Source organism: Pelodiscus sinensis, chromosome 8, assembly GCF_049634645.1.
Source record: "Pelodiscus sinensis isolate JC-2024 chromosome 8, ASM4963464v1, whole genome shotgun sequence".
Lineage (NCBI taxonomy): Eukaryota > Metazoa > Chordata > Testudines > Trionychidae > Pelodiscus > Pelodiscus sinensis.
In genome coordinates this window covers 17,065,955-17,138,043 of record NC_134718.1, presented here as the reverse complement: position 1 = coordinate 17,138,043, position 72,089 = coordinate 17,065,955, and the positions used below count along the sequence as shown (strand labels likewise).

The following is a 72,089-nucleotide window of genomic DNA, read 5'->3' as shown; positions in this document are numbered from 1 at the left end:
AGTATAGAGGGGAACAAATAACACCTTGGGCAGAGGTTACATAATAGCCATCTTTTTATCCTTCAGGTACAGGAGAAACGTGACTGTTCACCATTTTATTTCTTCTGATAACTGCTTCTGAGAGAAGTCAGAACCCTTCATCCTCCTTTTCAGAGAAAGCTGCCTGTTTGCGCCTTGGTGTTTCCTTTCTACTCTGACTGCTTAGTACCCTCCTTCAAATGCCCAGTGGTTGGATTATCCCAGAGCTCTCTCCATGAAGCATAGGAGCTCAGACTCCAACATGTATTCAGGCAAACACAGGGAGGACACAATCATATCTTTATTGTGGCTTGGAGGGTGACTGGTTGCGCTGCTTAAATGTATCTAACGTAATGCATTCGCCAGATAAGCTAGGTTATGTTTTATTTAACACTAGAAGATTTACCTGTCATTGCACAGGTCCTTAACTCAATTAATTTTTGGTTTTTGGAAAATAAAATGAAAATGTCCATGCTTCCTTTCAATCATGGCTGGGGATGAGGGGTTCAGGAAGCAGGCTGCCCTGGGGAGAGAGGATAACCCCAGCCCTCTCTCACCGCAGCAGCTTGGGGCCAGGTGAGATTCATCCCTCTGTGGCCACTGCAGCTCCAGTGGGAACAGCCGGGGGAGGGGGTGCATGCCCTCCCAACAGGGGAAGTCCAGGTTTGCCTGTCCCCTGCGCTCCCCAGCCAGAAGGAGAACGGCAGAAAACTGTGCACTTTCCCCTCGCTCCCTGAAGAAGGAGAACAGCCAGCAGCATTCCTGTATAAATCAGGGGAGTGAGAGAGCTTCAGCCCCTGCTGCCCTCCCTAAAGGATGGCTGTGAGGTGGGCAGTTTGGGGAGTGCCTGATGGGAGGGGCACCCCCCAGCTAGCCCCTTTCACCTACCGGGTGATTCTGTCCCTTTTCTGTATGGCTTTAAGAGAAGCAATCCCATTCCAGGCACATCCCATTTTCTTGGCACAGCCAAAACCTGACCTTGCTTTAAGTTATGAGGGGAAGCTGCATGTCAAATTGGGTGGCCCTAGCTCTTCCCATGTAGGAGGAGTTCTTGAACAGACAGACTGACTCACTCTCATAAAAACATAGTACATATTTATTAGTTTATTTTAAAGGCAGGAAATAAAATATTTTTAGATGCAGGCAATGCCACACAGACATAGTTCAAGGGAAATGGAAGGGCTGGGAAAAACAGGTACTTGTAATTTGCGCTATGTGCAGATTCTAGTGCATACAATCAGGTGATAAAAATATCCAAGGTTTGTCCTTTTAGGACTAAAGCCTGATGCTGAAAGTGTCATGTGTACACAGAACTCAAGGTATTGAGTTAGTGCGAGTAGTACTATTGAGTTCAACTTGGCTATAGAAAATTCAAAAAGCTGATTCAACTTTCTGATCTCTGAGGTTAAATGGGCACGTGCCCATTCCTCTTAATTCTTTAGTTCCTGAGCATAGACACAGAGAGCATGTATTACAATGAAACTGTTAAACAGTAAACACTGTACAGAAATATAGGAACCTATGTAATGTCTGAAATGGGGAACACGGTGCTTATACCATTGTTAATAAGCCATGAAACACTAACTTCAGGAATGTTTATAGGAACAACAGCCCATGAACTTCAGGAAAAAAGGGATTAAATAACTAACATTAAGGCATTTTCAGAATATTGCCATTCTCTTAGGGTGCAGGGCTTACCTCGAAAGAAGCTATGTGAATTGAGCTACGTCAATTGCTTAGCTTACGTCGAAATAGCTTATTTCAAAATAAGCAGCATCTTCATGGCACTTATTCTGAAATAGATCACTCTTCATCCGACTTCCCTTACTCTTCGTATAATGAGGATTACAGGAGTCAGAGGAAGAAGTCCTCCAGCTCAACATCATTTCAAAATAACTGCCTGCTGTGTAGACACAGACAGATAAGTTATTTCTAAACAACACTAGTTATTTCGAAATAATGTTGCTGTGTAGACATACCCTAGAGATAAGCATCTTCATTTTAGGGCATCATAAAAAGCCCAGTGAAGTCAGTGAATAGCTTCTCATCAAGCCCTTAATGAGTATTTCCAATCTGACCTGTTTGCCCCTCTCACATGGTTCTTGGCTCCTACTCAAAAGCTGAGCTTTCTCTCACATGGGGGAAATTCAGAGGGCAGAGGGTCAGCACAGATTCTAAGCACTTAACTGTTGCCTCAGTGGGCTTCATCCAGATCCTCTGCTCAGGAGCAAATTTCAGCACCCAGACATCTGTCTGCTGTGATCCGTTTGCTGATAAATCACTTCCAGAAAAGTGGGGTTAGGGGGAAAACCTGAATGATTACAAGGAAAAACTAACACCCCTCCCTCTCCCAGCCAGCACAGATTTAGGCGCCAGAATTACACCATATGGAGTGGTGGCATGGAAGGCTTTCTAGACAGATCTCTACCGCCTGTGGGGAGAGGTCCACTCCTGGAAGGGAGGGCTGATATGTAGCTGCATGAAGCATGAAGACCAGTGACAGCCCGCTCCACAGAGTGGCCTTCGCACCCCAGCTGGCGAGTGTTAACTTTATGCAAAGGAGGGGCGAGCGTGCTATGGGCGGAGGAACATTAGTGACTGAACAATGTAGATGCTCTTGATTTGTGCATTGAAAGGATGATTCCCCACAGAGGGCCCCAAACCCAGTAGAAACATGATGAGATGTGGTGGCAGCGAGACCATTATGGACCACCAGCTTTTTGCGCTCTGTTGAAGCTGTTTGCTTTAGTTCGGAGGAAGCGGTCCTACTTTCTGAGGACGCATGAGAAGCTTGGTAGATCCCTTTCGAGGTTTACATGGTTTGCAGGGGGGTCTCCTGAGTTGGCCAGGCATGCCTGTAAAACACAGATGGACAGGAGGCAGAGAAGGGAGGAAATGTTTAACTACAAGCATGAGAGATGTGTGTGTACACTTGTAGCAACAGAACAAATTGCAGCCTTTTTTCCTTGTCCCAAAAAACTCAATCTTTGAATACCACCCAGGTTCCCTCTAAGCTGCGCAGTAACATGGTCCCGCAGCTGCTTAGGGAGGAGATGTGTCTCTACCGCCTGGGAGAGATCCACAGCTCTGACCTCAGCAGAGAGCTGCTGCTGTTGCCCCTCCCCCAGCCAGGGGCTCATTAAGCAGCTGTGCTGCTGTGCCGCTAAGAGGGAACCTTGGATACCACCCTGCTTCATTAGAATAATCATCACCAGAGCCCCAGGCCCTTTAAACCACTGCTGGAGCCCCCAGCGGCACATGCCCTGCAGCCTAGTGGCTCTGAAGAGCTGGCTGCGGGAGGCTAACTCCAGCCCCATCCCTTCTGCTCCTGGCTCCACCCCTTTCAGGGAACCCTGAGCTGGCTCCTTCCAAGCCCACTGAAATCTCTTATCAGCCCTGACGTCAGCATAGCTGTGTCTACACTGGAGGTTTTGCTGGCATAGCTGTGTCAGGTAGGAGTGTGGTAATTTTTTAAGCATAGACCAAACATTAGATGAGTATCACTTGAGCTGGGGAAAAAGCAAGAGGAGTCACTGAATGCTGAGGGAACAGCTGTTATTGGTGTTCAAAAATTCTTAAATTAAAAAAATCCCCCATCATTCTTATTTAAAGAGAAGGCAGCGAGTAAGCAGATGAGTCTCGAGTTACCATATTTGAACTTTCAAAAAAGAGGACATACCTGAGAGGGTGTATCTACCAACCCACATAGTATACTTATATACTATATAACACATTAATACAAACAAAGACTGGGCATTTCAGTTCAATGCTTGGGAGAGATAGTAGATTCACCTGGGAAAGAACATCCCTCCCCCCATCCCAACGGGCAACACAGATTGAACTCTTCCTCCTCTCTTTGACCTACTTTGAAAGGGAGGGTAACAATGCGAAACATGCTCAGGCTAGCTGGGTTATACACTGGCAGGGCTGCAGGGCATAACTCAGCCAGTATCCAAAAAAAGTTTTGGCTCCACTCCTTGTGATAATTGAACCATACTTTTGGGAGAATCTTCATTGCCACCCAGGTAAGATGGAATATTGGAACCAAGCCCAGTTGGCCAAGTCAATAAAAACCAATCACACAAACAGGATCATGGGAATGATCCTGCCAGGTGTTTAGTGTCCTTGACTTGCACTGACGTCAATGGGAATCTACGGTACATGGCCTCTCCTTGGGTAAAGCTCACATGGCTAGGTGAGGTAAGCCTCCTGCTGGAAAATATCAGCCCCGGTCGCTGGTAAAAGAAAACTCCAGAAGAACACTACCTATGAGGACTTCTAGTGAAGGCATTTAAGTACAAGCAAGAGTAAAAATTCTTAAAGAAAAAACTAACATAAAAATAAAAATGAACACATATAGGAAGCCACCATTGTGACACATTGGTGACAACAGAACTCAGGGTGTGTCTTGACCACAGGATTTTGTCGACAAAAGCAAACTTTTGTCGACAAAACTATACCTGCGTCTACACTACTTCTGAGTTCTGTCAACATAACGTCGACAGAACTCAGCAGTTTTGTCAACCGTGGTAAACCTCATTCTACGAGGAATAACACCTTTTGTCAATAGACTTCTGCCAAGAGAAGGTGTTATTGCATCTACGCTGTCCTTTGCGTCTATACTCTCATGTCAACAGAGCACCTTGCTTTGTCAATAGAACTGGATGTAGTCTACACGCTCTTTGTCAACAAAAGCTTTGTTGACAGTATCTGTCAACAAAGCCTCTGTTGACAAAGCCTCTGTCGCCAAAAGCCTGTAGTCTAGACGTACCCTCAGAGATCAACCCGCAACAGACAATTAAGAGAAATCAGATTATTGTAGAATAAGTTCTATACTTAATTTAAAAAGGGTAATTTAACCAATGTTAAACATTAACAAACATTACATAAGAACATAAGAATGGCCATAATGGGTCAGAGCAAAGGTCCATTTAGCCCAGCATCCTTTCTGCCGACAGTGGCCAATGCCAGATGCCCCAGAGGGAGTGGATCGAACAGGTAATGATCAAGTGATCTCTCTCCTGCCAGCCATCTCCACCCTTTGACAAACAGAGCCTAGAGACACCATTTCTCACACATCCTGGCTAATATAGCTATTAATGGACTTAACCTCCATGAATTTATCTAGGTCTCTTTTAAACCCTGTTATAGTCCTCGCCTTCACAACCTCCTCAGGCAAGGAGTTCCACAGGTTGACTGTGCTCTGTGTAAAGAACTTCCTTTTATTTGTTTTAAATCTGCTGCCCATTAATTTCATGTGATGGCCCCTCGTTCTTATATTATGGGAACAAGTAAATAACTTTTCCATATTCACTTTCTCCATACCACTCATGATTTATATTCCTCTATCATATTCCCCCTTGGTATCCTCTTTTCTAAGCTGAAAACTCCTGGTCTCTTTAATCCCTCCTCATATGGGACCCATTCCAAACCCCTAATCACTTTAGTTGCCCTTCTCTGAACCTTTTCTAATGCCATTATATCTTTTTAGAGATGAGAGACCACATCTGTACGCAGCATTCAAGATGTGGGCGTACCATGGATAAGGGCAATAAGATATTCTCCATCTTATTCTCTATCCCTTTTTTAATGATCCTAACATCCTGTTCGCTTTTTTGACTGCCGCTGCACACTGCGTGGACGTCTTCAGATCCATGATGAATCCAAGATCTTTTTCCTGTTTAGTTGTAGCTAAATTAGTCCCCATCATATAGTATGTATAGTTGGGGTTATTTTTTCCAATGTGCATTACTGTACATTTATCCACATTAAATTTTCTGAAATTAAATGCGACAGTGTTGGGCTGCTGAAGTGTTCTTCCCAGCACAGGAATGTTAAATGTTATTACATTATGGTCACTATTTCCCCGGGGTCCTATTATAATTACCTCTTGGACCAGATCCTATCCTCGCCTCAGGACTAAATCGAGACTTGTCTCTCCCATTGTGGGTTCCTGTGCCAGCTCCTGTTGGTTTTAACAAACGGTTAGACATAAACAAACAAATTCACTTTAACAAAAGGTTAATTTAACAAACTTAAAAGTGTCCATTTCAAAATTAATTTTAAAATTAAAAACATCATGTGGACCCTTGCTCTTTATATGGGTAATGATTGCTATAGAACACAGTTGTCTGCGAAGACCTGTGCATGTGCTTCCCTCCTGCGAACAAGGCCGCTGACATGCAGAAAGGTAGGCAATGAGCATGTTCAGCAGCAGGGACTTACTCTGAGTCACCCACCACAGTTGCTAAACAGGGAAAGGGAGACAGGCATTTTGAGAGGCAGCTTAGAAAGTGTATTTCTTCTATAAGAAATGTTGCTTTAACTGCCCAAAGTATCATTAGCTAGAATGGGGAACATCCATGTGCTCGCCCCACCAAGTGAGCTGACTGGCAGGCATGGGCATGTCTACGGGACATTTCAAACAAATAGAAGACAATGCACACAAAGTGAATGCTGAACTGGAGATGGGAGTGCTCACCAGGATCCTGACAGTGGCTATGTCTCTGCCTGGAGCTTGAGGTGTGATTCCCAGCTCGAGTGTCATTGCTGGACGAGCTCTCATTGAGCTAGTACATGAACCACAGCAGTGTCACCACAGACGCATGGCCATGGTGAGTGGCAGCCTCCACATAGACACCCCATACCTGCTGTCATGGCTTGTCTACTACTTTTATCTTGCTAGCTCTAGCATATTGGTACCTGAGATGGGGATCAGTCCCCTCCCCCGCCGCTCCGAACGTAGATGTACCCTCTGGCAACAACACCCACCCTCTCAAGAATACCATAGAACTACGGTCAAACTTTTAAAAAATGACTAGTGATTTTGGGTGGTCAACTGGAGACACCTCAAAGGGGCCTGGTTCTCAGTGGCCAGTGACTGGCCAGCATCTTTCACTTTTGAAAAATGTGTCCTGTGTATCTTACTGGCCAACACAGCTTTTATTGTGACTATTTCCAAATCTTGCTCATGCAAGGCAACGTTCTTATCTTATTTCCCTATGGGACACGTGCTCTCAGAAACATGAAACGGTGCCCTTTCATTTCCAGCGTGTCCTAGCAGGAATTGCATCTTGCCAGAAATGGAAACAATTCCAGCCCACACAATTCTTAGTCTCCTCTGCTAACACCAGGGTGGGTAACTTGTGAGCTGAAGGGTGGGGGATGAGCTACAGGCCAAACAGAAACAAAATAAACATTGAATTTGATTTATAGAGATGTGCTTTATTAAATCCATAATGAAATGAGCACTGATATAGTAGTGAACACCTAAGTGAAAGCAGAGCAGACAAAGGACAAGAGAAGGACCATGAAAACCACTGAAAGACCTATTTGCTTCTGAGGATTCTCTTTTTCTAATTTATAAGAAACACCAATATAAAAAAAATATTGCACCTGCATTCAAAACAATAGGAACACCTTTGGTTTAGCAGCTTCCAATTACACATTGAAACTAGAGCGAAAACTAGAGTTCTCTGATTATTTCATTTTGTGACCTGGAGTAGTTTCACTTCTTGCTCTTGTGCTGTGCAAACAGGAATTTTTATCTCTCATATCAGTGATATACAAGCACATATATATTTCCCTGACACACCCACTTTTTAAAAGTTGTACCCAAGCTCCAGACTCCAATATAGTATGAGGCAGTTAGGTGGAAGGTGAGAGCAAAGTCAAAAGCTTGATGAAGAACTATATATTGAAGAAAGAATGGTGAACTATAGTGGATCTAAACTCCACCTCCAGAATTCTGAAGTTTTGAGAATGGCTTATTATACTAACAAAAGCACACATCTTGCACCAGTAATACTAGAGTTTTCTGGTGTTCCTCTTTCTACTGAGCTAATACTACCACTCAAAACATATCTAGCACTTTATAACAGGTGGAGCCATTGTTATCCACTGGATACAGCACGGGACTGAAAAATCAGAAGATATTCTCAGTTCAGCCTCTGATATATTGCATGATACTAGACAAGTCACTTAACCTCTCTGTGCCCCTTTTTTGTATCTGCACATTAAGGACAATGTCTCTGACTCACCTTTGTGAAAGTATTGTCAGATTTAGAGATAAAAAGCACCATGGTGCTGGGTTTTATGATTAATGTACATACGCCAAGTAAAAAGTAGATATTATTACCTGTGAGAAATCTTATCATCTGTTTGGGTGTCATCTTACAGCAGGATTTTTTATGGTTCCGACCTAAAGATGAAAAACAACATGTTACCAAATGGATATGGAGCACATAAACAAGAGTGTGTATTCAATTATAATCTATAGACACTGACACTATTTCATTTATAGACCATTTTTGAGCAAACAGAGCTGGGACTTTACTGGATCATGGGAAGGATCATCAAAAGCTATGCTTCAGTGGAGAACTTGATCAGCAGCAGGACATGGGAATACACCTTGCTGTTCATCCAACATTGGGAGTTGATACAATTGGCTAAGTAGGCCACAGAGATTTTCTCTCTTTGAAACATCAGATGCTGGCGGGCAATATAGTCCATGCATAACAAACTGCCTTAGGCAAAGAAACGCTAGATTTGCAATTTTTGTACAGTCATGCTACCTGGTGAAAGCATAAGGAGACTGTGTGTATAAGCCCGAGTACACCTGTGAGTAAGATGAGATGCTTTGAACAGACATAGTCATTTAAATCGTGACTTTTCCCTGCTTAGTAGATCAGAACAGAGCGTACTGATCTCTTGTACAGTAAGATTGGGTTTTTATACAATATGCTTCTTTTGAATGCATTACTGAGAGACAGTAACAAGGGGTATGTCTACACTGCAACACTATTTTGCAATAACTCGTGCTTTTCCAAAATAACTTAGTCCCCGTCTACACAGCAGGCAGGTATTTTGAAATAGTGTCAAAATACTGTCAAGCTGGAGGACTTCTTTCTCCAATTCCTGTAACCCTCAGGGTACGTCTACACTGGCCCCTTTTCTGAAGGGGCATGCTAATTTTACAGGTCGTAATAGGGAAATCCGCGGGGGATTTAAATATCCCCCGCGGCATTTAAATAAAGATGTCCGCCGCTTTTTTCCGGCTTGTAGAAAAGCCGGAAAAGAGCGTCTACACTGGCCCGATCCTCCGGAAAAAGGCTTCAAAGTAGGAATAAGAGATCCTCCGGAAAAGGGCTTTTTTCCGGAGGATCGGGCCAGTGTAGACGCTCTTTTCCGGCTTTTCTACAAGCCGGAAAAAAAGCGGCGGACATCTTTATTTAAATATATATTTAAATCCCCCGCGGATTTCCCTATTACGACCTGTAAAATTAGCATGCCCCTTTCAGAAAAGGGGCCAGTGTAGACGTAGCCTCATTGTACGAGGAGTAAGGGAAGTCGGAGGAAGAGTGCTCCGTTTCAAAATAAGTGCTGTGTAGATGCTCCCAATTTTGAAATAAGCTACACAATTGACATAGCTCAATTTGCGTAGCTTATGTCGAGTTTAAGCCCTGCAGTGTAGACACACCCAAGGTGAAAAGTAGGTAAACTGGAAGGACAGAAAGTGATGCTGAGGACTGAAGGGTGAGAGGAAAGAGTTGGAGATAGATGAAGCCTCAGCAGTGAGATGCTATAGCTACACCCCACGTTTTCGGAAATTCTCCCACTGCAGGTCTAGGACCAGTGCTAGTTTAATAGTTGCTCTTGCAATGAAGTGGTCTTGGGCCGGAGCAGTTCTGTGACCCCACTGATCATTGGGATAAGGGTGCCCCTGCTTGTCTTCTCTTGTGCATGCCACTGAGCGAGCTAATCAGAACAATTATTACAACACACTGCCACAAGAGCAAGACAGATTCTCCAGTGAAAGGGAACAGCACAAAACACATGAAAAGCACCCGAGCAAGACCAAATTCATTGAGTCTAACTCCTTCTCCAAGTGAATTGCTCATCTCAATACCAGGTGCTGCTAGTTCTCTACACCAGGAAACTCAGCCTAAACATAGCAAATATGCACATTAAGTTGAAAAATAAAAGACTGGGGAAAAATAAGGGAGTCGCAGATGCTGCTAAGCGGTTACAGTACCTTCTGTGGAAAAAACACTGAGGCACAGGACCAAGACAAACAGCAAGCCAATGAGCGTGAAGAGCTTCATTCTCCCAGCTAGTCAGGCCGTTTCTCTGACGTGAGACCAAATCTGCTCTCAGATATAAACTGCTGCTTTTATATGGTATCCTGGAGAGAAAATGCTGTGTTCACAATGGGTGGAGATTTGGCCTTTGTATTTCCCTGCAGGCACTAGAAAAAACCCCAGCCCTTCCCAAGCTAAGAAATGGCTGGGTGCCCAAAAGTCTGATTTGTACTCAGGATTGGGCCAATCTACAACACTGGGATTTGGGATTTTGAGGACTCATGCAGTCAGAGGTGTTCAGAGATGGGTTTCATCTTTAGCCTCCCCCCACACACACTTGTTGGTACTGTACCAGCTTTATTGGACAACACTGAGTAAGCTCGGCTGGATAATAGTTTGTGCAAGCAATGGCCAAGAGGTAGCGGGAGGTGATTGGTACTCAAGTTTACAAAATCCAAAAAAGTCACCTTCGTGTTTACATCAAAATAGTTGTCTAGACTGTTGCCAATTCAACAATATACTAATCTCAAGCAATGTATCTCTGGGTTTATTATTAACTTCTTAATAGTTATCATACTGGCATCATTATGTCACTGCAAATATAGCTGAAATAAAGATGTCCATCAAGCTCAATACAGTATCAAGGTCCAGAAGATATGTATGCAGAATGGCTTTTCTAAGTTTACGTAGGGATGAGCTGTGAAGCCATATTCAGCTTGATATCAAGGGTGGAGGATGGGTTTAGCTATGAGGACAGGGAAATCTCATTATCCCTGAAAATTGTGTCTTTCAATTGGTAGAAATGTCATGAGATCAGCTCCTAATAAGAACTTTCAGCTGCCTTAAAACCTGAAGTAGAGCACAAACTCCTTCAGGACTTGGATCTGCTTACATTCAAAACTAAGGTGGACAGTTCCAGCCCAGGGACTCTGACAGACTCAACACACTTGGTGAAATTCTAAGGTTTTGGAATCCAGATTCTGGACTTGGCCTATCTCCAGTGTTTTAAGTGCTCCAGTTTCAAATATGGCCCCCTGCCTCCATGCATTTTAGAGCTTGCAGGTTGAGTGAATGTGGAAACAAGCTGATTAATATATCTTGAGCTATCCAGAAAAATCTGAAGATTGGTATTGGCTTGGCAGAGAGATTTTCCAGCACTGTCATCACCACCGACAAAAATAAATAATAAAACACAACAACAGCTCTTACAACACAGAGCAATGTTATTCTCAAAAGTGCTTAACAAATGTTCATGCCTCAACAATAGGGCAAATTAAGCAGCCACATTTCTACTGGTTCAGCCTGGCTCAGACTCTTTTGTTCACTGTTGAAGCCTCTCATGATGCAAGTTTTTCTACAGTTCAGTTAATGTGTAGAGAAAGAAGAACCAGACAGCAGAAACTTGATGCTGCTTAACAGTGTTACAGTCGGCACAAGTGTACATATACAAACCCTGATCCTGCTCCACTCCCACTGGGAGTCTTGGTAGTCATTTCAACAATCATAGGTTCACCCCTCTACTACTTATCATGGTGTAACAAGCATAAGTCTCCAGCTTTTTACAGCTCTTTTACTTCACCATTTGCAATTCTTAGTCCTGTCCCTCTTCTCTTGGAACTCACTTCCTTTCAAAGGACAACTCCAAACCAAAAATTAACCTGCTAACCCCATCAGACAAACAATTCTGTTTGTTTTCTTTAAAGTGCATTATAAACAACAAAAGCAATGCTATTACATTTAAAGCATCGGGTGGTACCATGGGAGGTACTCTTGACTGAAAATGTCTTCGTAGTTAGTTTCAGCTACACCAACAGACCTGTGGAATAACTTCATTGACTTTAATGACTTGTTCTGGATTAAAGCTAATCTGAGAGCTGAAGTTGGCTCATATTTTGGAGCACTGTGTTCAATCAAATGGTTAAAGAGTTGAATCTCTTCAATTTAATTTCCCCCAAAGAACTGTCAAAGTCAGACAGGACTCACAGTTTTGTCAGACCGCTCTGTTTATTAGCAAAGCTGCTCTGCTAAATGCACCCAGAAAATGTGAGTGCCATACAAGGTTCAAACCCCTTGATTTATACAGTCAAAAGAAAGCCAAAATTAACAGGATTAAAAGAGGGGCAAAACTTCACATAATTAGTGTGAGGTTAGTCAAGTATCTTCATTTCTACATCAAGCACACAGAAATCTCCTGTCCATATCTCCTTGGTTATCTCAATTGCTTTCTCCCTAACACCTAATGTTCCTTTTCCTATTAATTCTGGCTAGCACTCTGATCTGCATACCTACAAACAACATTAACATACTTTCCTTTTCCTGTTCAGAGACAAACAGTATTCCTTCAACTTATTCAATTATTACAGCATAATTCATCTTTCTCTTATAGTATAATTCTTTCTACTTTCACAGAACCCTTTCGATCACATTAGCATCTTCACACTTGATCTGCCTGGTATACTGTAGTTCTGTTGATTTCAATAATAAAAATAAGACATTTTGGAAAATCCCTGCAATAACTTAAAACTCATTCCACCTCGCAGAGATGTAAAAAGATATTTTAGTTTGATGTCTCTTGGAAATCATGCAGATACCATGGTAACCTTATAACAACCAATAGAGACACTTTTTTTTTCTGCTCTTAGAATAATATGAAAGAAAAATAAACACTCATGTGGCTTAATGCTGAAGGCTTTCGCCACATGAGTTTGAAGTGGTGACATTTTTTGTTGAATAGTAAATTAATTGAAAAATGCATTTTTGAAGGCTACTGAATGTAACAGCGAACTTGAGATAAATTCAAGCAAATCGTTTCAGTGGAAAAATATGAAAACAAAAATGTCAGATGTTTTCACATGGTTTGTCTTAAAGATGTCAAAATGAACCATTTCAATATTTAGTTTTAAATCAACATTGTCTAGATGAAATGTCGGTTCCAAACAACATTTTGAAAATGAAATTGTGATTTGAATTGACATTCAAAACGTTTTGTTTGACTGGAACAAAATCCTTCTGGTTTTTTTCATTGCAGTAAGAAAACACGAAAAGAAATTCAGTTTCAGTTTCAAACAGACTTGTGTGCACGCTTTTTTGTTTGTTCAGCTCCAAATATGATAAGTAAAGCACGGCAAGAGAGCATCCACCTTTATAAAGCACACTCATTCAGGGTGTAGTTCAGGAAAGCACTTGCTTAACTACAGCATGGGTAACTGCTTTCTTGAGCACGGATATTTTTCTGAACCAAAGTAAAAAAGCTGAATTTTTAGATTTCCTAGAAAGTAACATTAAGTGACATTGCCATTAATATTATGGGACTCCTTTATGATTGCTAAATTCTCTGAGAATTAAAGGGCCAAGAATGAAAATAAAACAATGAAGAAAATGAAGAACCATCAGATTCAAAATGCACATTTTCAAAACATGTTAATTCCTTTTGGGGTTTAAACTGTGCTTTGTAATATTGATAATGAGGCAAGATATGTTCTATTTAACTTCAACAAAGACATTGAAAGCAGGGACATTGCTGACAGCGCAACTTTGTTAAAATAAAGCTCAACCTGCATCTTCTGCAATTAGATCCCTGTGGGTCAAATTAAAACAAAAGCAGAGAAAAACAACAGGTGATTCTACCATAGTTACAATGGAGCATATTTGCCATAATCTGCAGCTTCTAGAGAACACATATAAAGATCTCCCAATAAACTGTCAATGCTAAAACTTTGTAGTGACAAAAGAGAACAAGACAATAGCCAAGTCTCTTCTTGGCTTTTTTCTCCAGGGGAAAAATACTGAAGTTATAATAATTATTAAGAGCTGGAAAATCACTAGGCATCTGATTCTATTTCTTCAAAGCATTAGTCCTTTCAGATTTTCCCTCACACAGGAACTATATATTTCCACTATATATTTCCAGTCTGAATTACTCCAATAAAATAAAATAAAATAAAATAATAAAACAAAAAAGAACAAAAGCAATGTCTTCATGGGAGGTCAGCTAGCACCTCCCTTTTCATGACACGTTGCCACTTTTACCCAGATGCCTTCAATGTTTAAAGATGCAGTCAAAGTACATATACACCATAAAACCTTATAAATGTTATCTACATTTGATCTTTTGAGGCTTTAACCCATTTAACTAGCCACTACCTACACATAGAGCAAAGACAGTTAGGTAAGACTGGCAATTAAATAAGAGGTTTAACAATACAGGCAGTCCCCGGGTTACGTACAAGATAGGGACTGTAGGTTTGTTCTTAAGTTGAATTTGTATGTAAGTCGGAACTGGTACATATTGTAGGGGAAACTCTAGCCAAACATTTCTCCAGAGCTCAGTTTTATTCTCCCACACCTCACTTCCCTCAGTCCTTTATTCTCAAGCTGAGGTGTCTGTTGAGAAAAGCCGCTCCGCGTCTCCCTGGTCTGCTGGGGGGGGGGGCGCTAGCTTCGCGTCTCCCTGGTCTCCGGGGGGGCGCTAGCTTTGCGTCTTCCTGGTCTGCTGGGGGGAAGCAGCTAGTGCGGGGTTGCCTCACCCCATTTGTAAGTAGGGATCCGATGTAAGTCGGATCCATGTAACCCGGGGACTGCCTGTAAATAAAATAAATTAGGCCATTTTAGTACTTGATATTCACCAACAAATTAATTCCAACAGCAAACTTGGACATTCCCAGACACTTGTATTGAATTCACTAAACGAGAATTGTACTAGAATTGCGGTTGCTTTTAAAATACTGCAGGCAGCTCCCTCCATTTATCCCTAAAAGGAAGAAACACTTTTCATAAGATGTTTGTAAGAGAAGATCTGTCATGGCATGCAACGGTGATGGCTGAAGAGTAGAGACACATTAAAACAAGTGAGTTTGCTTAACCACAAAAGGACTAGATTGTAATTTCACAACCAGGGTGGAGCAAGGCAAGAAACAAGTTCTTATTCAAAGCCAATTGTTCCTTTGTGCCAGAGAAATACTGTGCTACTGACCTTTCCCCCTTTGTACTGACTCATCTCTGCTGGCTGGTGCAATAAAGGTTCCTTCCACTCATTCACCATCTCTGCCTGCTCAGAGGGACTTGGGGAAATGGCAGCTCCCTGACTTTTCATGGTTCCCATCCTAAGCGGGGATTTTTTTTTACTGTTCTCTCCCTTCTGACTGTTTTTCCTCTGCCTTCAAATCTGTTCCTATGCTCCTCGTCTCAGGCTGGCCCACAAATGGGGAGGTGGGAGGGAAGGGGGAGCAAAGAGGGCAGTTGCCCTGGAGCTCAGTGTTTCCAAGGGGCCTGAAGCTCCCAGTCGCTTTGAAATGCCACGGAAGTGCTGTAGCCCCCATATGCTTTGCCACCAGACCTGTGCTGCTGTCTGCCCTGCTGATCTTGAGCTGAGGAGAAACCAAAGCAAATCTTAATCCCACTTGCCTAACAACCTCTTCATCTCTCCCCTCTCCACAGTGCCAGGGCATGGTCTTACTATCAGTGGCTTTATTTCATCTCCTCCGGTTTGCTCAGAATCGACAATCTGGGTTCTGCCTTCCCCTCTCCAGTGAAACTGCTCTTACAAAGGACAGCCAGTGACCTTCATTTTTCATGTTCTGTCTGTAGCCTTTGACATTGTCGATTGATTTTCTTTTCCTCATCTACTGGTTTTTGGGCATAATTTTGTTCTCTTGCTTTTGCTTAGTCAGTTGCATCTGCAACATCTCCAAAGCCCTAATTGTTCCCTTACCCTGTCAGTGTTCTTCAGAATTCTCTTGGTGGTGCTCTCCTCTCTTCGTACCCTTTCACGCTTTGTGCCTTTATCAGCTTCCTGTTTCCTCAGACTCCCCGCTAGAGAGTGTTCCTGGTTCCGGTGTCCAGTACTTCACAGCCAGCCTTGGGGCTGGTCCCCTTCCACTCTACCCCGCCCAACTGCAGGACAGTCAAAACATTTGCACTGAAACGGTTATTGACTGAAAAGTGGGTTTTTGGCAAAATGGAATGTATCATGAAAAAGTTGGCTTTCTGAAGAAATGCTGGATTTTGACTGAGAAAAAACGAAACATCCAAATCGGAAAAGTTTATATTTTTCAGATTGTGGCTAAAAGATGTAAATTTTGAAATGTTGCTGCTTTGCCTTATGGACGTTATAGCTAGAGTGCTATAGAAAAGAGAAGACTAAGTGGGGATATGATAGAGGTCTATAAAATCATGACTAGTATGAAAAAAGAGAATAAGGAAAAGTTATTTACTTATTATCACAATAAAAGAACTAGCGGTCACCAAATGAAATTAATAGGCAGCAGATTTAAAAGAAACCAAAGGAAGTTTTTCTTCACTCAGTGCACAGTCAACCTGTGGAACTCCTTGCCAGAGGATGTGGTGAAGGCTAGAACTTTATCAGGGTTCAAAAAAGAGCTAGATAGATTCATGGAGGTTAGGTCCATCAATGGCTATTAGCCAGGATAGGTAGAAATGGTAACCCCTAGCCTCTGTTTCTCTGGAGGTAGATGACAGGGGAGGGATCACATGAAGATTACAGGTTGTGATTCCTTCCTCTGGGGCATCTGGTATTGGCCATAGTCAGCAGACAGGATACTGGGCTGGATGGACCTTTGGACTGACCCAGTATGGCCGTTCTTATGCCCTATTCCCTTATTTGCCCGGATTTTAGATGCACCCTGGTCAGACATATTGCAGTGGTTCAGAAAGAGAGGAGACCATGAAGAATGAGGGAAGGCTTAGTTTGGCTGGAGAGCTTGGCCCATAGAGGAGAATGGGGCATGAAGCACTTAAACTACAACCCCTGGAAAGTTTCATGCAGGGATTTCCAATTGGACATTTTTAGTTTTAAATCGAAAGTTTTCAGTCAACATTTTTCCATTTTGGTTTTTCATTTTAAATCAAAATTTCTCACAGGCTGTAAGGGCACTGCTTGAGTCAGCCCTGGTCCTGCCATCAAGTTAAGTTAGTTTTGAGTGGAATAGGGAAGAGAGAGAAGGAGTTTCTTTCCTGAACTGACCGTTTCCACATTCTTCCCATCTGCTGGGCATACCTCCTCCCTTTCCTTCTCACCATGTCCAGTTCCTCACTGTGCTGTTCCTTTTACTCTTTAATACTACTCATTTTGTCCTTTCCTCATTACCCTACTGCAGTGGTTCCCAACCTTTTCGAGCATATAGACCCCTCTTCAAAGTTTCATGGATTCCCCCCAAACTATCTACTTTCGCTAGCCCAGCAAAAGCCTTCCTGCCACTCGAATAGCTTTTGAATGGTTAGAGCAGGGTGATGTATTCAAAATAGAGAAAAAAAAATGGTAAAAAGTGACTGACCCATTGATAAGCCGACTCCAGAGGACAGTCGCAGCTTCAGCATGGGCTGAGGAACGAGTAGACTGCAGGGCACAAAGCTTCTCAGGTCCCATTGGCTGCTGTGTCCCTTCGCTCCAGGTCACAGCTTGCTTTTGATCCTGTTCCCTGGATACTAAGGGAGCGAGGGGAAAGTGGTTGCATCCCATGCATGCCTCTCACACACCAGCCAGGTATGAGAGGCATGCATGGCATGCAACCACTTTCCCCTACTCCCTTAGTTTCCAGAGAACGGGATTAAAAGCTAGCTGTGTCCCAGTGCGCACAGTGGTGGGCTAGATTCTTACTCTTAAAAACTTTCTGCAGACCCCCTGCAGTGCCGTCATAGACCACACGTTGGGAACCAGTCCTCTACTGCTAAACCCTTGCCCAAATCTTGGCTACTTCCTGCCAAAACTAGTGATAAGCTGTGACCTTATTTCTCTCACTCCAGTCTATTCCAAATGGCACAGTATAAAATATCTTTCCAATATCGGTCCACGACAATATCTGTCTTGAAACTCCATCTGACTATGTGTGCATCAAATTATAGTCCCTCATCATCATCTACAAGGCTTTCCATAATTTTGATCCCCTGTATCTTTTCTTCTGACTTCTTCCTCTTTCCCTTAATCTCCTTGGTTTACTGCTTTCTTCGGGTATGTCTACACAGCAGAGGTATTCTGAAATAACATAGTCTGCGTCTACACAAGAAGTTGTTTCGACATAATGTCAAAATAATGGTGAACTAGATGACTTCTTAGTTCAACTCCTGTAACCCTCATTGTATGGGGAGTAAGGGAAGTCGGAGGGAGAGCGCACTTTCTCAGACTTCCTGATGCGTGGACAGCACCAAAAGCTGAAATAAGCTCTTTCGACGTAAGCTACTCAGTTGACATAGCTCAAGATGTGCAGCTCATTTTGGCTTTAGCCGTGCTGTGTAGATGTGCCTTTCATGTCTTTCCACCACTCTCAGATCTCTGCCTCTCCTTACTAATGGGAAATTCTCCCGATTATCATCTGCCAAATGTTCTCACCTTATTTCAGTTTACTCCCTTCTTGAAATCCCCTTGTTCCAAGAATACTCCTACTCACCACATGTAATTTCTCATCTCCTCCCTTTTCCATACGATTGGGCTTGCCTTGCCTTGTTTGCCTTATTTTGTATCTTCAGGACAGGAAATACATCCAACTGTCTGTAAATCTTCATTTAAATTTACAGTGGTATTGGTGTGATTTTTAATTGCACATTATCATGATTTTTTTTTAAATTTCCCCACCTTTCCAGCTACAGGAATTTCTCATTATAATGTACGTGCCAAAGAACATTAGTGTCTTGGCATACATTTATGCTGTAATTAAATCCATTTCTTATTCTAGACCTTTTCTCAGTGAATGGTGCAATATCCTGAAAATACTTTCAGTGTCAGCTAAAGAGTAGACTATAGGTATAACAATTTTCTCTATGGGACCAGCTCCGCAAGGAAGGATGGCTTTTACATTATTCTCTATGTAATGAATCCTTCCCTTTGTTTCTGCAGAAATTATCAAGATGAGTTCTCATTAGCAGCAATCCTGTTGTATTACTGTGGAAAACTGTCTGGCATAGTTCATTTACTACAAGTCACAAGAGAGGTATCAGATGGTCAAACTTTCTTTTGTTAATACTTGGAGTTGGATCTGCACTTGATGACCTGACAATGAAGCCTGTATGCTATGACCAATCACTCCATCATTCATTTCCACCAGCATACTGCATTTTCCTCATCAATGATATCTGTTAGTACACATGCTTAACACTAAGGCCTTCTACAAACATTCGTGGTCACCACTTTCCTTATGTAGTGTTACATAATACAGAAGCCACAAGTTCTTATGATGGGAAAGTAGTTTAACTCGCTTACTCAAAGGGTTGTCAATGCTATATTTTCTAATTACATCTACATACCTATCTTTTGGAGCTGAAAAAGTGATGCAAACAGAGGTGTGAAGATGTTCTTTGACAAAAAGAAAAAAAAAGTATTGGCTCTCCATCTCATGTCTCAGTTTAGGTATTCTGAGAGCATTACTTGGAAAGCGGTGATAGAGTTGCTGGGACTGGTGCTGCTGCCTTGCCTGATGTTTTTTAGTTCTAGTAAAGGATGTTAAGTATCAGGTAATTGACTAATAGACTAGCAGATGCATTTTTGCACCAACTATTCAATTAGTCAATAGGGCGCCTCTGCCTTTGAGGTGTAGCAATAGCCCTAGTACCAAAGCCTGGGGTCAGCTGGGGGCTTCCTTGCTCACCCTGGGCCCCATGCAGCACTGCCGCTTTGAAACACCTTCTTCCCCCTCCCTTGCTGCCTCTATCTGGTAGAGGCAGCAAGGAGGGGAGGAAGTGACTAGATGACGATCCTGTCGACTATCTGACAAGCGTTTGCTTATCAGATAGTCAACTAGACCTTCACATCCCTAGTTCTAGTTATAATACTGATAAAAACATAAGAACGGCCATACTTAGTCAGACCACAGGTCCATCTAGCCCACTATCCTGTCTGCCAACAGTGACCAATACCAGATGCCCCAGAGGGAGGAATCACAAGAGGTAATCCTCACATGATCCCTCCCTGTCACCCACCTCCAGAGAAACAGAGGCTAGGGATACCATTCCTATCAGGGATGGTCTAGACAGTATTTGGTCCTGCCATGAGGGCAGGGGACTGGACTCGATGACCTCTCGAGGTCCCTTCCAGTCCTAGTATTCTATGATTCTATCCATCCTGACTAATAGACATTGATGGATCTAACCTCCATGAATCTATCTAGCTCTTTTTTGAACCCTGTTAAAGTTCTAGCCTTCACTGCATCCTCTGGCAAGGAGTTCCACAGGTTGACTGTACGCTGAGTGAAGAAAAACTTCCTTTTGTTTGTTTTAAACCTGCTTCCTGGTGACCCTTAGTTCTTTTATTGTGGGAATAAGTAAATAACTTTTCTTTATTCACTTTTTCCATACCAGTCATGATTATATAGACCACTATCATATCCCTCTTAGTCTCCTCTTTTCTGATCACTGTTCCTTTGGTAACCCACACATCTCACTGCCACAAACAATTTGTATGACTGTACCGATCAATTCTTTTTCCCCAGTAAAGTATTTTCCCTTTGTTATAATGCACAGAAAAGCTAAACTCAAACTGAAATGCCATTTTTCTTTGAATGAGCAATTTAGCAATGTGCCACACAAGGCCATTCCTTTTCAATGATCATAACACCTGTTAAAATTAATGCATATTAAATGTAAAAGCTTGAACATGTTTCAAAGGCGTGACATGACAGTGTTTGCTTTTTGAACATGATGAATTTTGCTAACTATGACTGTATTAGCCATTGGTGGCTTGATGTCTAAAAGGAATCTACTACTAGAAAATACTTGAGCTTGTGAATATCGTATGTAACCAACACACAGCCAAATGCTGAAATCTTCCTTGAGTATGAACGCAGCACTCATGAAAGGTGACAGATCACCCTGAAACCTGAAGTCCCCCAGTCACCTACAAAAGTATAGTATGTACAACAGAAGCATGTGCCTCTCAGGTTGTCTTGTCAACTGGAGAAACCCCAGTTCACGATCTACCAAAGCATTCATTCATTAGCAGCCTGAGCACAAGGGACAACCAGAGTGGCAATCCATTGTGATTAAGGTGACAGACTCTGTGCTGTAGATACCTGTTCTCTGAGACCTAGACTTGAGATCACCATTCTTGTTCCACAAGGGCAACTGAAACGGGCATCCAATGAGATCAACTTTTAATCGCTACTGAATGACTGGATTGAATGAAGTGGTGCCCCAGAAGTAAAGGGACACCACTTTCACTGTATGTCATTATCAATCCCACCGAGTGCTCAGCCCCCCTCTCCTCCTTCTAAAATATACAAACTTTATCCTACGTATTTCAAATAATGAAGTACACGCCAGGTGCTTGTTAAAGCACTACTGCTCAAGGATGGTCTTTTGCAGAACTTGTAAGAGCAAGTGAGAATTCCATGAAACAGATGTACTGATAAACAACATTTCAGCTACAGGGGAACAAGAAGGGAAATTATGCCCTAGCCTTGATACGAAAAATCCCCTTATTTTTCTGTGCGGGAGATCAGATTTAGGCAAAGCCATGTTCCCCACCTGTGCCTCCAACACATGCCTCCGTGGGATGTCCCTAAATAAATATAATCTTCCCCAAATTTCCAGTTAAATGTAAATATCTTGCTTATAGACAAAGCCAATAAATAACTGACCTACGCATCTGAGAGTTGTTTTGTTTCCTTTCTCAGAAGACTCAGCTACATGACACTGGTGGGTGGGTCAATGCTGCGAGGTGGCAATCAGAACTCTCTCTCTTGGGAGCTTGGTTGGTGGGTCTAAGCGAGCACCACATGTGAGATATGGAAGGAAGGGGAGCTGAGTGGGGACAGCTTGGCTTGTTAGCATAGCTCTGCAGTCTGGGGCACTAGTCGCTCACGGGGATCAGGTAGGTCTTTTGTGCAGGGCACTGGAGCATTAGTGCAGCTTGGTCACTATCTTTTGTTTGGGTCATGTAAAAGTTTAGTCTTCTGTGAGCGTTACTATAGTCTAATTTTGGGTGCGAGGTTTGGTGTGCTGGGCAGTGTTGGTGACCTGTGATATATAAAACGTCAGATTAGATTATCTTTCTGGCTTTAAACTCTATGGCTACGGCTAGACTGGCATGATTTTCCGGAAATGCTTTTAACAGAAAAGTTTTCCGTTAAAAGCATTTGCGGAAAAGAGCATCTAGATTGGCACGGACGCTTTTCCGCAAAAAACCCTCTTTTTGCGGAAGAGCGTCCGTGGCCAATCTAGATGCAGTTTTCCACAAAAAAGCCCCGATCGCCATTTTCACGATCGGGGCTTTTTTGCGGAAAACAAATCTGAGCTGTCTACACTGGCCCTTTTGCGCAAAAGTTTTGCGCAAAAGGGACTATTGCCCGAATGGGAGCAGCATAGTATTTCCGCAAAAAGCACTGATTTCAGAAAGTAGGAAGTCAGTGCTTTTGCAGAAATTCAAGCGGTCAGTGTAGACAGCTGGCAAGTTTTTCTGGAAAAGCGGCTGATTTTCTGGAAAAACTGGCCAGTCTAGATACAGCCTATGACTACTGACCCATCTAACACTTTTCTCTGCCCCCACTCCCAGCCCTCTTGGGTAACTAGAGCACTCCTCTGATTACCTCTCATATGGGAAAGGAAAACAAGCTGAAACTCAGACAAAATAATAATAATGAGACAGGAAATGTTTTCAGATTTAGGCTTCATTCATTTTCTTCATTTTACGTAAGAACTAACTGGGCTTGTTTAGTTTGGAAAAAAGAAGATTAAGGGGGGACATGATAGCGGCTTTCAAATATCTAAAAGGGTGTCACAAGGAGGAAGGAGAAAATTTGTTCCTCTTGGTTTCTGAGGACAGGACAAGGAGTAATGGGCTTAAAGTGCAGCAGGGGAGGTTTAGATTGGACATTAGGAAAAAATTCCTAACTGTCAGGGTGGTCAAATATTGGAATAAATTGCCAAGGGAGGTGGTGGAATCTCCCTCTCTGGAGATATTTAAGAACAGGTTAGATAGACATCTGTCAGGGATGGTGTAGACGGAGCTTGATCCTGCCTTGAGGGCAGGGGGCTGGACTCGATGACCTCTCGAGGTCCCTTCCAGTCCTATGATTCTATGATTCTATGAAAAATAGGCACCATGACGGCATTAGCCTTTGTGAGGCTAGGCTCAAATTCTGAAATTCTGAATAGCTGCACAAAAATAAGCCCATTAGAGCACGTTACCAAAACCGCCAAGCAATACGGGATCAGTGGCCATTTCAGGGGTCTACACTACAGCAGCAAGTGTGTTGCACTGGCAGGGTTGAGATATATTACCAGGAGTGGCCCCGTGAGAAGCTTCCCACACCAACCCTGCCTCAGACCATCAGCCCCTCACTTTCCCAATTCATCTGAGTTCTTAAGAAATGATTCACAGGAAGATTAGTCAGTTTTCCTTAAGGCACTGGAGGTTGACGGTGCTTTCTTGTCAATGGGCTCGTGTGGTGAGTACAACAGCTTATGAATTTAGACACAGGGAAAATTCAACCCCTGCCAAACTGGCACAATCCTAAGCATGCATCATTCTCTAATTACAAGATGGAACGCTTCCTGGAACCAGGTAATTTTGCTTCAGATAAACAGCAAGCAATGGCCAGAATTGATCTACAGAAAGGATGCGCTACAAACCCATTTAGGGTACAGCCGGGGAAAGGCCCAGCTGATGTGTCTGTTCAGCACTCCACATCCTAATGAGCCAGCTAGGCAGCCTAATGGGCCATCCCACCTGACTGGATGAAGAAGCCAGCAGGCTCATTCTTAAGCTCAACAGCAGCAAGTCCTCACTGGTTGTTCAAATGCTCAGATGCAGCCTTCCTGATCTTGTCTCTTGGCAGCCCTGCTCCTCCACAGCTCTAATCCAGAGCCTGCCCTCCCTCACTTCTGATAATCTAGCTCCAAACTCAGGCCTGCTTCCTGACTTGGTCCTGGCCCTTGGCTGTGGCATTCAGATTCAGACTGGTTCTGACCTTTGGCCCGGTTCTGACCTTCAGCCCTGCCTCAAACCCTGAGTCTGATCACTAGACCTGACTGTCATTCTTAGACATCTTAAAGTCACCCCAAGAAGCTTTTGCATTCCCGTACCAACCTATTGTAGAAAAAGGCAAAGAACAACTCTAGATTTCTCAGTGACAGAGTAAAGGATGACGGGTGTCTTTATAACCACGGTTAATAATGAGACAGGAAATGTTTTCAGATTTAGGCTTCATTCATTTTCTTCATTTTACGTAAGAACTAAGCATAATAGGAACATGCCTATAGCTGCCTGACATGACCAAAGGGTTACCAAGATACTTCTGATCACCCTGTCTTTTATGGAAGAGTCAGCTCTTATGTGTGTGTTTGCTTGGGACTCTTCAATCTCAAGAAGTATTTAGTAAAATTTACTAACCAGAATAGGCTTTGCTTTAAGCTTTGCTTGCACTTCTTAGCAATATTTTATGGCATGACATGAAGTTAGCTTTCCTATTTAGCTCTCATCATTTTAGACAGTATCTTTCATTAACATTTTTTAACTGGGATTGAATTATATAGACACAAGGGTGTTGTTCACCACTGTTCTTTAAAAGCCAGGTATTATAGGAGCCCTCTTCTCAGAATCTCTAGCTATTATTTTAATGCAAATGTCAAGTTTTAAATAAAAATGGAAATTACTTGTTTAAGAAAATGAATGAAACGGTACTATCATTGCCCCCCTACTGAGAATGTTTGATTAAAAATTAGTAAAACATTTTCTTCCTCCCCACCCACAATCCTACTAGAGTGTGCAAAGCAGCTGGCAAATGTGACTTTGTATGTCAAAGCTTTCCCTTCCACCAACAAAAATTAAGATCTGGCTGGAGAAAGCACAAACAGAACAAAAGACAGAAACTATGTCGTAACACATAGGCAATCAAATCTAAACATGTTGGAGCCCCAGAGAAAGAAACTCAGAGAAAGGCAGAGGGAAACTTTGAGCAATTAAGTAATTCTTAACTTCCCATAGTTATGAGAAAGTGATGTTCTTGCATTTTCTTATGCTCTTGCCTAGAATCCAAAACTCTACCTGTTACAATGTTCTCAATACCCTCATTACATCTTTTCCTCATAACAAAACTATATCATCTACAATTTCCTCAACATGCAGCCTCTTCCTGTTTTTAGAGCCAAATTAATCTCAGGTGTAGCTTTACCATTTCCACAGAATCACACTTAATTACACAGAATTACAATTAAGAAATCATTTATTTTGCAAAAATCTTCAGACTCTTCAACCCACTTGTTAAGGTTTTATTTCCAATTTTAATAAACTCAGTCCGGCTGTTTCATCTCTCCGGACAAAAAACAAAAACAAAAAACCACAGCTTCAGCTAGTCCTGTTCTTTGCCTGGGACATCCCAGTATCACCAACTTCCGTAATTTTGTCACAAGTCTTTCAGAATTTGATGCATTTCAAAAAGCCCCAGATCCTGGAGTCATGTGAATATATAACTAAGTTTCGATTGATACTGGTCAGAGAGAAGAACAAGAAAAATATAACCTGAGCATCATCTAAAGGTTAACAGAAGATCAATAAGAACCCCAAATATGCTCTTTAACAATTACATGGTTTGAGAGAATGGGTCTCACTCATTTCTGAGTACTTGGGACCGGCAATACTAGTCTCATGCTCAAGTCGGGGAGAACTTTGGAAAGCATCCATCTTTTCACTCAATCCTTTGTAGGTCTGGAACAGGCCCTGGAAAATTATGAAGCCCTTCCCACTCCCTGCTAGTTCAAGCCAGAAGAAAATGTCTTCTGTTCTGTTCCAGCTGATGAAAATGAGTAAAACTTTCAGAGCACCTAAGTGACTTAGAAACCTGTTTCAATGGGGTTTAGCCTCCTAAATCAAATAGGTGCTTTAAAAACAGCTCTCTTGACTCAGTCTATGCCAGTGGTCACCAACCAGTAGATCAGGATCTATCGGTAGATCTTGGAGCCTCTGACAGGTGATCCTGACTGGTTTGGCCAAGAGGTTGTCAAGCCCAGCACTTCAGCTGCTTAAAAAGGTTGGAGACCACTGGTCTATGCACATGCATACTGTTCCCAAATGCACCTGAACTAACAGCTTTGCTTCACTTTCTTGCAGCAATTAAGTTTAGTTTCTAGACTGTGAGGCTTTTTTATTTGTTTTCATGGATCTTGAGAGGATTTCAGAGGTAAACTCGTGTATTGCTTCCATTCTTGCTTTTCTCCCAGGGCATGGCTTGCTCAATTTCTTTCTCCTGTATCCCGTCTTCCATCTTGTTGCAGATTGGCTTTACAATGAAGTCTCAAAGCTTCTTCAATCCCCTGAAATTACTTGAGCCAGTGGACACAGCTTTCTGTGTCTTATCATAAGATTCTCAGGAGCTACTTGTCAGGAGCACTTTCCTCCTTGTGCAGCGAGCGGGCAGAAGCCCTGCTTCCTTAATGAATATGCATAACTTTTCCTATTTACATCACTTTCTCCACCTAGTGGAGAAAACTGCAAACTGAAATACTGCACAGCACACACTTCTTGAATGTTACTGGTTTAACTTTAGGAAAACTAAAAATCCCTATAGGTGTCATACCAAGACTATTACTCTTACAAAGTTACTGCTGAAGACACTGCACCTCCCACTAATGTTTTTCAAAGTGGTCTGCTGACCCACTTTGAAAAAGCTGCTACTGAGCCACTCCAATTTGTTTACTTACCAGCTCAGCAGCCACTCCGTTTCCAAAGCGCTGTTATGCTTCAATCAGCACTCCCCACAAATGCTAGGAAAGGAAGAACAGTTAGCTGAACTACCCTACCGGGAGCTGTCCTGGTTACGGAATCAGTTGTGGACTCACTCCTTATACATACTAGTGCAGGTCAACAGTAACAAATATTCATATGAGCTGCTATAAAAACAGGGGGAGGGGAGGAACATAGCTCCCTCTCCTATCAAAATAAGTCTGAAGTGGAAGCTGCCATATTTTGTATGTATAATCTAACTATGTACAAAGCTTCCAACTTTCAAACTCTGCCAAAAAGGTTGCCTGCCTTTGTGTTTAACTGTGGCTGCCATTAGGGCCAATACATAAAAGTCAGTCTTACACGTTTTATAGGCCTTGCATACAACTGTCTCAGGAGTCAGACATTGATCTTTTCTCTATCTTTCTTCTCTTGATGCCAGTGCTCCAGAGTTCACTAGAGTTAAAATTATTCTCAGCTACTGCTTGTCTAGTCTGTTTTAATTCCCTCTTTTGGTTCTAACAAAGATATTTAAAGATTTCCTAAACAAATAAAGGATAGTTAGAGCAACATAAAAGCCAGCCAAATACAACTGCACATAGCTATATCAATAAAATTTAATAAGTTAAAATTTGTTACTCTCAAATAGTGATCATAAGATTCTACTAAATGAGCTTCTCAACCTTCACTTGTGACAGTATTCATTAGTTTCCTCATTGAGGACCTAATTCAAAAGGCCACTGAAATCAACGGAAAAGCTATTAGCTTAAAGATACCACTACATATGGATGCTCTATGGATTAAGCACATGTAGCAGTCACAGCAAACTTAAGAGTGCTACCTATAGTATGAGACTGTGCAACGTGATCTACTGATGCAAAAGGAATTTAACAAAATTCTTCCTGACAAGCTTGCTCTCACCTCAAACTGTCATTTGGAGCAAACTGTCATTTGGTAGTGCTGACCAGTTAAAGATTCTCTAGCTAGCACTTCTCAAATTTAGCGCCTAAAAGTTATACTTCAGGTCCATGGGCTGAGAAAAATTTACATGAGTTAAAGATCCTAGCATTTATTCTACAGAGTATAGCCCTTGTCTGTAGTGTTAAGAAAATGCATCTTTGGGCATGTGTAGACTGCTTGGCTCTGTCAACCGACAGTCAATGAAGCAGGGATTTAAACAATCCCTGCTTCATTAAAATAAAAATGGCCGCCATGCTGTGCCAACAATCAGCTGATCTGGCACAGCGCGGCAGTCTAGACGCGGATCGGTTGACAAGGGAAGCCTTTGTCGACCGCTCCTGTAAACCTCATTTCACGAGGCATAAGGGAGTGGTCGACAAAGGTTTCCCTTGTCGACTGATCCGCATCTAAACAGCCTCGCTATGCCGGATCTTCTGATTGTCAGCACAGTGCGGCGGCCATTTTATTTTAATGAAGCAGGGATTATTTAAATCCCCACTTCATTGACTATGTCAGATAAACTAGTTTACATGGCTCCGTCGATGGAACCATGTAGTCTAGACATACCCTCAGTGATGGAAATCTAGTGTTGTGGAATCCATTGCAAACAATTATGCAGATACTCCATACAGAGCGAGCACTGTGAACTACAGCATAAAATATTATTTGAAAGGAGAAACGAAAGACAAATGAACTGCTGGTTTTGGACTTTATTGTTTCAGGACTCAGGATACAGACATAGCACACAATCAGATGAAAGGATAAAATAAATTTCTCAATTGAGGATTTGATTTTTGCCAAACTAATAACTAGACTGAGTACAACAGTAGTTACATAAGCCTCATTTAACTATAAGGATTTCCAAAAATAGCCTGTGCCCAAAATTTTCACAGGCTTACCTGTTATCCCATCTTATAAAACGTGCATTTGACAAATCAAGGATGGTATTATAACAATGGAACATAGTTGTAGAAATTCACCATCAACATTAATGAGGCATTTTTGTTAAATATGGTCAAGAAAATACCAATTTTATGGAAGTAATTTGGTAAGAGCTAAAGGATTACCGGCCCAATGTCCTTGGTTCTGGGGCCTGGAGAACACAGGTCAAAAAAACAAAATAGAGTTTGCCTTCCCGCTGTTCCAGTACACTCATTAGGCAGAGTTCAGAGTGGGACTGGTCACTGCAAGCTCAGATCACCACCAAACACAACTTAGTTGATTTCAATATTTTAAAAAGCTAGTTGTTTTTATATGCCAAAACACACATTATAGCCCAAATTATATTTTGGTTCTGGAACCAACACTACAATAGTTTGATGTTCCCAAAGTTCAGTGCAAAGGCAAATACAGAGAACGAACATAAGGATGTTGGAAACGTTACAGCCACACTGAACACTAACTTTTCAAGTGTCCTCAGGAAAAGTGCTGAAGTTTTATCTACCCACAGGACAAATACACACAGTAAGAGTACAAGCTTGGTTACCAGTGCCACACTGCCTTTCCAAGGCCTTTGTGTTTCTCTGTGTTCACTGTAATCCTTTCTAACATTTCAGTTGAGATGCTAAAATGGTACCAATTGTGACAAAGTCGAGTTTTAGTAAGCAGGGCTCTGGTTCCTTTCACAAAGATTACCCCAAGGCCATCAAAGAGCAGCAATGGCTTTCACTCAACACCAACACTTTCTGTTTAAGCATAAGGTTCCGTATTCCAGTATCAGTCTCGAGGTTTCATGTGCCCCTTTCTGTATACTTGATTCTACATTCAGGGGATTAGTTTATTTTTATTATGCAATGATGGTAGACACAAAGTGATAGTCCCAGAATAATGATGTCAAACCTTTCAGTGAAGCAGACTGATTCAGTTTTGTTTACTAAAGTTTAGAATATAATTTACTGAAATATATTTCTCTCATTGTGATGATCAAATTATGTACAAGTGTTTGCACTGCAATTTAAATATGGCCTGTTCACATGAGAATTAGGTAATGCATCCTTGAGAGTCATGTTGTACAGAAACACTTTAATAATAATATTGAAGTGCGTAAAACTTTTGATGTCTACATGACAGCTGCTTGTACACCAGATTAACTTTTACTAGGCATACTCTCTAAGCAGACAGAGTTTGGTGAAATATCAGATGGTTGAAAAGAAAAATCTCAATTCATTTCCTCCTGTTACTCCCACCAATGCCAAGCATGGTGGCCACCCGGATAAAGATGTTAAGTGTATCCATGTAGATACCCATACACCTAAAAAAACAAAAACAAAAAAACACACAAAAAAGCCAGTTAGTGTCATGAATTTACATTGACTGACAGTGTTGCTTCTAACTCTACTTATAGTAAATTAAACTAAGAAAATGTTAAAAAATACATAAATCAGGTTGAGGGCCTGAGTGTCACATGGCTTGATTTTTGGAATACTACATTGTTTATGTGCATCTTATTTTTCTGACATGAACTGTGTGATCATTACAAGCAGAAACTTGTAATTGTTACAGACTTCAATTATGACAGACAGCTCTTATTTACATTGGTTTATATCATATCCTGGAAACTGGAATGACAAACCAAATTTAAGCCATAGATGGATAAAAAATGCACAGTAATTTTGCACTTACAGCTAAAAAACGTATTGGAACTAGGATTTGTCCCAAAACAACTGAGCTTTCCATAAGGTCAGTGGAACCAGGATTTAGAACAAAGTTTGAACATTGGATAGACTCACTTTTTCTTCCTCCCAATAGCTTATTCCCTTTTCTTTTAGAGTCAGTTATACATACAAGAAAAAATGGCTCATGAATCAAAAGGCTAACAGAAATATTCCTTTCCAACCCAAAAATATAACAGACATTCAAAATGTCTTATTTCAGATTTGGCTTTACACACAAAAAAATTATCAGATCACTTACGAGTTAATGGGGTCATATTTTGCCACTCCATATACTGAAACTGGGTGTGTCTCTGCACGTTTGATAACTTTTTGTGTGTCATACAGAAGGAACATGCCAAACAGGATCAATCCACCATAAACTGCTACAGAATACAGCCCTGCTCCAAATGCAGATGTAGGAGGCAGGAACATAGATCCTGAAATAAATGTGCAAAAAAGGTGTTAAAAGCAAGCCTCTGTGTTGCATGTATGAAGCGGTTAGTATTAATTGAGAAAGAACATGATCATACATTATAAATCATGCAAAGAGCATCCTGCAAGAATGCTTACATTTTCATGATGCTTCTTGTATATGTCAAATACTATAATGGATTCTAGCAGACACGAACACTAATGATCATATGATTAGACTACCATAATGCACAAGCGTAATGAGGTCCACATGCAACCTTCACTTCAGCATTTTGTGACTTGAGTGTTTAACTATCCATCTTTAATTTAAATAATGAGAACTCATACTCCTTTTACAGTTTCCTTAAAATATCTTTTCACCTAGTGGGTGAAACAAAAACCCATTTTCATATGAAATACTTCCATGTCAGATCATTTCACAAAGCAATTCTATCAAGTATGTTACAAAATCAGAATATACAGAAAATACATTTAAGAGCTAATCTGAATTAAGTTTAACTTGGCAATTTTAATATTTGCTACTAATAGACACCACTACAGTTTTTTGCTGTGTTATGCTGTATTTTTGCTGTGTAAAAAATATCTACGGTAAAAAAAAAAAAATCTATGAAGTCCACATCTGTCAGTATTCTGTATGGAGAGTATTTATGGCATGGTTTTAAACCAGCAAAAACATTATTTTAACAGGGATATGAAGACAACTTGCTCTGGTACCAGTCTATAATGCAAACAATGTTGGAAGCAGAAGCTAGACAAATTAAGACTGGAAATGAGGTGTAAATGCAGAGATTGAGAGAATTAAGCATTTAGAACAATTTACCAAGGGTTGTGGTGGGTTCTCCACCACAGACAATTTTTTAAATCAAAATAGGAAGTTTCTCTAGTAGATCAGCTTTAGGAATTATTTTGGAAAGTTCTAGGACTGCTATTATACAGGTCAGACTAGATCAGAGATTCTAAATCCAGAAGAATTGCTGTGAAGATATCAGCTTCTGAAATACCATCTAGCCAGGTACTTTTGGGTATAACTCTTAGTCAAGGCCAGTTTCATTGTAAAGATAGCTCACCGAATTATGCACTATTTTTGACTTTTAAGAGTCTAACAACAAAACAGTATTTTGCTTACCAACTGAAGAAGCCAAAACAAGGCCCAGGCCTACTCCAAGTGGTCCTCCCATGTTCAGAAACTTTTCACTTGGTGCGCACATGGCCACAGTTGAGAGACCTCCTACAATTCCTGCTGTGTACCAAGCAGCTCTGATTAGCAGAGGACCACCCAACAAGGTCAATGGAGCCACCACCGCACCCATGACTCCTAAGTGAAGAAAAAGACAAGCAAGTTTGGAAAATGTAGTTATGATCAACGCTGCATATATTGAATTGCTAAAGATAAATGTCCTATCCCAGAGTGTTTTTCAGCCACATCACTGAATCAATAGGTCAAACTTTGTACTAATGTACACACTATTCAACACTATATTGAATCCTATTGAGCTTAATGGGTTTGCAAAAGGAAGATCCAATGGAAAATGACGCGGAAGATATTCAGTACAATGCCGCAAACTTACAGCAACAGTATTACACTTCACTGTATGCCAAGCTTTATGATCACTATACTAGGTGGGTCCCATACAAGCCAGTAAACGCAGTAGCTATACATATATGCAATATTATCACATTAGCAGTTCTGAAATCCACATAAACTGCAACTCCGCATTAAGATTCTAACGAATATTGCTTTGAAAATAAGCAGTAGTGTCACTTGAACCCATTAATACATTTTCAGTGAGACATTTGCAATTCTTCCATCTGGACAGAAAATTGAGTGTGTGGACATTTAACGTGTCAAATAATACTAACCTTTCAGGAGTTACAAAAAGCAGAAGAAAGAGGATAAATGCTCTCTCTGATATATACTGTGAATACAAGTCCTTCACAGAGACACGTCAGTTTCCTAAGAAAGGGCTTCAGATGACAGACCTCGTTTAACAAACAAATTGCAGGAAATAAGAACATAAGAATGGCCATACTGGGTTCGACCAAAGGTCCACGTAGCCTAGTATCCTGTCTACTAACAGTGGCCAATGCTAGATGCCCCAGAGGGAGGCAACACAACAGGTAATCCTCATGTGATACTCTCCTGCCACTCATTTAGAGTATAGACTGTTCAGGAACAACAGGCTGGGGAGAAAAGGAGGAGGAGTTGCACTACGATTGCTCTGAACTCCAGTATAAAAAGAGGGAGAAAAACCTGTTGAAAGTCTATGGGTTAAGTTTAAAGGAGCAAACAGCAGTGATGTTGTGGTTGGTGTCTGCTACAGGCCACCAAATCAGGTAGATGAGGCTTTCTTCGGACAACTGAGCGAAGCTTCCAGATCGCAGGCCCTGGTTCTCGTGGGGGACTTTAATCACCCTGACATCTGTTGGGAAACCAATACGGCAGTACACAGGCAATCCAGGAAGTTTTTGGAGAATGTTGGGGATAACTTCTTGACACAAACAGGGAGGAACTAATAGGGGAAGTAGAGGTGGGTGACAACCTGGGAAGCAGTGATCATGAGATGGTAGATTTCAGGATCCTGACCAAAGGAAGAAAAAAGATTAGTAAAATACACACCTTGGACTTCAAAAAAACCAGATTTTGACTCCCTCAGAGATCTGATGGGCAGAATCCCCTGGGATGTTAACATGAAGGGGAAAGGAGTCCAGGACAGCTGGCAGTATTTTAAAGAAGCCTTACCGAAGGCACAGAAAGAAACCATCCCGACACGTAGCAAAAGAGGCAAACATGGTAGGAGACCGGATTGGCTTACAGGGGAATTCCTTGGTGAACTTAAGCACAAAAAGGAAGCTTACAAAAAGTGGAAACTTGGACAAATGACCAGGGAGGAGTTTAAAGGTATAGCTCGAGAATGCCGAGGGGTTATCAGGAAGGCTAAAGCGCAAATGGAATTGCGACTGGCTAAGGATGTGAAGGATAACAAGAAAGGTTTCTACAGGCACGTTAACAAGAAGGTGGTGATCAGAGAGGGTGTGTGGCCCCTAATGGATGAAGGAGGTAACCGAGTGACAGATGATGTGGGGAAAGCTGAAGTACTCAATGCTTTCTTTGCCTCTGTATTCACGGACAAGGTCGGCTCCTGGACTTCTGCGCTAAGTGACGCAAGATGGGATGAAGATGGACAGCCCGTGGTAGGTAAAGAACAGGTTAGGAACTATTTAGAAAAGCTTAAACGTACATAAATCCATGGGTCCAGACTTAGTGCATCCGAGGGTACCGAGGGAGTTGGCAAATGTCATTGAGGAACCTTTGGCTATTATCTTTGAAAAGTCGTGGAGATCGGGAGAAATCCCAGATGATTGGAAAAAGGCAAATGTTGTGCCCATCTTCAAAAAAGGGAAGAAGGATGATCCAGGGAACTATAGGCCAGTCAGTCTTACCTCGGTTCCTGGAAAAATCATGGAAGGGATCCTTAAGGAATCCATTTTGAGGCACTTGGATGAGAGGAAAGTGATTAGGAATAGTCAGCATAGATTCACAAAGGGCAAGTCGTGCCTGACCAATCTGATTAGCTTCTATGATGAGGAAACTGGCTCGGCGGACATGAGGAAGTCAGCGGATGTTATATACCTTGACTTTAGCAAGGCTTTTGATACGGTCTCCCACAATATTCTTGCCACAAGTTAAGGGAATGTGGATTGGATAAATGGACGGTAAGATGGATAGAACGATGGCTAGAAGGCCGGGCCCAGCGGGTAGTGATCAATGGCTCGATGTCAGGATGGCGGTCGGTTTCTAGTGGAGTGCCCCAAGGTTCGGTTCTAGGACCGGTTTTGTTCAATATCTTTATTAATAATCTGGATGAGGGGATGGATTGCACCCTCAGCAAGTTTGCAGATGACACTAAGTTGGGGGGAGAGGTAGATACACTTAAGGGCAGAGATAGGGTCTAGAGTGACTTAGACAAATTGGAGGATTGGGCCACAAGAAATCTGATGAGGTTCAACAAAGACAAGTGTAGAGTCCTGCACTTGGGACGGAAGAATCCCAAGCATAGTTACAAGCTGGGGACCAACCAGTTAAGTAGTAGTTCTGCAGAAAAGGACCTGGCGGTTACAGTGGATGAGAAGCTGGATATGAGTCAACAGTGTGCCCTTGTAGCCAAGAAGGCTAATGGCATATTAGGTTGCATTAAGAGGAGCATTGCCAGCAGATCCAGAGATGTCATTATTCCCCTTTGGTGAGGCCACATTTGGAGTATTGTGTCCAGTTCTGGGCCACCCACTACAAAAAGGATGTGGATGCACTGGAGAGGGTCCAGCGGAGGGCAACTAAAATGATTAGGGGGCTGGAGCATATGACCTATGAGGAGAGGTTGAGGGACTTGGGTCTGTTTAGTCTGCAGAAGTGAAGAGTGAGGGGGGATTTGATAGCAGCCTTCAACTTCCTGAAGGGAGGTTCCAAAGAGGATGGAGAGAGGCTGTTCTCAGTAGTGACAGATGGTAGAACAAGGAGCAATGGTCTCAAGTTGTGGTGGGAGAGGTCCAGGTTGGATAGTTTTTCCTAATATTTCACTAGGAGGGTGGTGAAGCACTGGAATGGGTTACCTAGGAGACTCCACTGCTTCCCATCATAAAGGTGTTTAAGTCTCGGCTTGACAAAGCCCTGGCCGGGTTGATTTAGTTGGAATTGGTCCTGCCTAGAGCAGGGGGCTGGACTTGATGACCTTCTGAGGTCTCTTCCAGTTCTATGATTTTAAGACAGAGGCTGGGGACACCATTCCTACCCATCCTGGCTAACACATATTGATGGACCTAACCTGCAGGAACCTATCCACTCTTTTTTGAACCCTGTTAAAGTCCTAGTCTCCACCAAATACTATGGCAAGGAGTTCCACAGGTTGACTGCACACTGAGTGAAGAAAGACTTCCTTTTGTTTGTTTTAAACCTGCTACCTATTAATTTCATTTGGTGACCCCTAGTTCTTTTATTGCAGGAATACATAAATTTTCCCTTATTTGCTTTTTCCACACCAGTCATGATTTTATAGACTATCATATCCACACCAGTCATATCCTCCCCCCCTTCATCTCCTCTTTTCTAAGCTGAGAAGTACAAGTCTTTTTAATTTCTTTTCATATGGGACCCGTTCCAAACCCCGAATCATTTTTGTTGCTCTTTTGTGAACCTTTTCCAATGCCAATACATCTTTCTGAGATGAGGTGATCACATCTGTATGCAGTAGTCAAGATGTGGGCCTACCATGGTTTTATATAGAGGCAATAAGATATTCTCGGTGTTATTCTCTATCCCTTTTTCCACAATTCCTAACATTGTTTGCTTTTTTTTTTTTTTTTTTTTGACTGCTGCCGCACAATGAGTGGATGTTTTCAGAGTTCTAGCCACAATGACTCCAAGATCCCTTGAGCAGTTGTAGCTAAATTAGTCCCCATCATAAGCTGCATTATATTCAAAAAAGACAAATGCAGAGTCTTGCACTTGGGATGGAAGAATCACTGATACAGGCTGGGGACCAATTGGGTAAGCAGCAGTTCTGCAGAAAAGGAACTGGGGATTACAGTGGATAAGAAGCTTGATATGAGTTAGTGTGCCCTTGTAGCCAAGAAGGCAAATGGCATATTAGGGTGCATTAGGAGGAGCACTGCTAGCAGATCTAAATAAATGATTATTCCCCTTTATTCGGCACTGGTGAGACCATATCTGGAGTATAGCATTCAATTCTAGGCCCCCTGTTACTGAAAGGAGGTGGATGCATTGGAGAGAATCCAGTGGAAGGCAACAAAAATTATTAGGGGGCTGGAGCACCTGACTTACAAGAAGAGGCTGAGGGAATTTGGGTTTATTTAGTCTACAGAAGAATAAGGGGGGATTTGATAGCAACCTTTAACTACCTGAAGGGGGGGGTTCCAAAGAGAGGCCGTTCTTAGTGGTGACAGATGGCAGAACGAGAAGCAATGGTATCAAGTTGTGGTTGGAAAGGTCTAGGTTGGAGATCAGGAAAAACTATTTCACTAGGAGGGCGGTGAAGCACTGGAATGGGTTCCCTAGGGAGGTGCTGGAATCTCCATCCCTAGAGGTTTTTAAATCCCAGATTGACAAAGCCCTGGCTAGGATGATTTAGTTGGTCCTGCTTTTAGTAGGAGTTGGACTCGATGGACTCCTGAGGTCTTTTTCAACCTTATGATTTGATGTAAGAATACTCAATACAAAGTACACAACTAGATGGTATTCATATCAGAGTGGGCATTACTGGTGGTGTTCCCACTTATACATGAAAAACAGATTATTCACTGATGATTTTGTGACAACACTGAGTAATTGGCTTACTTCAGTCACTTGCATGTGTCATGACCATGAGGGATGGGCAGCATCCTGGGGATTAAAGGGTTAACTGTTCCTAGACAGGTAGCAGTCAGAAAATAGAAATGCAGATAGGGATTTCAAACTAGGAGAAAGGAATTTTTGGTTCTTCCCTCCTTTGTCCCTGGGCGGTTGACTCTCCAGATTCTGAGGGGGGGACACAACATGTCCCTCTCCAAGAAAAGACTTCATCTGTAAGTAGGGCAAAGTCTAGATAAATCTGTTAGGTTTTATTGTTTTATGGTTTTGGAATGGGAATCTGATGTCTGTATATTTAGAAATGGGTTTCCTTTCTTTTGAAGCTAAGTTTCAGCCCATGAGAGTCCCCATGAGTATGTTAATTGGTGACTTTTTCCATCTAGTTATTATGCTCGCAACAGGAGGATTGTTTTGATAATAAAAGTTCTTTCCTTTTTATTAACCCGATATTGGTTTAGTTCTGTGTCCTGGAAAATCTGTCTGTGGGATCTGCATGCCTCTGACTAGAGGGCAGCTACCACAGACTGCAATTCGTATTTTCTCTTTTCTTTTTCAAGCTCTTTGGGGAAAAGAGCTGGGGTGCCCTAGGGTTGGTTTCAAGTGTCCACCTGTTTGTGGGTAGAAAAGCTCTTGATGGTGGCAGCGGATTTTATCCCCAAAAATCTAGGTTTTTAAGATTTTTTGGGGGGGAAGTTTTATACCAAAGCCTGGAAAGATAAGGCTTTGGGGTACTTTTGCGGGCCCCCATTTTTGCATTCATTGGGCCAGAATGGGGAATCAGCCTTGACAGCATGTTACTAGAATGATGAACTCTTGTTATGAAAACTATTGTGCAAATGAGTGAACCATAAGATATAATTCAAGTTATGCCTTATTTGCCCCCATCAGAACTGTAGAAATATTATACTGCACTAGGGATGTAAGCGACTACATGTTATACCTCCCTTACCTGGGACTCCCTGGTTTGGCAGAACTACAGATGCTCCTGGACCACAGAGGCCAGGGACAGGGAAGTTGGGCCATGAGGAAGGAGTGGTGAGAGAAGCAGCAACTCAGCCAGAAGCCTTTTTGGGGAGGCGGGGAGGTCTGCGTGGGGTGCTGCAGAGCTCCAGCCCCAGAAGCAGCCATGGAGCCCCTGCTTGGGGAGCAGTGGGACCGGGCTGGAGCTCTAGCCAGGAGAAGCAGGCAGTACGGGCCATGATGGGAGGGGCCTCCCCGGTCCTGCAAACCCCTCGTTCAGGACTGATCATGTCCCAAGGGTGTTGGACAAGGGAGGTCCAACTAGTTGCCCCTCCCCCCACTGCTACCTTTGTATCAGTCCCCACTGCACCTCTGCCTTTAAAATGAAGTAAGAGCTGCAGGCTGGGATAGCGAGTGCCTCCACATCGACTACTCGATTAGCTGATCAATCAAAATTTAATATCCCTATACTGCACATTGATTTACACAACTTGATGCCATAGGATTGCTGATGAGGTGCTTAGGACCAGTATGATACTTACACAGCCATGCTATCATAAAGCAATCATTCAGCTGGTAAATTGAAAAGAGCTAGAAGATGAAAATAATGGTATGTACTAATGTGGTATTTATTGTAGGTTTGAGCTGAACATGCATTCTCAGAGAAGTATTTCTGTTTAATATGTTAATTTGAGTGTACTTTTTATATTTTAGAAATAATTAAAGCTCTCTCAGGCTCTTCAAGAAGATGCTTTACCTGTATTAGCAACTCTGACCATGAAATCAAAAGTGATAAGAAAGAGAAACAGGGTACACAAGACGAAGAAGGAAGCATGAGCACATCTGCTCTTTTGAAGAATTTCTCTCTTGGGCCTCACTGAAAATAATCAACAGGCAGCGGAACTTTTTTGGGGGTCATTCTTTTAAAATTTTCAAAAATACATTGAGTGCTCTTATAAAATTCCTTTTAATGAAGTCTTTCAATCTTTTTTTAAAGTCCCTTCAACTAAACAAAGGAACAGCCTTGCTTTCTTAACTGCAAATGAGGTATCTAAAGTAATTATTTTTTTAATATCAAGGAAACATTTGTTCCATTTTTCTAATAATAATGAAATAGAAATTATTGATTGTTGATCATTATTTCCACGTTCTTACTGAGCTACTGAAAATTTACTGAAGGTCAACAGGAACTTCTGGTCAATCAGAGTCATTTTAAGAAATCACCTCAAGTTCTTACACTGACCTTTGGAGAGTCTGGTGCATTCACATACTCAATGCTGCCACCAGGTCCTCAATTTTTATTTAACCAACATGGCAGAAAGACAAGCTTTGGCTTCTTTTAAGGGATGGAGAACCTAAGTCCCAGAGGCTGGATCTGGACCCCGAGGCTTGGGGCTCCCCATAGCATTGGGGAGCCCATGATGGTGCTCTGGCCCCACAACCCTGCCCCTGCAGCTCCTCCCATGGGGCTGGAGCACCAGGTTCTTCACCGTGGGAGGGGAAGAATGAGGAGCCCTGAGTTATGTGGCCAGACTCAGGCAAGCGAGAGCCAGATCCGACCCACAAGGTCTGCCTGGTGTGGGAGGAAACAGTTCAGAGATGTTAGATAGAATGCAACTTAATAGCTGTGTAACTGCATCAAATTTTAGCAGTTACACGACTATTCGATAGTCCGAGGTGGGGCTGGCAGCCACTGCGCTCCTGGGGAGCCCCTTGCCACCCCTTTCTATTAGAGGCAGCAGCATGGGATGGCAACAGCCCCTATCCATGGGAGGTCCGAGTTGCCTTCTGACAGAGGATGCTCTGTGGGATGTCGGAGCAGCTGCTGTCCATGGCAAGCCCAGACACACTATGGACAAAGACTGCTGTTGCGGAGCAGCCTCTGTCTGCAGTGGGCCCGAGGTCCATCGCAGACAGATGCTGCTTCGCAGCAGGCAGCGGGACAAGGAAGGCTATTACAAGCAACAGTATAGGGAGGGGCACAGGCAGCACCGCGGAGCTGGTGCTGGGGGAAACCAGCTTTGAAGTAGGTCGGAAGCAGCAACAGTCAGGGAACAGTCCACAGAGCTGGCATGTGTGAAGAGTTGGCTTTAAAGTCAGCTCCTTGCATGTATCAGCTCCTGCCCGCCTCCCTCACCCTCTGCACTACAGGAGTAGCAGCGTAGGGGTGTAGGGGTGGGGGTGTACCAGCTCCCACCTCCTCTCACCCTTGCTGCCTCTTTTACAGAGGCAGTGAGTGGAGGGGAACAAGTGTAGTCGACAGGATTAAGCAATAAGCCCAGGCTTACTGGTTAATCATGTAGTCCTCTACACATTGACATCTCTACAGCTCAATGTGTTGCTGCTCCCTCTTCCCATGGCTGGTGCAGTAAAGTTCTGCCCCACAAAAATCTACTAGCCCAAGTCCCCCTAGGTTTAGCTTTGCAAGGGTTATGTGGGGACTGCATTCTGCTTCTCCATCAGGGAACATGTCTGTGAGGTGTGTGCGTGTCACACCTGACTGATTTTTCTGTGGTTCAGTGTTCCTCGATCCAAAAAAAGGTTTCCCACCTGTTTTCAGGTAGCATTTTTTGGAAATGGTTAGATGTCCCGTAGCAATTTAGTACAGTGAATAGAGGATTAGGATTCCTCAAGTGGAAAGACAAGTCTGTAGAATGCAGATATCTACAGTACTATTCTATGAATAATAGCAAGAGAGAAAACGCACAGCATACATACCAATGCTAATAGCCATTCTAACCTTATGAAGGATTCGTTATCAATTCATTTATACATAAGAGCACAGTGATGTCCAAGCAACTGATGCTGCATAGCATACTTAGGGCAAAAGACATCTGCAGAACTGACCCATAAACCCTAGCCAAAGTATGGAAGGCATTTTGAAGAATATTCATTAACAGCCGCACAGAAGGTGCTATGAACAGGAATGAAGAGAGCTAAAAGGAAGTTACAGCCTCCCCAAAAACAACAGTTGTGTCATTAAAGTTTTGGGAGACAAAACTTATTTTCCCCTTTAAAAGTAGGTTTATCTTTAGCAAACCACAGACACAGTATTTGATATTAAGCAACTGAGAACTGACACAGAACATTAAATGCACCAACCTGCATGAAGCATCCAGGCAAGGTGTTTAGCACCAGGATTACCTTCATAGGATATTGACCTAACCAGTATCCCAGCACCAATCATAGCTGCAAAAGTTGCACCAATTGCCTGCAATATAAAGTATTACCATATAAGAATTCAAGAGCACACAGATGTACACACTTCACTACTCTGCCTCCAAAGTCCTATTGTTTATATTAATTTCTTTACTAACTTAAGTTAGTAATACCCCTCTGCACAATTATCTTTCAAGAGCAGAAGGCTGCACACAAAGCGAAGCACAAACACAGTTAACTGACTTCCACAACTATTCTTCACACAGTAGCCCAGATCCAGCACTCATTCTAGCAGAGCCCCAGAGAAGTAAAATTTTTTTACCCACGAAATCTTAGGAATGTATAAATCAAGTGGAATGCCAATTGGTGCTGCATGTCTAAAAGCCCTCCAGTACAAGATATGCCAGGGAACCAAACACACACATGCGGAAGCAGCTGACTGGGTAATTCCAAAGGTGTCCCATAATGGTTCACTGTATCACCATTTATGATGTTTCATGTACATAAAATATTTAAGCTTTGCCATTTGTCCTTGTACATGCCTTCTTACCAAGCCCCATGCAAATACCATCTGTCCCTGCTCCCATTTGTTTCCAAACCATGTCTTGCTCAACTTGTCTGCTTCTTGCTTGAACAGGACTGTTGGCCTAGCAGCTATTAGATGGTTGACTGAGACCATTAGCTGCTACTTCTGGTTTGTTCTTACCAAAACCACCTTACAGGACATTTACACAACTATCCAAATTTCCCCTTTTCAGTACACATGCTCTGCATATTATCAGCCACCCCTTTGAACATACATCTCTTGATACTCACGTATGTATACCTGGACATTTTACTTTGTGTAATTAAAAATTGTGCAAAATTCTCTTGCTCTTTGTTTGTCCAAACAGTCATTCCAGTTTCAATCATTTTGGTAAGTTATTTCAAAATACTAGCCAACAACACAGACAACAGCAAAAAAGACTCTTCCAGGAGTAGAGAGTTAAAGAAATCCCTACAACAACCCAGTTCAAATTAGGGGGGGGTGTTTGAGGGCGTTGTGGGAGCCTCCAAAGCCCAGCCACTCATCCCCCCCGTTGCCACAGGGCAGCCCCCAGACAGCCGCACTCTCTTCCCTGCAGGGCAGCAGCATCCCCCAGGGCTTTTTTTGCCCCCACTTTACTGTCCTGCCAGGGGTGCAGCCTAACCCTTCTTTGCCCTTTTATCTTCATTTTCCCAGCTCTGACAAAGAGTGGTGCTCTGCTCACAGAGCCCTGGACTCTGCAGAATCCAGCGACCTCTAGTGGCAGCCAGAAATCTTGCAAGATTCTGCATTGTGCAATAGTGTAGAATTGCCCCAGGAGTAGAATTTACAGCAGCCTGAACATTTGGAAATTTGGACCCAATATCATTGCTATAAAAATGCACAACTGATAAATGAATTTGAAAAATCTGGTACAGATGTCATTTAATACTAAATTTTCAGATAGTCCACACATGCACAAATGCCAACGTGCATGTTCACAGGGAGGAACAAGCAGGACACACACATCTCAAGACTTCCAAAGGATGTGGCTGAGCATTAAGGATGTAAAATCCCATTTAAAAAATTAACCGGTTAAACTGTGTAACTTGTTAACCAGTCTGCTGCATCATGCTGAGGGTGGAGGATCACTGAAGCAGCTCGCTTCCTGTGACAACCTGTACACTAGAGTACGGAGGAGGAAGTTTCTTTTTTTACCCCACTCCCAAAACACCAAACAGAAATGTGTAGATGCACCTTATTCAAAGAAACACATATTGCTGTACTGTTGGTACCAAGTGATTAGGGCAGCTTTAAGACAACTAGACACATTCCCTAAAGTTTAATGTCTTAGATTCCAAAAGTTAGTATTAAGAAAACCATGTTTTGAAGTAATCTTTTTGGTGATTAAAGAGAAAGCCTGTATAACCTTACCAGCCAAGAACCCCTCATCATAAGGCTCATGAGTGCAGGCGATCTACTGACTGCTACAGCAGACAGTGCTGTCAAACCAACACTTCCTGCAAAATACATGTAGGTAGAACGGATTCGGTCTTTCACATACTGAGGCCAAATACTGAAAGAGATGAAATTATAAATAGTTATTTGGCTATTTTTCATGTTTTAATTGATCTCACCACTTATTCTTAGTTCTGATTCAAACTTACAAATATTTAAAAGTAATGAAATCCATCTTACAGTGGCATGCAACTTTCAAGCTAGAGATATTTGTCACAATCTGTAACAAATCCTAAAATATGGTAACTTCCCTTCCACCAGGCACAAAATTATGTTGCTTTCATGGAACTATAGTAGTTAAGCATGGGATGACATTCTACAATAAATGCAGCTATTTTACAAGAAAGCAGTTTTACACTTCCTGGGTGCATTCCTTTCACCCGTGTCTACATACCCATAGTATATGTATGATTATAAGTAATTTAATTAAAATTTCACAAATTGCTAAGTCACAAGAAAAATGATCGCAACTAGCTATGTTTCGAGATAAGGAATAGCGTAGAAATTTAACCTTAGTTATGAACAGCTTCTTCATTACTATGTTTAAAAAAGAAATTCTATGAAGGACGGACTTTCTTCCAGCTAGTGGAAGTTTATAACAGTTATGCATGTTTTCTACCACATTCTGTTTTACAAACTATTTTCCACATAAATTTGCAGACAACCTGAGAAGTGCAAACTTTCCCCATTCATATTAATGTGTCCTAAATGACAACAGAGAAGGTTGCCAATTGTATTCTGAAGATTGGCACCATAGGAGGCCAATGAGAGTCATCACAAGGTATGAATACATGAAGCTTGGAATACTGCTTCTTTCCTATCTCCTTCCATTCTGAACCTTGTGATAAACTTACTAAACTGTGTAAGATTTCCTTCTAATGAAGCCCACACATTTATAATTTTTAAACATCTCATTGTTGGAAGGCTTCATTAGCCAGGCTGCTCCACCTCCAATGTAGACATGGAACAGAGTGTGTCATGCGGGTAACATTTTGTAAGTTAGTGCTTGCAAGAGACAGGTAGATAGGGAATAGTTAAGATCTTATTAAAATGTTTAAATTTTCTTATAGCTCTTGGCAAATTCAAGCAGCTATTTTTGCTTCCTGAACAGGGTCTCACAGGGACTCTAGGTAGTGTAGCTTTAACTAGCACTTTCACAGAAATTAGACCATCTACCTATATCAAAACTCACAACATTTCCCAGACAAGAAGACAGATACAATTTTAGAAGGGGCAGGAAGCAAAAACATGCAAAGTTTGCAAGATAGAAGGTGGGATATTTATAGTAGTCAGCCAAATTACATGTATACCCAAAGCTTTAACATTTGTTTTCAAGTTATATGTAAAAATCAATGCTTTCTGCCAGAAACCAGGATTTTTCTTTAAAAAGAATCAGTTTAAAGTCATAAGAACTACGTGTGCACAGGAGGAGACTGGTTAAAGAGAAATTGGTATGTGAGTAAAGGCGAGTTTCAACTGATCTAGCCTTGTTTTGAAATGAGCCTGATATTTTGCTTACACAGCTTTTTCAATGGCTCCAATCTCATTGGACATTCCCATTCCATAATAACACAGAGCTCCAAGACCAACAGCAGCCCCTCCAGCAACAATCCATCTTCCCATCTGGTCAACTGCAGAACAGAAAATAAATATTAATACTTCTATAAGTGTTTTTTCTGGGGACTGAGTAGAACAGTTTTCCAATTTCAGTTTAATTTTATATAATAAAACAAACAAACAAACAAACCTGAAAGGGAAAAAACCTCAAGACTTATAAAACTGAATGTCCAAAGAAATAAAAGCTTTACCTGTTAATGTATCATTTTATAGGAACTTGTCACTCACACTACTTGCTTCTCTTCCATATGAAACTAAATTTATAAAGGAACATGATACTGCTTCAAATTACAGCTAGCTATCAATGTGATTAAGAAAAATGTTTTATGTTTTAAGTTTCTCTTATTACCATAGGAAACAGCCACTTCGAAGACTATGAAGTGGAACAAAATCAAAGAATGAAAAAAAACCCAAGAACATTGTCACTCACTGATTAGTTAGATGAAAGGAACATATCGCTAGTTTAGTTTCTTCATTAAAACAGGAGAGAGAAAAAAAAATCAGGTCTCTTGTCCTTATGCCCTCTCAACATTAGTTTCTAAACCTATTCTCAATTGACAACCATTAACAAATTTTTAATTCATCAGAAAGACCTGAAATTTGATGTTACTGACACTGCTGTAAGATGAGAAGTAGCAATTTTTCTTATTTCCAGTTGCATGGTTTGTTTTTAATTAGAAGAATTCTTGTTAAAGATTTGATGTAAACAGAGCTCCAGAGTGCATGTGTACAGTAACCACCTTGTAGTCTATGTGGCAAATCCATATTTAAATAAGCAGAGATGTGAACTTCATGTGTATCTGAAGCTAGCACATTTGGCATCTGCCTTGCTTACATTATGACAGTAGATTACATTCTCCAATGCTATATGCTTCTTGCTAACTACAAATGCTGGCACCTCTGGATCTGGCCAGTCCTGAATCAGGGAATTTTCCAGATCAGGGGAGGTTAATGCCAGCCCCTCTGCTGCTGCTGGCTACCAGGAGTTGCTCTCTAGTGGCAGCAGAGGGGACAGTATTGACCAAATGGGGACTGGAGCAGAGCTCGGGGTAGTGGAGGAGGGAGGAACGTCATGGTGTCCAGGGAGCCCCAAGGCTGGAGGCCAGGACTGCCAGCACCTGCGGAGCTTTGCTCCCAGCCTCTGCGGCTGAGTGCAGGGCTCCACAGTTACCCTGCCTCTTCCTTCCCGAGCACTCACATTCCAGTCCCCACTTGGTCAATACTTGCCCCTCTGCTGCCACCGGCTGCAGGGGCTGTGCTCCTGGCCACACCAGACTCAGGACTCTGTAACCACCCTGCTTCTTCCCTCAAGTATCCTCTTGTCCCTAACTCCTCCTCCCTCCCTGAGATTCTGAAGTGCTGCAAAGAGCTCATTTGTGGTGCTCTGGAAGCTCTGGGAAAGAGGGGAGGAATTGCTGAGTGTGGGGCCCAGTTCCCTTCTGCCCCACGGTGAGTGCTCCAACCTGGAAGCGCCCATGGGGATGCCAGACCACAGAAGTTCTGACCATACAAGTCCAACTGGGACTGTAAACTGGCTCAAATTTCAGTGATTTCAACTGAACTATACTTGTTGACACTCAGGCTCAGTTTGAGCCAGTTCTCTTTAGTCACTTGAGGTGATTGTTTAAAACCTTGCCAATTCAAAAGCAAATAGTTATTTTTTAAAATTATACAAGCTGAGAGTAGCTGATCAGGAAGAGCAGACCCTGGAACTAGAACTTCATTTATTTTCCTTCTTTCTGCACCCCCACCCCCCCACCTTCAATTTTACACTAATACTAGATCTGAATTCTGTTACTAACATACTATACGACTTGGGAAACTCCCTTAACCTTTTTGCCTTTGATTACCCATCTATAAGAGAGAGAGAATAATTTAGTGATATTGCAACTCCACAAATATAAATCCTACATATAAAAGTAATATCTCTGCTTCTTAAAAATATATTTAACTTATTAAGAAACTTACCACTTGATGTATGAATGATTAAAAGAGGTGTCTTAAGAAATTTCTACAATTTTACAATGGTTATCACCAGGGCTCAACAATCTATGTAATCTACTCGCCTGTGGTGAGTAAATTACATCCCGGAAGAGCCGGGTTCGGGCAATCTGCGCATGTGCAGAACGATCTGTGTATGCGCAGAACGCCGGACAGCGCAGCTGGCGAGTGGGGCTCGCCATGGCTTGGTGAGCCCTGGTTATCACTACTTAAACAAGAAATTGCTCCATGTCACAGAGAAGCATAAAAATCAATTTTAAAACATTTATTTTCAAAAGCATAATTGACATTACGGATGGGAATGGGTAACCGGAACCCAGGAATGGCCCACTCTGGCGAGAGGGCTGCTCCAATCCCACAGAGGTTGGGAGCTGCCCTCTGGGCGGGCAGGGAGGAAGGGAGGGAGGGCAGGAGCAGAAGCTGCTGCCAGTCCCTCCATGAAGGATCCCGCTTAATTAGTTAACTAGTTAATCCTAAGGTTTAATCAGTTAAATGATTAACCAGGATTTTACATCACTAATTGACACTTTGTCAAACTAAGTCAATGATTTTAAATTGATTTATTTTAAATAAGTTTAACAATGTGTGTTCAAACATTCTGAATACTAGAAAAAAAACCTTTAAATGCAGTTTCCATTGCTGGCTCAAAAGCTGCTTTTTTAATTTCTTGATCAGTTCTTCCTCGCCGAACTCCCATTTTTGCTTTGGAGGCATACCCCTATTATGATCAGATAGAAAGGAAAGACAGTTAAAAAGACCCTAGAACAGGGATGGGCAATAATTTTTAACTGGAGGCCACTTCAGAAATTTTTGAAGTGGCCCTGGGATGCCATTGTAGGGGCAGAGCCTCAGGCAGAAGGGGCGGGGTCAAGATACTTCAATGCTTCCCCATCCACAGACCCAGATTGGTCTGGGGGTAGGGGAATGCGTGAAATTTGTGCCCTTCCCCTCCGAGAACTGACAGCTGTTCTGAACAGCTAGAGGTTCCCACTAGGTGCCCGCACCCCTGGCAGTGGGAGGAGACTTCACACACTGCCCCAACCCACTAGGCCAATAGGGTCTGAAGGATCATGTGAATTGTCTCGCTTCCTGCCCTCTGGTATGCAGAGCTTAAGTGCCTCACCCTCCCCCAGCTCTAGGCCCTGATTGGCCCAGGGGCAAGGGAGCAGCAGGACTTCCATGGGATGGATTAAACCACTTGGCAGGCCGAGTCCTGGCCATGGAGGCCCTTTTGCCCACCCAGTCCTAGAATAAAGATTTACATAATTACAAGCAGTAGCTACAGAATAACAGCAACAATTGTTTCAGTGCATAGCAATACAAACATCAAACAAGTGAACTGCATTATTTCATAGTATAAGTAAAAAAGGAGTTATATTTAAGATTACCAAGCTCTGCTGCGTCAGCATCTGTCTACATTGAGGCCAGACCCGCCACGAACAGAGGCTGCTCCGCAGCAGCAGCAGCAGCAGCCCCTGTCTGCGGGAGCTCAGGGTCCCCCACCCCACCCCAAACTGCTACCTTTGATACAAAAGTGGCAGCGCGAAGGAGGGCATGGTGGTGGGGAGGTAGCTCCATGGAGCCAGTGCAAAGGGTGGGGGGAGAAGGTTGCAGATAGTCATTTGCAGGGCTCGCCAGCCGCACTGTCCGGCAAACTGCTCATGCGCAGATCGCCGGAACCCAGCTCTTCCAGGTTACAATCTACTAGGGCGAGTAGATTGTATAATTTGTCGAGCCCTGGTCATTTGGATTAACCAACAAGTCTAGGTTTCTTGGTTATTCATTTAAATGACTGAATGCTGACATACCTAGCAGTTACACGTGCACCAGCTCCCTCCTGCCCTGCTCCCCCCGTTGCTTGTGTGAGAGGTTGGGCAGGCAGTTTCATGGAAGCTAGCATGCACAGAGGGCTGGCTTAACAGCTGGCTCCCGCTGCCCCCCACAGCTGTTGCCTCTGTGGGAAGCAGCGGGGAGGCGCCACCCTCCCCCCAACCTCTAACAGAAGCTACAAAGAGGAGTGGAGAGAGTGCATGTAGTCAACATTATTAATAGGCCCAAGCTTACTGGTTAAATGTGTAATGGACTACATGTTGACATCCCTAACTTCCTTATCTACTTTCTCTAAACTAGTTATTTTACAGACCTTCAATCATACCCCCGCAGACTTAGCTGCCCTTTTTCTACCTTGAGCAGTCCCAGCCTTATTAATCCCTGCTGATATGCAACCTGTACCATACCTCTACTCATGTTTATTGCCCTTTTCCAAGTCTAACATCTTTTTTGAGATGGGGCAACCACATCTGCACACAGTATTCAAGATAGGGGCATATTATAGATTTATACAGAGGCAATATAATATTCTCTGCCTTATCTCTCCCTTTTTTAATAAATTCACAACATTGTTTCCTTTTTTGACTGCCACTGTGATGTGGGTGAGGAGCTGCTCCAGCCAAGCTGGAGCAGTCCCCTGGACATGGTGGGCATGGCCAAGCACAGTGGGGAGTCTATTCAAGCCCAGACAGGCTACTGATTAACCAGTTAATCCTTTACATTCCTAATCTGAACATCTCCAATAAGTGCTGTTATTCAAGATGCACATGACATTTAAATAGGAAGGCAATGCAAGAAATACCACTCAGTTCTAAGGATGTTAGATAGCGTGTAATTGAATAGTCATCTAACCACTCAAAATTTTAGCGGTTACACGACTATTCGATAGCCCCCAGAGGTGGAGCTGGCAGCCACTGTGCTCCTGACCCCACTTCCTGGGAATACCCACCTTCTCCCATGCTGCTGCAGAGGTGGCAGGCGGGAGCCAGTCTGTGAGGAAAGCCAGTTTAAAAACCTAATTTTACAGTAGGTTGTTGCTTCAATAAGAAGTTGAAGTGTTGTTGCCTTATTAAGTTGGGCATTGCAATTAGCTCACTTACATTTTCATCTGCACCAAAATGTACCTTCTAGTAAGCATGGAAATGGCTTCATGGGCCTAATTTGAGACCTTTTCTATAAGCATTTCTCATCAACGTTTAAAAAAAAGCTACCTTACCTGGTTAGGTTGCAGGGTCCATTGATTTGCTTTTATGCTGGAATTCCTCAAAGTTGGGAAGACCCGTGAAAATGCAGGACGGAGACTCCGGCATGGCAGTGTCCGTAGACACACTAATCTTGCTGCCAGCATGCTACTAATTCAATGAGTATTCCTGTAACGGCATAAGAGGAGATTATTTAGGATATGGTTACTATCATAAAAATCACAAATAAAGCAGTGAGAGTATTTGCCCATTATGTAGCAGAAAATTAATTGTATTGATTATCAAGTACTGTAGTATTAAAAACAACTCAGCAACTACAAGATGTTCTGAAGTTAAATACAGCCTGTACAGATATAGATGAGTTGGAACAGCACACACTCTAGATTAGAAAGACAAGAAATTGATTCCCCTTGTGAGCATGGAGTATGAATCAAAATTCTCATAAGAGGGAAGATTTTTCTTCCTCTAACTTATCTGAACAATCTCTCACGTGATCATAACCAATGACAGTCCAAATGGTTTGAGATTAGGAATGTAAAATCCTGCTTCGTGAGTTAACCAGTTAAACTTTAAGTTTAACTGATTAACTGAGGGCTGACAGCTGGAGCACCGCCACTACCACGGGCAGGGGCTGCTCTAACTCTGCTATTTCTGACCCCATGCTGGATTGCAGTGTAAGAAATGGATTTAAACAAGCCATTCTCCTACAGAGGAATTTCATAAGCCAACTTCAGAGTGTGGAACTGACCTTCATACGTAAATTTTACAGCTTCCCTTGGCCTGAACAAAGACTTGAACTGGATAGCATAAAACCAGCTTTCTTTACATTCAACTAGGGATGTGAAGGACTAGTTGACTAGATGCTTCTCTCCCCCCACCTTGCTGCCTCTATCAGAAAGAGCAGCCAGGAGGGCAAGGGAGGAGAGAAGGGGGTGCTTGAAAAGAATGTGGAGCCTGGTGTCAGCTGGGGACTCCCTTGCTGACCTGGGGCTCCATGAAGTGCTGCCACTTTGAAATGCCAGGTGAAGCCTGACACCAGGCTCCTTGTGAGCACCAGCTCCTGCCTCCCCACAGCCTCCCATACCAAGTCTCAAACTGACACATGCATCTGACAGAAGTGATTTTTTTTTATCCACAAAAGCTTATGCCCAAATAAACCTGGTGGCCTTTATACCCCACAAGACACCTGCTTATAACCGATACCATCAGCTCTCCAAAGTAACAGAGCTGAGAACCTGGCCAGACTGTCGGGTGGGAAGTGAGGAAGAGAGACCAGCCTGTTCACCCCCTGCCCGCCCACTCAGACCACACCGCGCATTGCCCCGAAGGCCGGGAACTATTTGGGGGGACGCTGGCACGAAGGGCAAAGGGGGCGAATTACGGCTGGGACCTGGGCCCCGCCCCACCGTCTCCCACACCACTAGGGTCCTTCCCATCCCGGCCAGACTTCGAGGCCTCCCCAGGGCACGGCCTAAGCGTCCCGCTCTCCCCAGGACCCTGCATCGCCATACGCCAAAGGGGGGCAACCTCTCCGCACCCCCCGCGCTGCAGGGCGGAGCTCCCCCTCCGCCACGAGGGGGCGCCGCTAACGGGCGGGGCTCACCGCCGGCTCCGAGACCCCTCACCTGCCCACGCGCCGCACCGACACCCCGCCGTGTGTGCGAGCACAAATTGTGCGTCACTCGCGAAAACGGTCACGGGGGAAGCCGCCGGCGGCAGAGCTGAGTGGCTGGCTCCGCCGCACGTGATCTTGACGCGACACAGGGCCGGTGGCTCCGCCTGGCTCCGCGGCCATATTGGATGCGGGCAGCGAAATTATTTCCCTCCCATACGGACTCAGGGCAAAGAAGCCCTCTTCAGTGTGGCATGGACGCTTCTGCGCAAGCGCGAACCCTGCGCAGGGTCTGGGGCGGTAGCAGCCTCGAGTGAGAGCATGGAAGGCGGAAACCGCCATCTTGGCTGAGGGAAAGGCAGCCGGCAGCCATTTTGAGCGACGGCGCGGAGTCGCTTGTGGCCGGCGTGGGGGGTTTGGTGCCCCGTGGCTTGCGGGGCACCAACCTTCCGCCGGTGGGAAGCTGGAGCGACGCGGCCCTGGCAGTTTTCCATCCTTGTGGCTCCCTCCCCCGCTTTCTGACAGGCGAGAGGAGAAGGCTGCTCCCAGGCAGCGCAAACTGCCCCGAGGTGCGTCAGGCGAGCTACGTCCGCTGCCGTGTATCCCGAAATGGCGATGCCCCGCCTTCCAAACAAGCCCGTTATTTCGAAATAGAAGGGGCGCGCTCTTCCGACGGCGCTGGGAGCCTCGTGCCATGAGGAGTGAGGGGTGTGTCGGGATGGCAGGTGATTGCAAATGAAATAAGCTGCTTCGCAGTGCACTCAAAATAAGCTATTTGCGTAGCTCAAATTGCTTAGTTTGTGTCTAGCTAAGAGTGCAGTGGAGAGCACCCTGAGTGTGGCTGAGGACTGATCAGTCACTATCTCTGGCTTGCAAGGCTGCATCTGCGCTGCAGGACTTAACTCGAAATAGGCTATACAAATTGGCTACGTCTACATTGGCCCCTTTTCCGGAAGGGGCATGGTAATTATTGAAATCGCAATAGGGAAATGCGCGGGGGATTTAAATATCCCCCGCGGCATTTAAATAAAAATGTCCGCCGCTTTTGTCCGGCTTTTAGAAAAGCCGGAAAAGAGCGTCTACACTGGCCCAGATCCTCCGGAAAAAGCGCCCTTTTCCGGAGGATCTTATTCCTACTTCAAAGTAGGAATAAGTAGGAATAAGTACTTTGAAGTAGGAATAAGATCCTCCAGAAAAGGGTGCTTTTTCCGGAGGATCGGGGCCAGTGTAGACGCTCTTTTCCGGCTTTTCTAAAAGCCGGAAAAAAGCGGCGGACATTTTTATTTAAATGCCGCGGGGGATATTTAAATCCCCCGCGGATTTCCCGATTGCGATCTCTGAAATTAACATGCCCCTTCTGGAAAAGGGTCCAGTGTAGACGTAGCATTGAGCTAGGTCAATTGTGTATCTTATTTCGAAATAGCTTATTTCAAAATAGGGAGAGTTTACACAGCACTGATTTTGAAATAGAGCACTTTTCCTCCGACTTCCCTTATTCCGCGTACAATTAGGGTTACAGGAGTCAGAATAATAAGTCCTCCAGCTTGATAGTATTTTGACACTCCTGAAAAAATGCGTAGAGGACCTTTAAAAAAAGGGAGAGGGGGATATTTTCGATCAAGCCCTGTCTAAACAGCCACTTTTCTTTCGGAAAAAACTCTGTGACCACCATTATGGAAATCAAAAGCGGGAAATTTAAATCCCGGCTTCAGTTGCAATTTTGAAGTGTCTAATTTACATCCCTTTTTCAAGAAAAGGGATGTAGTTTAGAGAAAGCCCTGGCTGTGTCTAGACTGGCATGATTTTGCAGAAATACTTTTAACGGAAAAGTTTTTCCGTTAAAAGTATTTCCGCAAAAGAGCGTCTAGATTGGCACGGATGCTTTTGCGCAAAAAGTGCTTTTGCGCAAAAGCATCCGTGTCCAGTATAAACGCGCTTTTACGTAAGAAAGCTCCAATGGCTATTTTAGCCATCGGGCTTTCTTGCGCAAAAAATTAAGGTGCCTGTCTACACTGACCCTCTTGCGCAAGAAGCACTGAATTCTTACATTAGAACGTCAGTGCTGTTGTGCAAATTCAAGCGGCCAGTGTAGACAGCTGGCAAATTTTTGCGCAAAAGCGGCCTCTGTTGCGCAAAATCTTGCCAGTCCAGACGCACCTGATGGGTTTAAAACAATCAAAAGCAAGTACTTCACACAACACACTGTCCTGTCTATCTATGTGGTGTGTGCGCACACACTCCTGTCTCTGTGTGTATGTGTTTGCGAAAGCCAAAAGTATCACTGGGTTTGAAAAAGGATTAGATAAATTAATGGACAATAATGGCTATTAGCCAAACTGACGTAGTTGGGGCTGGTCCAGCTTTTAGCAGGGGGTAGGTCTAGATGATCTGAGGTCTCTTCCAACCCTAATCTTCAACTATTTGTATGATCAGGGATGCAAACCTATGCTCTGGTTGTTTCTACACCTCCAACTGCCAGAAGGTGGGATTGGAAAACAGAGGATGGGTCCCTTGAAATTTCTCTATTCTCTTCATTTGCTTTGAAGCATCTGGCACTAGCCACTGTCAGAGACAATATACTAGCTGGACCATTGGTTTGACCCCCTATGGCTGTTCTTATGTCAATGAATTCAGTTGTTCAGTATAAAGTATTAGAAGATTTACCCAGTGTTGCTCAGATTCTTTAGGGCAGGGGACTGGGAGTGTGGGGGATGAAGGAGTTACGGCAGGGACTTGGGGATGTGGGGGCTCAAGGCAGAAGAGTGGGAGTTTGGGGCAGGGTCTAGAATTAATGTGGGTGAGGAGGATCTCAGGACACGGAGTTTGGAGGGGTGCAGAAATCAGAGTTGGGGGTACAGAATGGGACTCTAGAAAGGGGGTAAGGGGTGGAAGAGTCAGAAGGGGTATGAGGCTCAGGGCAGAAGGCTGGGAAATGTGTGTGGGGGGGGAGGAAGAGGCTTAGAAGAGGGCCTGGGGGGCTTAGAGAAGGGAATGGGGCAGCTTTTTCCTGGGGCCAGCCCAGGGTGACGGGCCACGCAGCCTACCCATTGCCTTCTTGCTGGGGCTGTCCTGGGTGGTGGAGGAGGGTTGTGTTGTGCACCCACTGTCTTCTCTTCAGGGGTAGGGGCTGTGCAGCACCCATCAGAAACTCCCTGCAATAGGCAGGGTGACAAGGCCGTGCTGCCAGCCAGAGGCTGCTTTCTGGGATGCTTGTTGTCCCCCTGTTGTCATTCGTTAGTATAACTGTTCCCTGTGCTTGCTACCCCCCTCCCCTAGCTATACATGAGTATAACAGTCCTTGCTATCACACTCTTCCCCTTCCATTTTATGTGAAACAATCACATTCCACCGACATCCCATTGTCCTGGCACAACAAAACCCTGATCTTGATTTAAGTTACGATAAGAGGAAGCTGCATACCAAATTTGGTGGTCCTGGCTCTTACTGTTTTGGAGGAATTCTTGAACAAATGGACTCACAGACAGACAGATACATTTCTAAAATATATAGTAAGATAAACTGGGATTAGTGGCTCTATGGTAAGAAATAAAATAATGAGAACTACATCTGTGGGTTTATTAATGTTCAGAGAATAAGGACCAATACATCCATAAGACGTTTATTAATAAGCTTTGGGTAGCCGTGTCAACTAAAGTGTGGCATTGACCTGTAGGATTTTGTTAGGAGCTGCGTAGAGCCAAGCTATCCCAAATGAGCACTAAAGACGCACTTTGGACTCACCTATTCCCTGCCCCTGTTGCATAGCTAGTGTCAATTGCAGGCCTAGCCTTGGGTACATGTGTTTGCCAGCTTTAGTGGGTGATTAGGAGGAAGGAGAGTGTTTGGCACAATACCAAATAAAATCTGCTGAAGAAAACCTACCCTTAATCAGAAAAAAGATTCACTTAGGCTGCAGTGTAAACACTGACATAATTTGTTCTATATAAGATGCCTTATGTCCACTTAGCTATGTAGTGTAGACCAGCCCTTTCTCCCACTGATGTAAGTGCCCTACTACACCATCATAACTCCACCTCTGAGAGGCACAGGCCTGATGTCATAGTCAGGGTGACACAGTGCCTGTGTAGACACTGTGGCTGTGTCTAGACTGCATCCCTCTGCCAACAGAGGGATGCAAATCAAGCACTTCAGAAGTGCAAATGAGCCTGGGATTTAAATATCCCGGGCTTCATTTGTATACTTATGTTCCGACGCTGTGCCGATCAGGCTCAGTGTCGAAAATGAAAGTAAGGTGTAGCCACGTTTCTGCCCACAGCGGGGAACTTTTTCAGCAGATCCTGTACTCCTCATTTTTGGAGTGCAGTCTAGACACAGCCCGTGTTGCTTATGTTGGCTTGTCAATTTCACGGCCGGAGCTGTAAAGTTGACAAAACTGGGAGCTAGAGTCTAGCTAACCTCTACTTCACAGGAGAGCTGAGTGTCCGGACTTTATTCACATCTGGGAGCCGAGGCAGAATGGATCCCAGTCTAGGCTGGGAGCTGGGGCATGGGAAGGTGAGAATCCATGGGCTGTTCCTGCTCACTCCTAGCAGGGAACAGGGAAGTCAGAAGCCCCAAGCAGGGATCTCCCAATCCCTGTAAGGAACAGAGAAGCCTGTGGGGTCAGCTGGGCTCCCAACCTGTGGAGCAGACAGACTAGGTTTCAGCTTCCCATACTGCTCCTCTTAGGCTGGAAGAAGCACTCTTTATGAGGACACACACCACTGACCCAACAAGGTTAGATGGGCATGAATCCAATATAGTTTGACTTACATCTCTAGTGTAGACATACTCTTACATACCATTTTGAAGCTCAATTATGACATTCCTTCCAAAATCTCTTTCCTCCCTCCCCATCTATCCTTTCCTCCCCCCTCCCCATTTATTTTTGTTCCCTCAAACCTTTCTGGCATTCTCTGTCTTCACTCTTCTGCCCCTTCTGCTTGGATTTTCAAAGAAGCCTGCCTGATCAATTTAGATGCCCAAATTCAACTTTTGATTCCTTTGAAAATTTCAGCCTAGAGTCCTTCCTCATAAACAGAACACTAACAAGATGTGTTTCTATCAACATTCTGCTCAATTTGTATGTTGCATTCTTTTCCCAACTATGCTTTTTTACATGTTAATGATTTTATATAATTTTTAATATATTGAAATGATTTTTATAGATTGTAGAGTGCCTAACACATTGTGTATGCAATTGTAATCAAAATAATGTGTCTGTTTAGCTATGGTATGGAAGTTAGGGGAAAAGATGTGGGGAGTCTCATTGAATCTTTGCTTTCCCTCAAGTGTGCACAGACTTGCTGCAGTGGCAATTTGGTCCACGTGTTATGCGTCCTCCGAACTGTAAAATAATATCTTTTTGTTTCCAGCAGATGGCATTAGCTGTGTGAAAATAAATAAGAGGGAGGCTTTAAAAGTTAACTTTCAAGAAACAGAATAGTCCATCTTGTTCTCTGTGAGTTTCCCTCCATTTTGTCAGATATTATGTTTGCTGATACAGGCTTTCGAATGGCAGCAAAGAGAGGTTTACGAGCTACTAAAGGCAGCCACTGAGCAGTATTACAGGCATTTATTACCCTGTGTCAGTGGTATTTTGTTTTAAATGTGTGTTAATGACAGAGATAGACACCAGGCAATTGACCACATGTATGTCACTGTATAAGTAAATAAGGTATTATTAAGCATTTCCATAGCAGCATACTGTATGTGTGCATGGAATTTTACAGGCAAATAAATATACTGTAAGAACCTTCAGAGATTTAAGTCAAACATAAGAGAGCAAGAAATTGAGGGTAAACCGAATAAAATGTGAAGGTTGACTGAATTATTGATGATTGGGAGATTATAGATTGTATGCCCACATCTTGTTATTTCCCTTTTAAATACAATACAGTTAATACAATAAACAGATAATGTGAAGAAGCAAAGTCTGGCAAGAAATCAGATGTGGCAGATCAATGGATAGCTGATCAGAACACTGAATCTTGAGGAGGGATTTGAATGAGACTGCAATGGTGCACACGATTTGGAAGGATATTCTAGGCAGAGGAAGGCAAGTCTAATGAGATTCAGAACCTGATCATTATTTACTCTGAAGCCTTTTTACACTGCTCTGGAATATCTGAAAAATCATTCTCTCAGAGCTTTATATTTTCAACTCCAGAGTGTTATAGTAGAGCTGAAGAAAGCGCCAGCTTCCAGTTCACTGTAAATTGTATTTATTTATGTAGGGTTTTTCAGGGCTTATTGCAGGCTCTAAAGACGTTACATCAGCATTAAGCAGGAGTGGGAAACTTCAGGCCCATGGGCAGATGCAGCCCCTGGCTTGCCTGGATCCAGCCCCTGAGGCTCAGTGCTCCTCCCCAGCATTGGAGAACCTGCGGGGCTGGAGCACACAAAATCTACTAGCCTGGGCTCCTCTAGTCTCTGGTGTGCAAGGGGAGTGGATTTCTGCTTCTCAGGTAGGGTCCACGTCAGTGAGGATTTGATTTTTTTTTCTCTCTCACTTGTGTGTGGCCCTCAACTGATTTTTCTGTGGGTCGGTGGCCCCGACCCAAAAGAGGCTCCCCACCCCTGACATAAAGCCACAGCAATTAGTATATTGTTTGTGTACTGGCCTACTTGGCTCCTTGTGTCAGCTGTGCACTTACCAGGAATATGTTACTATTGTGGTGTTGTATTGCTGCACAGTGTGGTGCACCATGAGTAAGTATTCCAGTGTGCAGCCCATCACCATCCAGCACACTGTCTTTTGGGAAGTTTTGTCAATGCATGTGTGATAGGATTCCCAGGATGAAGCCTGGGACATTAGGTCACTGTGCCCCCTTATATCTCCAACCTTGGCTGCCTCTCACAATGCTTTTAGTGATAAGCAGCAAATCTCCAGGCACTGTGATCACCCAGCACAACAGCAGGTGGAGCCCCACACCCTGGTAGATTGCATGAATGCTCACAGAGCTACTCATGAATCACTCAGAGAAAGGCACCCGCCAGATCCCCCAGCTCCCAGTCTTGCATCTCCAGGATATACCGCTTGCACTGCTCAAGATGAGCAGTGCAAATTTATTAATTGTGTAATTCTTCTGCCAGGTAGCACCAGCAGCAGCCAGGGCTGGGTTCAATATCTAGGGGTTCCTCTCCATTCATCCAACATGGAACTGGCTCGAGCCCCCACTCAGTATCCTGGGAAATTCACACAACACCTTTGGGCGCCTCAGGGAGGCAATGCTTTCCACTCGCAAGCACAGAGTCTGAGTCTAGAAAATAAACCTTTAATAAAGGGGGCGGGAAGTAACATCATTAATTTGGAAAAGCACCACAGAGTTTATAAAAAACCACCACAAACAGAGTTCATAACCAAAACCATGAGTAAATGTCACAGCTCAGGTAGGTAGGGCAGTGTCTTTTTCCTCTTTGGTTCTCAAGTCCAGCACTATAGATGTCCCCTTTACATGCCCAACCCTTCTTGCACCCCGCTAAGTTGCTGCCCTTGGTCAGGGCAGACAAGAGTTCAGAGGTGCATCTGCAGAGTTCACATCCCTTCCTGAGTTGGCAGGGGCGTATGGAAGGTACAAGGCATCTCACCCACTCTGCTGGTCACTCGCCTTCCGCCTGCTCACTGCTCTTGGGTGCCACTCTGCTGACCATTCATCTCCTCCTGCTGCCGCCGCTCTGCTGGCTCCTCCTCATGTTTCTCCATCACTGCCATGCTGGCTGCTCATCTTCTGCTGGCTTGTGGATTTGGTTCTGGGCCAAACGTAGTGATTTCAGCTCTTAGCCGAAAGTGCAGTCCAGCCACAAGAGAGTCCAACATCCCTTCAAGTACATTTGCATACAAAAGAGATCCTTTATGGAGCTTCTCTTTAGCTCTATCATTGAAACAGTGGGGAGAAACAGGCTGTACCAGTCTTACAGCTCTCACCTGAAGAACATGAAGCCTGCTGACCGCCTCCACAGCTTAATCTATAGAGCTCTGAAAGAGCAGCCTCTCTCCATGCAAGTGTATTTACACTGACAAGGTATCTTCTTTTAATTGAGCTAAAAACAGTCTGACTTTTCTGCATTGTGCATTCCCATAATAACTGCAAGCATTGGCGGTCAGATCTTACAATTCCTGCATTTATTGTTAATGCAGTTTGTGACCCCTCACAACAACCAAGTTGGTTACAATGGGCAAAATACTCTTTAACAGTTGATTATCAAGCAAGCTGAATGAAGTATTTACATAGCCACACCCAGCATTTCTTTCCCATTCCAGCCTGAACTACATTTATATAACAACTGTTGAATACCTAGCAGGCCTAAGCACATTTAGTGGACATACCACACCCAGGATTCCTTTCCTATTCCAGCTGGCTGTAATGGAAGCGTTGATTCAGACCCTCCTTATAATCATCATCACCAACAACCATGGGCGCAATGCCCATTGGTGTCCGATGCCACCCTCGCTATTTCCTTCCATCTTTCCCTGTCCAGTGCAGTGTGGCTTAGTTTCTGTAGACTAACTCTGCACCAATCTACTATATCATCTACCCATTCTCTGTGGGGTCTGCCTCTCCTATTCGGGCCTTTTATTATGCTGAATACCAGGGTCTTAACTTTTCTCTCATTGTTCATTCTGCAGATATGCCCAAATAGCTATAACTTCCGTTGTATAACCTTCTGCAGTAGGTTCTCTTTCAGCTGTATCTTCCTATATAATTCCTCATTGGTGACCTTCTGCATCCATCCTATTTTCAGGATCTTTCTATAACAACTCCTCTTGAACGCCAATATCCTTCTCTTCGAATCTTTCATTATCACCCATGTGTAGTCATTTATAATTGAAGAAAAATCTAATTTACATGCAACGTCACGGTTAATGTTAAGCATTGCGAGTCCATTCAAATGATCGTCTCATTGTAGAATTATGATAACCCTTTACTTCTTTTAACACATTGAATGTGCATTCACCTGAAGCCACTGAGGCAGAGAGAGTGACAAAAATACATAATGCAATTGTGATATAGGAAATACAGTCGACAAGCCAAGATCGAATATTTCTTGAAGCAGGTCTTTTGGCTTGCAGTCTGATTTAAAACTGGTAGAATGTACATGTTTCAGGAAGACGATGTCATCACAGAGATCTCTTGAAATCGTTGTAACCTTTGTTGAAGCTGTTTAGTTGCTGAATATAGATCTTCATCACTTAGTTCTCTGAACTTCTGAAGGAATCCAAAAAGGGTACACATTCATTGCAGTGACTAAAATCAACATGTAAGACCAGACTTGATGAAGTCAATAATAACAAAAAAAACCCCAACCCATTGACTCTATAGTGCCTTTTTGTATCAGATTGAGATGTTAGGCTGCAATTGATGGAAAACTCAATACCCTGTGCTACCGATTTGGACTCAGAAAGGATTGCATCTCATTGATCATAAATCTTTTGAATATCTTTAAGAAGTGTTCAGTGTTATCCCTCTCAACATCTAATGTAGCATTGCATGCTTCAATTACAAGATTAGTTTTTTGGATCATTTTTAGCAGCTTTATCCACATGGACGACATTAAAATGCATTCAAATGTGATGTATACTGCTGAATTGACTTAAGCTCACAAAAAAGCCTCTAAAGGTGAATCTAAAACCAGGTGAAGAGGTAGCTTACAGCTGAGTCTGATATGATTATTGTATATGAAGACCCACAAGAAAAAAGAGGAATATAAAAATCTCCTATGCAGTGCCAAACATCTAATTTAAAGGTTAAACTCACCCTCAGACCAAGCAAAAATCACTTTATAGTAACAGAATTATGACTTTCAAAACCTTTATACTACGCAAAGACTGTAAACAGTGTTCCATAATGTAGAATCCCTAATCACAGAAGCTACTCCAGTCTCTAGTTATACAGATGAAAATTTGGATGTGACCAAAAAATTGGTAAAGGTCTGAGACCCCACAATGATTTAAATCAACGTTTTGCACACACACACTATATATATAGCTTCTTTTGTTGTCTCTATTATAATTGCAAGGTGTATATGTAGTGGGGTGATCCCTCCCATCTCCTCTGGCAGGCAGGGAGGGACCTAGAGTCCATGAACCCAGATACCGACTACCTTGAGCCCCAAGTCCCTGAGTAAAGTCTCTGTATAGCCCTTTAAGACAAGGCCCTCCGGCCTGAGTCCACAAACACAGTCTTACTATTGCCCTTTAAGGCAAGGCCTGTGCTGGCAGAACAGGGTTATAGTTGGGCCACACCCCAGGTAGGGGGACCCGGGCCCACTCTACTCCACCGGGTCCCAGCCCAGGGCCCTGTGAGTGACTGGACGATGTGCCACTCCCTTGGCGGGGAAGTACTGATGAAACATTCTGAGGTTCCCAGGGCGGGAGAGGTGGCTCCCACTCCTGCCCTGGGCTACTTCCTACCTGGTTCGCTGGAGCTATGTCAGGTTTGCTGTCCTCGCTGGGGTGAAATCTTCTTGGCGGGTGGCCTCTGTGATGCCCCAACGCGCCTCGGCGTCTCCGCTGACTTCTTCTAGGGTCTCGGATAGCTGCTGGTCAGGAGCTTCCTTCATAGGTCCTTCTCCTCCAGCTGCCAGCCCAGACTGAGTCCTTCCCCAGGCTTTTATAGTTGAGCTGTAGCCTGGGCATGCTTGGTAGGGCTGCGGGGGAAGGGCCTCTGCAGCCAGGTAACTCTGGCTGGGCCCTGCGGATTTGGTGTGGGGCTGCCTCACCACGTCACAGTATAATAAATGGAAATGACTTGAAAGACAAATGTCAAAATTTGAGGCCGCTTTGTCTCCTGCGGCTTGGGCCAATGGCTCTCCTATCCTCTGCCTCCGATAGGGGCTGGCTCTATGAAAGTTTCATTGAGATTTCTCACTAAAATTCAGCTGTTGGAGGACATCCCTGTGTAAATAAACAAATTGCTCCATTGTCTCTCTTGCTTAATTCTGCAGGGGAGTGAGAAGCAGAAACATTCTTTTGCTCTTTATTGTACCACTAACTCTTCTAGGACAAGTAAAGTGAATGAAAATTTAATAGCTATGTCCTCTTAAGTTTGGGGCACCATTAATATGTCTCTGTAATGGAAAATTACATACTTTCTTGATGTTGCTTCCCCTGCATCGGCCTCACCCATGTTCAACTGCCAGGATGGACTGGACTGTCATGGAGTATCAAACAGGTCCTGGCACGTGACATAGCTGGACTTCCCCTTTGCCCCATTGTATGTCCTCCATCTTTTTCTTCCTCTATCTTCTCTTTGTCCTTGCTGTTCACACCAGTGGCATGTGACTGAGGCTCCTCAAAGGGATCCACAGCGGCATGTGGGATGTTGGAGGGATACACCAGGTATGGTGTGCAGTTCTTTGTAAGAGCAGCAGGTCTGTGTCTTGGCACCAGATTGACTGTTTGCCCCCTTGGCCTTCTGATGTGTCTGACACAGCTCCTTCACTTTCATGCGACATTACAACTGGTCCCCTGCATCCCCCATGAAGTCTGCAGATAAATGTCCACGTTTCTATGGTTGATCTATACCTGTGCCCTTACAGTCTCATCGCCCTACATTGAATGTGAAAGGCTATGTTTGAAAACCTTGTTATGTCATGCCAAAGTGAAGTGATGGTCTGTCTGTTAAATGGAAATTTCTTTCTTGACAAGTTATGAGTAATCATGGTGATATAGACCATGTTTATTGTTTCCCAAAATCTCCATGGTGTCTTGTTTATAATCTAAACTAAAATAGAAACAGATTTCTTATTAAATGGGCATTGATTATATAAATACCAGGAATAGACAAGTCCCCAAGTCCAGGAGATCCAGTGTCTCCAGTCTATTCCAAACACTAATGTCTCTGGAATGTGTAGCTAGCATGGACTGGGCAGTTACAAAACAAACAAACAAGCAAAAAAGAGCTGCTAGATGTGCTGGTGTTTGTGACTCCTGGGTGTGAAGTCCACAATTATAACCAGAGCAGTCAGTGTTGGAGATTGTGGGACAGCTGTTGGAGGACTGCTAAGGTCAACATACGTAAAACACAGTACCTAACTGTGATGATTGAAGTAATTGACCATGGCTCAGTATTGCCCAGGAAGCTGTGTTACCATGTCCCTGTAACAGGGTGCTTACAGCAATGGGAAACAAATTTCAACATAGACATATGAACAGCCACCTCAATGAAAGACAGCTTACATTGACCTATCTTGGTAGTGTAGACAAGGCCCAAGGAAGCCAGCAGGTCTATCTCTCAGCTGTTGTTAACTTTAGCTCTCTTTGGACTGGGAAGTTTGTAGGTAAGCCCCACCTGCCTTTTGCTTTCACCAGTCTCACCTTCCATACTGCTAAACTAGGGAACTCTCACTGCTTCCTTTCTTCCTCATTTATAACTTCCACAGGTACCCACACTCTTGTTATAACACCAAAACATGGTACATCTATCCTGGAACAGGCGCACTGGATCCAATTTCATTTAGCAGGCCAGTGATAGAAATGTAGCCGTGTTAGTCTGGGGTAGCTGAAGCAAAATGCAGGACAATGTAGCACTTTAAAGACTAACAAGATGGTTTATTAGATGATGAGCTTTCGTGGGCCAGACCCACTTTTTGATCTGAGGAAGTGGGTCTGGCCCACGAAAGCTCATCATCTAATAAACCATCTTGTTAGTCTTTAAAGTGCTACATTGTCCTGCATTTTGATTTAGCAGGCCAGGTACTCTTTTCCAGGGAGGGTACAAACCTCCTTTCTTAATCCCTGTGTTGAGCCAGCATACGTGTAGGGATGAATTTCTCCCTAACTGCTCTGTCTTCAACTACTTCAGTTTCTAACCTGCGTAGTCAGTGTTCTCATATTGATAAATGATTTGTTAAGAGTTTTTGACACTTTGCCAGATGTGTACAGATCACCAGTAATGCAATTATTTTCCAGCAAATACCACATGAAGTATTTTTCTGTTCAGTGGTGCATGTTGCCTTGCTAAGCACCTTTAACAAGACAATAAAAAATCTTTAAAATTTAGCTCTGCAATAGTTGGAAAAAGCAAGAGCTACAACAAGCCCATAATTGCATTAACAAATAGGGTGATTATGAAATTTGAAGTTTAAACTCATAACTCTAGCTCTGGAACCCTCTTGCACAAAGAAACAAGTTTATTGTTGCTCACGTGGCTGTGTTCATCACTAGAAAATGAACCAGTCTCTGTTTCATGTAATTTCTCCTTGGAGTGAGCTTGCTGTTGAAGTTTTCCATATAACATCTAAAGAAAAAAAACAAAATTCCTTGTGGCTCTGCTGACTGTTTAGCATTCCAGACATGACTGCTGGCATATTGCACAGGACTTGGGGACTTATCTATTGCTGCTATTTATATCATAAATGCCCATTTAATAAGAAATCTGTTTCTGTTTTAGTCTAGATTATAAATAAGACACCGTGGAATTTTGGGTAACAATACTGCCGTCTATGTCACCATGATTAATCATAACTTGGCAAGAAAGAAATTTCCATTTAATAGTCAGAATATCACTTCACTTTGGCATGACATAACAAGGTTTTCAAACATAGCCTATCACATTCAATGGGAATTAATTACTAGTGCCATAGTGGGCTGCTCCTACTGTGCAGGCGGATCAACATTTCTGATACAGGGATGAGGTGGATTTTACAGGAGCACTTGGTTTATTAGAAGTCAGCTGGATCTTGATCACACTTACAAAGAGAAGATTGATTCAGTACAGGCAGTCCCCGGGTTACGTACAAGATAGGGACTGTAGGTTTGTTCTTAAGTTGAATCTGTATGTAAGTCGGAACTGGCGTCCAGATTCAGCCGCTGCTGAAACTGATCAGTTTCAACAGCGGCTGAATCTGGACACCAGTTCTGACTTACATACAAATTCAACATAAGAACCCCAGGCATCCCCAAGTCAGCTGCTGCTGAAACTGATCAGCGGCTGATTCCAGGAAGCCCGGGGCAGGGGCTTCCTGTAGTCAGCCACTGGTCAGTTTCAGCAGTGGCTGACTTGGGGACGCCTGGGGCAGAGCAGCTGGGGTGCTGCTGGGTTGGTCCAGTAGCGCTGCCGCTCCTCGGCGCTACTGGACCAACCCAGCAGCACCCAAGCTGCTCTGCCCCAGGCGTCCTGATTCAGCCGCTGCTGAAACTGACCAGCAGTGGCTGAATCAGGACGCCTGGGGCACAGCAGCTGGGGTGCTGCTGGTTTGGTCCAGTAGCGCCCAGAGCGGCGCTACGGGACCAACCGGCAGCGCCCCAGCTGCTGTACCACAGGCGTCTGGAGCAAAGCCGCGGAGCACGGGGGCAGCGGGACAGCCCAGACGCGCCATGGCTGTCCTGCTGCCCTTGGGCTCCGCGGCTTTGCTCTGCTTTGCTCCCCGTCTCCCTGGTCTGCAGACCAGGGGGACGGGGAGCAAAGCGGCAGAACACGCGGGCAGCGGACAGCCCAGACGCATCTGGGCTGTCCGCATGTTCCGCCGCTTTGCTCCCCGTCCCCCTGGTCTGCAGACCAGGGAGACGGGGAGCAAAGCAGAGCAAAGCCGCGGAGCCCGAGGGCAGCAGGATAGCCACGGTGCGTCTGGGCTGTCCTGCTGCCCGCGTGCTCCGCCGCTTTGCTTCCTCTCCCTGGTCTGCTGGAGACCAGGGAGACGGGCCCCGTTCGTAACTGCGGATCCAACATAAGTCGGATCCGCGTAACTCGGGGACTGCCTGTATAGTGACACTGAGCTGAACTATTAGAGTTTAGGGTCTTTAGGCATTTCAGTTACAAACAGACGGATTTGAGTTGATAGCCTAAAAGTTACAAATAGCATAGTGTTGAAATTGGGAGCTTAACATATCTGAGTATGAATGCTCCTCCTCCCCCCGTTTTGGGCATATACAGAATGCATCTTCAACTGGGTAATGTTGGTGGCTGGGTTTGGGGGAGAAGGTGTATGTATGTAATGGTGGGGATGCTGTGTCTAATCCCATGACATCATCGCCTTTGTGGAGTTTCATATGTTTTTATTTGTCATGCTATAAATAAAAGTAATCCATCAGACCATTCTAAATGTGGAGCAGTGCTTTTGGTATTTTTTAAGAGCTGGTTGGGAAATGACTTTATATGAGAAATGTTGTTTGTATAAAACAATGAACAAAAATTAAAAGTTTCTGTTTATATTTAAAAACATGGATTTTAGCATCTGAAACCTTTTTGTTTTAAAATGAAAGTAAAGAAGAAATGTAATAAAAATGTCCGTTTAATTGAAAAGCCACTTTCCATTGAAAATTTTAGACCAGATGCATTTTTAATTATTATTAGTCTGGCTTCGTATTTTCCCTTTTTTGTATGTTCATTAGCAGCATGACATTTTTTAGACCGAATAACAATGTTCCATAATAATAATACTTTGCATTCATATAACAGTTTTAAACCTCAATTGCCATGTACTTTATAAACTCTCATTTTAAAGAGTATGAAGGAAACGTGAGAACAATCCCTTGTTCTGTACATTGTGTTATGCTTAACAGAAGCACACGAGATCTTTGAAAGGGGTGAAGGCAGTGCGTCGCATTTATTGAGAATGCAACAGTTAGCATATGCTTTTCAGTCACTCACTCATACACACACCATGCGCACAGTTCCACCAGTCGATGTTATAGTTACCAGTCCAGAGTCTGAATCAATCTAGTGGCCAACCAAATTGATTGCAGAGGAGAGCTGGGCTTTGTCGGTTGTGATCCGATACTCTTGGAGTTGGTGGCAAGACGAACCCAAAGTCCCATAGCAAAGCACCCTGTTATTATACTCCTCTTCCCTCTGTTGAAGTCTATGGATTTCGCTTTGTCAGTCTGTGATCCGTTACTGTTATCTTTTTTATGTTAACATTCCAAAACATCTCCGAGAGACTCATCCTATAATCAATTGTCTTTAGGGGTGCCAGCTTCACCTTAGAGTCGTCAATTCTGCCAATCCTTGACCATGGGTACACACTGATGGTTCTTCTGACGCCGATGAGTCTGTCTTCACTCTGCATTTCCCCCTTCTCTCTTGACCATCTGGTTTTAATGATGCCCTTCAGACCTTATCTCTTCCTGAAGCATACATCTCCCATTCACACAAACAGTCTTTCATAGAGATCTTCAAAGATATGCAAACAGCAGTGTTTTATGTTGGGGAAAAGCAAAAGGCATTGTAAAGTAAAACCTTACTTAATCTTGTAATAAAAACAGTTCACATTGAAGGCCCGGGCCTTCAATATTCCTTTAATCTTATTAACATAGACACAATACAAAATCACGAGGCTTACCTGTGCCGATGAAGAAAGGCTTCTTTGTCGGCGCATCGCGTCCAGACTGCCCCGATCTGCCGACAAACAGCTGATCGGCAGATCGGGGCAGCCATTTAAATTTAAATGAAGCCGCGATTATTTTAATCGCGGCTTCATTTCCCTCTTCCGATCTGGCTAATCTACATGCCTCCGTCGAAGGAGGCATGTAGTCTAGACACACCCTAGGAGTCTTGATTCCCATCTCATTCTCTGATATTTGGACCCTCTATATTGCATGTTAATATATAAACATTTCTGAATGCAACATTTAATTGATTTTGATAATTTAGTAAGACTCATTGATGACATTACATATTTAACTTTCTTCAATTTTCAGTAAACTGCAGGAGACTGAAAGGGTCAAGACATTACTTTTCAAACACTCTCCTTTTCTTCAAAAACAAACTAGAGTAACCCAACAGTTGCAGCTAGATCTCGTTGCCTCTAATCATCTCTTGCTTAGGAAACCAAGTTTGGGTTTGTTACTCCTTTTAAATGAGGAGTCTGAACATCTTAGTGGTGACTGGGTCATTAATGAGCATTTTCCTTTACAACACTTTTTGCAATTGCTACTCACAACTCACAGTAGACTATGAACCTTTAACATATGTTCTTTTAACTATTGAATATTAATAATAAACTTTACCATCTACTCCTAAGAGATTCAGAGACCAATTTATTTGTAAAAGAAATTTGATCATACCAAGTATTATATGCACCATAATTTGGTTTGCATCTAATTTGAAAAATAAAGGTTGTGGCATTCAACTTTCATTTTTTGATTTAATTGGTATTATAAATCAGTGAAGATAAAGATAAAAAAATTGTAAATTTACATACTGATGTTTCAGTTCAGCAAAGCACTTAAGCATGTGAATAATCCCATCCTTACTCAGAAAAGCATATAGTTTCTGTTTAAACAAATTGGGTATAAAAGGAGATTCTTTATCTGTATTTTGGAACTTAGAGAGTGAATTAAATATTTTGACCAATGAAGACAACTGTTAAAATAGTTTAAACCTTTTCCAGTGAAAAGGCAAAATCTATAGGAACAGCATGAAACCTCTCACCATTCAGGAGATTACTATTCATTTCCCTTAGATACAATAAATACCAATTTCCCTAAATGCTGGTGAACTCTGAGCTGCAGGAAAAAATGACCTGGGACTTTTTCTGAAATTACTATTTGTAGTTTCTAATGATTTTCAGCATATAAGGCACTGTTCTTCCACAATCTCTTGAAAAAATAAAATACTCTTTGATATTTGTTAAGCTTTGATTTAAAGAGATTGGCTTCCACATGGATGGAGTGAAATTTTCTTCTTGGGAGGTTTATTAGTACATTAATGGATGCAAATACATTCCTAATTCTTTTCAGCCAATTCTCAAGGGAACAATTACCCAAAGAAATGATTAATATACAAGACAACAACAGTTTAAAATCCAAAGGGTAACTGGGGTGTGGAATATATAAAAGTGTAACTATCTCTAACAATGGAGTTTGGCAAAAATAAACACTGCATAAAACTACTGTAATTATTATTTACAGTAGAATCCCTATCATCCGACCTAAACGGGACCGACAGGTTGTCGGATTACCAAAAATGTCGGATGATAGGGACTCTACTGTTGCCAGGGCCGCTTGGTCCCCATCCTTGCCTGGCCCTGGCTCCTTCCCTCCCAGGCACCTGGCCCCACTCGCTGCCCCGTCGCTCTTCTGGAGCCGCTGATGCCTGAAGTTCCCAGGGACGAAGTGGCGCCAGCAGGAGTGGCATCAGCAGCTCCAGGAGAGCAACCGGGCAGCGAGTGGAGCCATTCTCCCGGCACACATCCTGGAGCCACTGATGCTGCTCCTGCCGGTGCTGCTTTGTCCCGAGGAGCTGCAGGGTCGGATAAAGCGGAATGTTGGATTACCGAAGGTCAGATAATCCAGATTCTACTGTATTTGTATTCTGGTAGCACCTGTATCCACTCACGCACATAGACACTGCCCCAATGAGTTTACAGTCAAAGGTCCTAATCCTACACACATTTATTTAACATAATTCATATGCATGTGCATAAAGCTAAGCACATGTGTAAGTGCTCAAATAGGATGTTGTAGTCAGTTAATATCTATTACATCTATGCTATTCCTAGAATGCTCACACACTCAGTCCTCTGTGCTTCTATAAATATGTCATTCATTTTCAAGATAATCAGTGGATATGCCTCATAGACTATTTTATATTTTATGAAAAAAGCAGCAGGCATGTTTGTGTTTTAGTTTTTTTTTTCTTTTGGCTAAAGTGTTAAACAGCCTGGAAGTAGTTGCCAGTTTTACTTTCATAGTTCATCTTACATGCTTTTAATACCACTTGTCTGATGAAAAATTTAAATACTGTTACCAGCAGAGTCAAAACACAGTATATCAGGAGGCCATCTGTATTTATGCTTGGATATCTGCTTTCATCAGTAACTGACATAAGTGGGATAGCATCTCACGATTGATGAGCAAGATTGGGATAGGTTAAGAAGCTAAAATAGAGAAAGAACAAGTTAAATGTTACATAGAGTATGTCTACACAGCAAAGTTATTTTGGAATAATGACCACTATTCTGAAATAACATTGCGAGCGTCTACACAGCCAAACTGCTATTTCGAAATAATTATGAAATAGCGGACAGCTTATTTTGAATACGTAAATCTCATTCTACGAGGAATAGTGCCTATTCCGAAATAACTATTTCAGTATAGACACTGTATAGACAGGGAATAGGGGCTAAATCAAAATAGGGGGCCTCCAACCCTTCCCACGGTGCTCTGGTGGCTACTCTTGCCACACACAGGAAAACTCTATCCTCCCTCCCCTGGAGCCCTTAAAGCTGCAGACTCTACAGGCAGGGTTTGTGGCTTGCAGCAGGCCTGACAGCCCTGAGCCACCCTGCAACTGCTGCTGAGTGCATTTTGGCCCAAGATGAGCCAGACAGACGGTGCCAGCCAGCCCTCCACTGCTCCCCGAGAGCATTCAGCCAGCCCTCAGGAGCCTGCCAGGGGCCGCAAGTGATGTGCACCTTCCTGGTCTGGTGCAGAGGTCCTGGACCTTATTGAGGTTTGGGGGGGATGAGACAAGCCTCCAGAATCTCTGCACCAGATGCAGGAACGCAGACATCTATGACCACATGGCAGACAGCCAGGGGAGCAAAGGCCACATCTGCAACCACCAACAGACGCGGATGAAGGTCAAGAAGCTTCGCCAGGCTTATACCAGGGCCAACGAGGGTAGCTCCCAATCTGGGGCAGAGCCTCACACCTACCCATATTATACACAGAGCAGACCCTTCCCCCCCAGTAGTTATAGACTCCGGGGTGGAGATGCCCGTCATCATCCTTGCTGGGGACCCATACAATGGCGACAAAGAGGAGGAGGAGGCCCAGCACCAGGAGGAGGCCAGCTTGACCCCCCAACCTCACCTAAGAGCCCCGAGGCCTCCCTGCGGACATCTCCCAGGCGTCTTCTAAGGCCAGGGAAGGAACATTGTGTGAGTGCCATCACTTTCCCGTCATGCAGGGGGTGGAGTGGGGGGAAGGGAGCTAGGTGCTCCACACTTGGCCCTTGATGGTCACAGATCATGCAGTCACCTGTGCACATGGGAGCATATGTCGTACTGCTTCTGGGCCTGTGTCCCCAGCAGGCTGCGACATAGAAGCCTTGGGCTCTTGGCCACAAGGTGTCTGGAGAGACCTGCAAGGCTCCTGACCTCGGGGTGGGACACCCTCCGTCCACAAGCCCCCTTAAGAAGGAGGCAGGGGACCCTCCCCCCATACTCACAGGGTACATCTACACTGCATCTCTAGTTCGAACTAGGGATGCAAATGGAGACGACCGAAGTAGTTAATGAAGCGGGGATTTAAATATCCCGCGCTTCATTAACATGATCTCGCTGGCGCACTAGTTCAAATCACAGCTGTGCAGGACACAGCACACAGCCACCATGTGAGGAATGTTGGGTTCCCCGAGGTCCAGGCGGGTGAAGAGGCATCTAAAATGTGCCTTCAGGTGGCCAAAGGCACCTTCGACCACCATGTGGGCCCTGCTCAGCCTGGCATTAAATGCCTGTCATGAGGGGTTGAAGTGGCCAGTTCAGGGCTTCATGAGCCACAGCTGCAGGGGATAGGCCGCATCCCCCAGCAGACACATGGGCATGTCCACGTCCCTAACCCTGATGTGGC

The 72,089-nt window shown here is 43.4% G+C and overlaps 1 protein-coding gene across 2 annotated transcripts; it reads right to left on the bottom strand.

The window, feature by feature from the left end:
* Positions 1-28,415: 28,415 nt before the first annotated feature.
* On the bottom strand, positions 28,416-51,742 carry GHITM (growth hormone inducible transmembrane protein). 2 transcript variants are annotated; one of them, XM_075934803.1, is made up of 9 exons: positions 51,585-51,742; positions 49,974-50,127; positions 47,546-47,645; positions 44,829-44,940; positions 43,226-43,367; positions 41,230-41,338; positions 31,933-32,121; positions 30,634-30,811; positions 28,416-29,971 (listed from the first exon to the last, which is right to left on the bottom strand). In XM_075934803.1, the coding sequence occupies exons 2-9, from the start codon at positions 50,103-50,105 to the stop codon at positions 29,884-29,886; spliced, it is 1,050 nt and encodes a 349-aa protein (XP_075790918.1). In that variant the 5' UTR covers positions 50,106-50,127; positions 51,585-51,742; the 3' UTR covers positions 28,416-29,883. The 2 variants fall into 2 exon arrangements, with proteins under 2 accessions (XP_075790918.1, XP_025045398.2); XM_025189613.2 differs by having other exon boundaries at positions 51,563-51,686.
* Positions 51,743-72,089: the final 20,347 nt, after the last annotated feature.

What these genes read in the sequence shown, in the direction of transcription:
- GHITM (XM_075934803.1), bottom strand. Translation starts at nt 50,105, where the DNA reads ATGCTGGCAGCAAGATTAGTGTGTCTACGGACACTGCCATGCCGGAGT. An exon ending in TGTTTTGGCTTCTTCAGTTG is followed by an intron (nt 30,812 to 31,932) that starts GTAAGCAAAATA and finishes CATTTATTTCAG; the next exon opens with GATCTATGTTCCTGCCTCCT. An exon ending in AAATATGACCCCATTAACTC is followed by an intron (nt 29,972 to 30,633) that starts GTAAGTGATCTG and finishes TTGTTTTTTTAG; the next exon opens with GTGTATGGGTATCTACATGG.